Source organism: Neomonachus schauinslandi, chromosome 9 (assembly GCF_002201575.2).
Source record: "Neomonachus schauinslandi chromosome 9, ASM220157v2, whole genome shotgun sequence".
NCBI lineage: Eukaryota > Metazoa > Chordata > Mammalia > Carnivora > Phocidae > Neomonachus > Neomonachus schauinslandi.
This window is the reverse complement of record NC_058411.1, coordinates 34,989,012-35,052,587: the sequence shown is the minus strand read 5'-3', so window position 1 is coordinate 35,052,587 and position 63,576 is coordinate 34,989,012. Positions and strand designations below refer to the sequence as shown.

The window sequence follows — 63,576 nt, the reverse complement described above, 5'->3', positions numbered from 1 at the left end:
AACGAGCATCTTTCCTTCTATAGTTGATCCTGAGCTTTTCCTCCCTTTTCAGGATTAGATTGTCACCTCCATGGAAGCCCTAGCCAGGCTTTGGAATAAACGAACATCTTTCCTTCTATAGTTGATCCTGAGCTTTTCCTCCCTTTTCAGGATTAGATTGTCACTTCCATGGAAGCCCTAGCCAGGCTTTGGGATAAACGAGCATCTTTCCTTCTATAGTTGATCCTGAGCTTTTCCTCCCTTCTCAGGATTAGATTGTCACCTAAGGGATGCCAGCTTGTACAGATATAATAGCAGACTTCTCCTGGGGTGTGCCTGGAGGTGCTTAATGTTCTTCTACAGTTGCACTGTAGGGCTGTAGGAGTTTGCTAGGGCTTCTGTAACACTCACCACAGACTGGGTGGCTTAAACAACAGAAATTGATGTTCTCACAATTCTGGAGGCTAGAAGTCTGGGATCAAGGTGTTGGCAGGGTTGTTTCTTCAGAGGCTTCTCTCTTTGGCTTGTAGATGTCCATCTTCTCCCTGTCTTGGCATGGTCTTTCCTCTGTGCCTCTGTCCTAATCTCTTCCTCTTCTTTTTTTAAAAAGATTTTATTTATCTATCAATCAATCAATCAATCTATCTATCTATCTAAGAGGAAGAGAGCATGAGCAGGGAGGAGGGCCGGAGGAAGAGGGAGAAGCAGACTGCCTGCTGAGCAGGGACCCTACATGGGGCTCAATCCCAAGACCCCAGGATCATGACCTGAGCCGAAGGCAGATGCTTAACTGACTGAGCCACCCAGGCACCCCCTAATCTCCTCTTCTTATGAGAACACTATCATATTGGATTAGGCCCAATCATATGACCTCAGTTTACCTTCATTACCTCTTTAAAGGCCCTATCTCCAAATATGGTCACTTCCTGAGGTACTGGGGGTTAGGATATCAACATATGAATTTGGGGGGCACATAATTGAGCCCATAACACAGGCCCCATCTTTTCTCACATGAACTGCTTCTGTAAGCCTCCTAACTGCTCTCCCATTCTCTAGTTTTATTCTCCTTCAATTCTTCTTCCATGTAGTAGCCAAAGTACACTTTCTAAAAAGGAAATCTGATCGTGTCACTCCACTACTTTAAATCATCCAGTGGCTCCCCATTGCTTTCAGGATATAGTTTTAAGTTTTGCAGCACCTAGCACAGTTCCTGATTACAAGATGTACTTCATAAAGGCCTGATGAGTAAATAAATGAACTAATGAGCAAACAGATCATGGAAACTAAAAGAGAGCTGCAATTGTTGAGATCAGCCAAAGAAGTAGGTAATTCAAAGTCTTTTCTATTTGGCTTAAAAATATGTATTTGTGATTTTTTTTTTCAGGAGAACCACTTTCCTATTTATGTTTGAGTAAGATTATTTAAATGAATTCACATTCTCTGAGAAATAATTGGCAATATTTGTGCCTGAATTTCACCAGCTCCTCAGCCACCTTGGCACATTCATACCTAACTTACTGTCTATGGGTGAGAAATGGAGCCAATTAAGTAGGTTTTATGTTCACACCTACCACCAAGTTCACCTACAGGGGAAAAGGCCTGCTGTCTTCCAAAGTCTCATTCATAATGGGGACAGCAAATACAGTGGTGATTGGTCAGCATGGAATTTTGTCTCTGTTTGCCCTACCTCTCAGTGATATTTTCAGACCTCATCCTTGGAGCAAGGCCACGCTCCAATAGGCCAAAGCCTTGAGTGCAGATTAAGAACGTCGGAAGTTAGATCAAAAAGCATTATAAACAGTGAATTGATGTTGTTTTGACATTAACGTTCTTATCTTGAGTACTCCTCCACTAAGTGTATAATCTGTATGTGGATAATTTAGAGTGCCTAAACCTGAAACTTTGTTCTTTTCCTTTAGATATTTATCAAGCCAAGAACTCAAATCAAGTGGAGAAAATATAAGTTAAAAATTGAGTTGGTTAATAAAGAATGACAGCAAGAGTTACAATTAAACAATTTTTTGTTTATGTGATGATTATTGCCAGCATAAATGGTCTTAATTGCTTTTATTTGTTAGTGAGCAGTTTCCAAATTCAAAATATTTTTTTCATAATATTAACCAAGACCTTTGGGGAAATTTCAATAGTTTGGAAAGATATTGCAATAAAAGACTTCATTACCTCTGCAAATTCATCTCATTTTCTATTCTGTGGGATATTTCTGCAGCTGTTTAACTTCTGTTTGGATATTTCTTCAATGCTTTAAAGTCTGCAAGAAACTATGATTCAACTCAAATGATTTATTTTGTAGAATAACTACTTCTTATCAAAAACATCATTTTTCCTCATTTTCCTTTGTGTAAGACAAATTCTATTTTTAAAGGATTACTTATCATTTTCTTTTTACCAAATGCCATATAATCATTTTTATCCAATTTCATGAAGTAAATTGCTATCATTATCCTTATTGCTAAAGAAACCAAGAAACTCAGAGTTCAAGTAATTTTCCAAAAAAAATCACATAGAACTCCAAATCCTTTGCTTATTAAAGAGTTATCCAGGAAGCACTATCTCATGGTTTTTGAATTAACACATTCCCATGATATTTAATGTAGATTATTCATAGTATAGACTAATATATTTTTAAAATATTTATTAACTTGAGAGAGAGAGAGCAAGGGAGAGAGAGAGAGAGAGACAGAGCATGAGCCAGGGGGAGGGGCAGAAGGAGAGGGAAAAGCAGACTCCCTACTGAGCAGGGAGCCTGACATGGGACTCTATCCCAGGACCCTGGGACCATGGCCTGAGCTGAAGGCAGACGCTTAACCAATTGAGCCACCCAGGCGCCCCTAGACTAATATTTTAAGTCAGTAATTAAGTAAAGAATTTAGCCCCAAATTATGCTGAGCATGTGCAAGCAGCAACTCCATACTGCTTATTCTATTCTATCATCATCTTAATCATCAAGATACACATAACGAAGCATACACTCTGGACCTTCCATAGCAGAAACTGAAAAAAGCAAAAGCTATGGGCCCTCTTTTGGAAGGGTTTCAAAGCTGTGCCTGAACATCAGTATCCCATATCTGACCCCAACCCCTGCTAAACCTTTCTCAACTCCCACTCCTTACCTCTACCAAATACTGCCAGAAATTGATAAGTAGGAGCTTGCCCCATATGATTTCAGGTACTTGAAACCATATGGAATGCCCTCATTCCAAAGATTATATAGGAATCCGCAAACTTATTTCATAACTAACAACAAATGTTAAAATGCACATGACCCTGGGCAGAGTTCACTTTTAAGGTACAGCTTTTTGGCTACAGGAGTAGGAAAAAGTCAGTGCCACTTAGTAGTACTTCAATAGCTCAGCATTTTTTTGAAAAGAAGTTAGCAGGGTGGAATGGAAAAATCAGTAGACATAGTCAAAAGACCTGGATTCTACTCCCATCTTCTCTATGTCTCAGCTTTTCTTCTGTAAAATGATGGCCTTGAACTAGCAAGTTTCAAGGACTCTTACAGCTCTAGCTCTCTATATTTTACACCTATAGTAAGAACATTCTGCATGTTCATTATAATAATGTTCATTAAAATGAAAAATTGGAAATCAGGGTCCATCAAAATGGAATTGGTTAAACCAGGTATGGTGTAGACGCACACGCACACACATGTGTGCCTAAACAATGTGTGTGACTACCTTTAGGCAACAATGCCTAAAGGTAGTTAAGTGATGATGTGGTTTTATATTTATTTATGGGGAAAGATGCCATGACATACTGCTGAATTTTTTTAAAAGTAGGCATCAGGAGCACCTGGGTGGCTCAGATGGTTGAGCGTCTGCCTTCAGCTCAGGTCATGATCTCCAGGTCCTGGGATGGAGACCCACGTGGGCTCCCAGCTCAGCAGGGAGTCTGCTTCTCCCTCTCCCTCTGCCCATCCCCCTGTTTGTGCTCTCTCTGTCTCTCTCTCAAATGAATAAATAAAATCTTTTAAAAAAATAAAGTAGGCATCAACTAATTTCAATTTGACTAAGAAAGAATTTTGTATCAGAAAGGATACTCCTAAAAATGTAATTTCTAGATGGTGGGATTAAGAGTAATTCTTACTTCTTTCTCTACTTTTGTATAATGTTTGGATATTTTATAAGCAGAGAAAATTTTCATAATAAACAACAAAGTTATTTTCAATTTAGGAAAAGTATAGTAAAATGTAAATAGCAAATATTATATCCTTTCCTGTGAGCAAGTTTTGATAGATAAGAGGGCAAAGGCAAGAACAAAATAGCAGTGACCTAAAGGAAAACAATGCCTAAATATTTTCAACACTCAGATAATGAAATAAATATGTGCCCTGAAAGTAAAGAACTGTTCTTGTTACACAGATTGGGTTCAGCTGATCTGGTTTCCTTAGTTATCTCAGTTATGGTCAGTGTTGGGAGATGGATTTGCCTGACCTGTGCTTGCTCCCCTTACCAGTTTATCCCATGCCCAATGAGAAGATTTGTCAAGCCATCAGACTGGCCATTGGATCCAATCCAAAGCTAACATCTTAGGACGCGATTAATCCCATAACTTTGTGTTCTTTACTCCTCTGTGCTTTAATTATTTAAGTTTCCTAATGTTGCCTAATCAATCTTGATAATTGTCACTTATCACTCAAATTTGAAAACATGCAGAATTAAGTATTTGAAGGTAAATTAAAGCAAACCAAATAGGGAATCATACATAATTCAGCAAAGGAGGAAGAATTAAGCTTTCTAAATACAAAACGATAGTTTTGACCCAACTTGAAAATTGGTAGGAAAACAAAATGCTGCAGAAGGCTGTAAATTAAATACAGACCTACGCTGTAGCTGTTGTCATTCAAAAAGTGTGGGGTGTGGCTGCAGCAGCCAGCAGAGACCTCAGTGTGGGATGAGATATCTGTGAGTCCGAGCAAGCTAAGCCTGTGCTGTGCTCTTCCTGAGGGAGTCTTCTGTTGACAACCGAAATTACTAGTAATTACCGAAATTACTATATTATTTGCTTGTCATCAATTGTATCATGTATCATGCCTTATATGCTAAAATTAGTTTCCTTAATTCTCAGTTTACGGGGCCATTGGCTATATGGGTTAACTATCCAGGAGCTAGGCACCTGCGAGAGGAACTATGCTCACGTAGAAGAGAATTTCTGAAGTTCTGACCCACAGCAGCTCAGGAAGTCAACCGGTATTTGCCTGCTGGAAGTGCTGGAGGTGTTTAAGGACCACAGTGGGAAACTGTAAGTGGAATCACTTTAAGTCAAGGACAGCCTATATGTAATTAGGGGTAGTATTTTTTACGAATTTATTTATCATTTATTTTATTTATCATATTCTGTTTCCTGAGAGGATTTTGAGGAGGTTCTTGCATTTTATTTACCAGAGCAGCTTCATGTATTAGTCTTCTCTTCCCAGCTAGATTGCATAATGCCTGATACTTAGAAGCATGTCTTCGGTCTTTTTTCTATTGCTCAAGGTGCCTGGCATAATGCTGAACAATGACAGATGGGCATACATAAAAATAATACTGAAGAGTAATGAGCAGAAGTACATAGTTACTAAGGGTTAATTAGGAAAGCCATGTTACAGATTCTAGCTCTTCTCCTGGATCCCCCAAAAGACATGGTGATCATAGGGTGAGCATATACCCCAGTTTACCTCCGGCAATCCTGGTTTACACCTGTCGTCCTGGCAGAATCATTAATTCCCTTGTGCTCTCAAAAGTGTGCAAGTTACACAATGACCCTATTGATCAGGCATCACTAAGGGGCCTCCTAATAAATTCCAATATACAAAAGGCAATTCAGCTTTAGCAGTAAACAAGAGCTTTGTGGCAAAAGACGACCACAAAGTACAAAGTTAAGATTATTAACTACTTGCTATTTCCTAAGACCGGTTATCTCTATGTAAGTTTAAGTCAACTCTGCCCTCTACTGTCTTATGACAGTATTATGACCTCATGAAGCTAGCACTGTTTGAGCTTCATTGAAGCTGATTGTGTTGGTCCTATTGATTACTTTAGAGGGCTGGTCCTCAACCTTGAGCTGCTATATTAGTTTTTAAAAAATCCCCACTTGCCTATGCTATACTCCTGATCAATTAAATCAGAATCTCTGAGGATGGGACCCAAGTGTTAATTTTTTAAAAAGCTCCCCAGTTGCTAACCAATGTACAGCAAAGATTGAGAACCATTGCCCAGAATGTCAGATCAGATACTGTGTTGTGGCTCACTTAGTTTTTTTATTCCACAGCCCAGATTATACTATACTTCTAATCATATCTGGAGAAGCCTTGGAAGTTAGAAGAAAATGATGAGTGCATCAGGACAAATCTACATCACTACTGAAAAAATGCCATTTTAAAAAAGCCATTCTAAGGGATGGTGTCTTCCTCGGGTATAAAAATATATTTTTAATTATAGCGATGACGTGGACAGTACTTACTCAGAAATGATTCTGTTAGGCCATCAGCTTTGATGCCACAGCTCAGCCCTAATTCTCTGTTGATGGAATTATGTGCTGAAGAAGCTCTAAGACAGCCAAGAAAGTTGGACCAGAAGATGGGGGCAAATGAGGTAGAGCCCATTGCATTAAACAACTACTTCCTTTTTGTGAATGTTCAGAGACTTGTTAATGGAGTTTATCATATGGAAAAGCACTGATGTGAAAGCCCAGGAAATCTGCCGGAGTAGAAGTTGCACTAATTAGAACATTAAATTAAGTCACTGGGGGGCAGTGAATCCCAAAGGGAATAACAGAGAAAGGAGAAAAACACAGAAAAACCATTAATAATCAGCAAGAGACAGCTTTTGCAGAAAATTAACCAAGAAGCAGGCTTTTTAAAAAAAGTTTTATTTATTTATTTGAGAGAGAGAGCAGAGAGAGGAGCAGAGGGAGAGAATCTCAAGCAGACCTCCCACTAAGTGGGGAGACTGCTATGGGGCTCCATCCCACAACCCTGAGATCAAGAGTTGGACACTTACCTGACTGAGCCACCCAGGAGCCCCAGGCTTTTACTAATAAGTGAAAAGTTTACTTCTCACTCCTTTTTTCTAAAGTTCACTAGGAAAAGTGATCTCATGTTTGAGACTGACCCTGTTAAAAGAGGTCTTATTCCTCTTAAACTCTTAACTGAAAGTGTGGAATCAGCCAGAGTGTTGGCATGAGAAACAAGGAGTCACTTGGGAATTTTGATAGTGAGCATCAGGGTAAAAATCCCCTGTGAAAACAGCAGAGGCCTCCTAATACTAAAAGGAGCATAGAGGAAGATGCATGTGACAGATGGTGATGTCCTTATATACCACATCTGGGATTACATTATTCAGTTCTTCAATCCAGCCAAAGGCAATACTCTTAGCATAAGTGGGGACAGAGTAGAGGTTTGAAAGCAGCATTGGGAATTATTCTAAATGATTCTATCTGTGCTGGTTCTATTGTTGTGGAATATCTCCTGATACTTTTAAAAATTCCTTTGCAAGAAAGGAATGGGGAAAAAGAAAAATGTTTCCATATGGTATTGTTTCATAAGAATGGTTCTTACTCTTTTCTGGACAACAGACCCATGTGAGTATCTGATGAAGGTTATAGGCCCTCTCCCCAGGGAAAAATGGACATTTTTAAAATTTAAGTTCAATTAATTAACATATAGAATATTATTAGTTTCAGAGGTAGAGTTCAGTGATTTATCACTCTTATATAATACCCAGTGCTGATTACATCACATGCCCTCCTTAATGGAAAAAAGTACATTTTAATACATAATTTTACATACAGTTCCATCCTAGTTTAGGAACACTAGATGTACAGATGGCTACAGTAAATGAAAGGTGCTCAACATCACTGATCATCAGGGAAATGCAAATCAAAACCACAATTAGATTACTTTACACTTATTAGAATGGCTAATATCAAAAAGACAAGAAATGACAAGTGTTGACAAAGATGTGGAGAAAAAGGAACCCTTGTGTACTGTTGGTGAGAACATAAACTGGTGCAGCCACTGTGGAAAATAGTGTGGAGTTTCCTCAAAAAAATAAAAATAGAAATACCATATGATCCAGTAATTCCATGTCTGGCTATCTACCTAAAGAAAATGAAAACAATAATTCAAAAAGATATGCAACCCCATGTTCATCACAGCATTACTTATAATAGCCAATATATGGAAACAACCTAAATGAATAGATAAAGAAAATATGGGGTATATACACAATGGAGGAGTATTCAGTCATTAAAAAAATTGAAATCTTGCCATTTGCAATGGCACAGATGGACCTTGAAGGTATTATGTTAAGTGAAATAAGTTAGAGACAAATACGATATGATCTCACTTACATGCAGAACCTAAAACAAACAAAAACAAGCTCGTAGATACAGAGAACAGATTGGTGGTTGCCGGGGGTGAGGGGGTGGGGGGGGGGAGGTTGGTGAAATGGGTAAAGAGAATTAAAAGATACAACCTTCTAGTCATAAAATAAATAAGTCATAGGAATGTGATGTACAGTTTGGTGACTATAGCTAATAATACCTGTATTGCATATTTGAAAGTTCCTAAGAGAGCAGATCTTAAAAATTCTCATCATAAGAAAAATAAATTATGTAACTGTATGTGGTGATAGATGTGAACTAGACTTATGGGGTGATCATTTCACAATATATACAAATTTTGAACCATGTTGTGTATCTGAAACTAATATAAGGTTATATGTCAATTACATTGCAATTTAAAAAAAGAACCCTTGATTTATAAAATAACCTTCTACAAATGGATATCATTAAAATTATTATAAAACATTTATTAAAAACTTACATACACAAATATTTTAGCATCACATACACATTAGGTTAAACAATAAAAAGTTCCTGTCTTCGGGCGCCTGGGTGGCTCAGTTGGTTAAGCGACTGCCTTTGGCTCAGGTCATGATCCTGGAGTCCCTGGATCGAGCCCCTGGATCGAGTCCCGCATCGGGCTCCCTGCTCAGCAGGGAGTCTGCTTCTCCCTCTGACCCTCCCCCTCTCATGTGCTCTCTCTCATTCTCTCTCTCTCAAATAAATAAATAAATAAAATCTTTAAAAAAAAAAAAAGCTCCCGTCTTCTAGTTAGTTATAATCCAACATAAAATGTCATTATAGCTATGTAAAGGACATGCAGTTGCTACATTGAAAAATAAAAACATTTGCATCCTTATAGGAAGGGGTAAGGACATGCTGAGAGGTGGTGGGCAGAAGCAGAGTTATTTAAGGGTCCACAACCTCTTTTCAATATAGTCAGGGATTTTTTTTTTTTTAACGTATTTAATGTTCTCTGTGCAAAGTATAGTACTAGATGCTGGAGGGGATCAAAGATGGGGACCATAAAGTCTTTGTTTTCAAGGTGCTTTCACTTCAATAGAGTAGAGATAGGAGAAACACACAAATGACTCATAGAATGCAGAATTTGGTAAATGCCATATAAAAATTACAAACAAAATATTTGGGGGAAGGGTTCAGGCAGCAAGATCATATTTAACAGCATGTGAAATATGACCCCCATACCTTCTTTTACCTTCCTTTCTGTGTGAATCTCCTGTTGTTTTCACAGGAAAATTTCATGTGGCCACTCTAGATAGAAGGACCAAGTGACTCCCTCTTTTTCATGCTTGTAAATCAGTTTGAATATAAGGAAGTGTGGAAATTAGACAGAAAAGATAAACCAAAAGTATGTTGTGGTTGGCTTTGAAAAGCTAGGGTGAGGAGACTGTACCTAATTCAATTCCCAATGGGAATTTATTGAAGACTTTTAAGCAAGGCACAGATCGGATCAGAACTGTGCTTTAGGAAAATTAATCTGGTAGCAGTGGGTAAGATAGCTGGAGTGGAGAGAGACAGGAGATAGGCTATTACAGTAGCCAGGGTGAAAAGGCAGATGTAACTGGGGCCTAGAATGGTGGTCAAGGAAGTGGAAAGCAGGATGGATATCAGGCTGGAAAATCCGTAGGCCACCAAATGATTTTTTAACTGCAGCGGGGGGGTGGGGGGTGGGGGGTGGGGGATGATTAGGAGATTTAGAGAAACCTCAAACAAACAAACAAACAAACAAGACCTCCTCCATATTTTAGAGATGTCCTCTTGTAACCTAAATGTCTGTCCCAGCTATAAACGCATATAATTTCTGCCTGAACAGAAAGGAGCCCCAGCTACATGGAAAAGATTAGGTCCATTTTAATTACCTGTTGATCACTAACTGTTGAATCCTTTATCAGTTCTTTTCTTTCCTAGCTGTGTTTTCTTCCTCCCTTGGAATTCAGAGGAAAAAAGGTAGTATGAGCAATTTGAAAAATCAAGATTTATTCTAAGCAAATAAAGTGATAAAGTGTTATCTATCTACAGTCTAACACAGAACATAAATTCTTTATCATATCCTTTTTAAAAAAGTCTTCCTTAATCCTTGCTATTCCTTGAATTTTCATTATATTTTTTTTCCTCCCTTTACTGACACATTTCTTACAAGATCAACCCTCATTCATTATGTCCCTTGAATCACCATCTCTCATTCCTTAACTCCTGTAACATGGAGCCCACCTCTACAACTACAAAAAAATCGTACCTTCCAAAGAACTCATGTCACTACCCAAAAACTATGAATTTTCTCAGTTTTAGTCCTCCTTGACTGCTTTCCAACATTTGGCTCTGTAGGTTAACTTCTCAAGCTTGAGACTTTCTTTTCCTTGGTCTTCTTGATTATACACTGTCTGCCCTATTTCCTTCTACCTCTGGAATCTCTCTTCTGCTATCCTTATAAGCTGTATTCCTTCCTACTCTACCAAATGTAATTGTAACCTAAGCCATAATCTTGGGCTGTCTACTATTTATGATCTTATGATATTTATGAACATTCAGTATTCCACAGAATTCCTAAATCCACATCTCTAGCCGTTACCACTTGTCTCAGCTCCAACTTAATATTTCCTTTTGGACATTTCCAAATGATGTCTCAAATTAATCATATCTGGGGGAGAGCTCATCTATTCCCCCCAAAAGCTAACTTCTCTCAACTCCCCCACATTCATCAAAGATACCATCATTTTCTTGGTACTCGGTTTCTAAATCCCGAGTCATTCTTGATTGTTTCCTCTCCTTGCCAGTTACCACATTCTATCAATCCTGCCTTTGCAAATTCTCTCAAGTCTGTCTCTTCATATCCCTTATTACTGCACTACTGTAGACTCTTATCACCTCTCTCTTGGGCATTTTCAACACTTTTAGAACTAGTTCTTCCCCTTTCTTTCCTTTCAATACACTGAACACTTCAGTTGGGAATATTAATTTTCCAAAGCCATTTTGTTGTAAGCATCATTCTCTGCTCAAAACTCTTCAGTTACATTCCATTCCACTACAGGATAAAATTTAAATCTTATTCTGGCATTCAATAGCCCCCAATATCTGTTCTATGCTTGCTTCTATTCTGACACAAATCCTCTACACAAATTCTCTTCTCCAGCTAATGCGATCTTCCAATTGCTCCCCAGATATGACATGCTTAGAACCAACAGTTAACACAATCCAAGGGGCGCCATTCATAGAGAACATAATGTGAACGGTGTCTCCTGGAGCAGTGCCATGACTGTCTTTATTCCCACATCCATTTTGGTCTTTCTGTTCTTGATATACTCCGTAGAACGCTCTCCGCTCCCTCTGCCCTAATTCTTCCTTCGAGGCCCATCTCACATTCTATCATGAACTCCCCACCAACTACCCTAGCCATTAATAAAAAACCTCTCTCCCCTTAATTCCTAGACCTAATTCCTAGATCTGTATATAAATTGAACACATAATTTATAATCCAAACTGTGATGTTTGAGAATTACAGGGGGCATAATTATTCTGGAATGAGAGGCATAAACTGGGACTCTCCAGGACAAACTGGAGCATATAATCAGCTACCTATATATTACTCATTTGACATTCAGTATGTGTCATGTGGCAGTTTTTGTTTGTTTGTTAAATGTATGTGTTTAAATGTACATGCCTTATCTTCTTGAGACAGTAAATCCTCTGAGTACAAATCATGCATTCTCCCTCTTTGTTCACCTGGTGCCTGGCCAGTGTCCTACACATAATATACACTAAAAATTATTTGTTCATCATGATGATGTTTTTACTGTTTAGGAATGAAACCTAGGCTAGGAATAAACTTTCAAACTTCTTTTTACACCCAATTGTCATTCTGGTAGGAAGAAAAATTCTCTATGTCCCTAGAAAGAGATCTTATCCAAAAATCTCCTCAAGTTTTTGGTGGGGGCTGGGTCTTAGCCTCTGGCACGTGGTTCTGCCTTGCTGCCTTGTTACTTTTAATGTCCTTGCTCTCTGTCTTGACAGCATACACTTTCCATTGCTCTGCTATGACACCACACAGAAGAAAGTTGACAGCCCCAACCAGAGGGTTTATGTAACTCACAACAAAATAAAATCACATCTAAAAAAATGCTACTGTGACTAAGTAACCTGAAACCAAATATTTGGAAATTTTTATTTGCTTGACTTATTTTGCTTAATTAACATCTGGCCCCAGCTTAGCATTATCCCTGCTAAACTTTCAGTAATCAAAGGAGAAGGAAGAAAGCCTAAAAACAGAAAAAGACAGCAGGCAATCTTGATAGCTTAGGCTCCGAAAATAAACTAGAACTCAAACTGAAAAATGAAAGACACGTGGGAAAGAAAGAATTAGGACAGAATCATCTCTTGGGAGTAAATACTTAACAGAGAGCCATGCTACCAAAGAGCATCAAGTCAAAATCAAATGGTATGAATGGCTGTTGGAAAGCTCCAGGAAGGAAAACCATTGTGTTCAAACTACTGATGGGTAGGTCTTCTCTTCCTAAAATTCCTTCTACCGAGCCTGTGACTAGAGTTAGACAGTGTTCATCTGTTTTTACGTGGAATAATACAAGGAAGTCTGCCTTTGACTACTCCTCTAAAATTTGGTTCTCAGAGAATTCATCTGTAAACCTTTAGCCTGATGTTTTTGCCTAGGCCAAGTCTCTCAGCAGTTTCTGAGCCCCTCATGATATCAGCAGTCTTCTTTTTTTTCTTTTAAGATTTACTTATGTATTTATTTATTTATTTGAGTGAGAGCACATGCAGGAGCAGGGAAAGGGCAGAGGGAGAGGGAGAGTGACTCTCCAGCACACTCCCCGCTGAGCATGGAGCCCAACTCAGGGCTCCATCCCACAACCTTGAGACCTTTTTTTTTTTTTTTAAGATTTTATTTATTTATTTGACAGAGAGAGACACAGCGAGAGAGGGAACACAAGCAGGGAGAGTGGGAGAGGGAGAAGCAGGCTTCCCACTGAGTAGGGAGCCAGATGCGGGGCTTGATCTCAGGACCGTGGGACCATGACCTGAGCTGAAGGCAGATGCCCAACGACTGAGTCACCTAGGCGCCCCCATTTATGGAATATTTAATACGTATATCAGATCTTGTGCTAAGTGGATTATCTCCTTTAATTCTCACAGCAACTCAGTCCATTTGGAAATGAGGGAAAAGGCACAGAGAAGTTAAATACCTTGTCCAATATATCACAACTAATAAGTGATGGAGCTGGGATGTGATCCATATCTGTGTGTCTCCATGCAACCACTGTGGTGGAAAATGTGATGCTGATACATAGTAGGAAGAAGACTGAGCAATTTGTAAGTTCATCACAGGATAACTGCCACCACACCTGGGCGTAATTATGAAATTAGCCTCCCTGACACAAAGGTCAAAATTTTATCCTTCTCATGAAAATACTGGACATTTCTTAGATCTATGCTACTCTATGCACCAGCCTTCCAAACCTGTTTCCCTGTGCCTCTGTACTTCTGCACATGCTGTACCCCTGTCTAGACAACACCCTTCCCAATATCCTCTAATGTCAAACCGGTTCTTAAAGTCTGAAGTATCAAATTTTTGGAAGATCTTTGCTGATATTGTATCCCTCCTTTCTCCAACCTTTCCTAGGCTGACATGCCTGCCCTTTCTCTGGGCCCCAGTAACATCCCTAAGTGTAATTATTACATTCTATTGTGATCACTGGTTTTTCTTTCCCCCTAGATTATAAGCTACTTGAAGGCAAGCATGGAGCAGGTACTCCAACCATTGTATGAATTGAATCAAATTGAATTCCTGAGCTTTAATATTCTCACATTACCTCTTCATTTACATTTTGGGCACTATTTTAAATTTTGTAATGAAAGACTGTCTGATATAGGCATCTCAAGTATTAACTGAGTTGGAGAGGACTAAGAAACCATACTGGTAGAAGAGTCATCTACTCCACTTCAATCCAAATCAACAAACCATTATGGATTCAATTAATCTATGAAAGAAAAAGACAAAGTAGTATATAGAACCAATTGGAGTCAGGAAGTTGTTGCTAAACTTCCAGGAATAAGGTGACAAACTGAACTCTAAGTTTACAGATCATTTCCTGGAGAGCAATGAGGTGTTAAATTGAATGATATTAGGGTACTTGTTCTTGCTGAGTCATCCATGCCTTAGGCAGAATCCTCCTTTTGGTGGGCACAGCATGAAGACATGACTAAGTAATAGATTATTGGTGCATAAAGAAGATATTGGCCTTAAGACAATTTTTTAAACCAAAACTCCTTCTCCTAAAAGTTTTTTTTGTTTTGTTTTGCTTCTCAAATATTAAAATCCTCGAAAGCAATGGCCTAGAGTGAATAGGTCATGAAAGTGGGGAGTTAGGGGTAGGCTGGAGGGATGAGTGAAACTATGTGGTCAGCTTATATAATCAATCAAAAAGCATTCCTGAGCATCCACTATGTGTCAGGCATAATGCTAAAAGCTGGGAAGCAAGCATCATGCTAAAGGAGTTTGTAGTCAATGGTGACTGCATTCCATAATAGGGGAAAGAATAGTGTTATTACAGGAGTTTCAAATAGGAAACTAGTATTTGGTCTTCATGGAAGCAGTGATCTTGGAACCATATCTGAGAGACTGAATATGATCTCAACAGGCAGAGAAAGGGCCATTCTGGGCAGAGGGAACAGCACACAAAAAGCTAGAAAGAAGACTTGGAAGAACTCGGTGAGGTTAGGGCCATAAGTAGTTTGGTGAGGCTACAAATCGGTAATGTGTGATGACAAGGAAAGGTAGCAGAAGGAGAGAGGGGGAGCAGCAGGACACAAGGTGAGAGAAGTAGACTGGGGCCATATTTTAAAGGGCTTTGAATACTGTAATAAGGAACTTGGTCTTTTTCCTGAAGGCAATATGGAATCATGGAGCTTTTAGGCAGTGACATAACGTGATTTATTATAACTGTTGCATTCTTGGCACTGTCTTCTATAGTCACTTTATAATATGCCTCAGTTCCCTAAAACCTTGGTGTGTAAGGTTTAGTTCTCAAAAGTTTCCTTTTGTCAAGAGAAAAAGGTACAAGGAATTGGAAGGACTGGGAACCAGGGCATCTGGGTGGCTCAGTTGGTTAAGTGTCTGCCTTTGGCTCAGGGTCCTGTGATTGAGCCCCACATCAGGCTCCCTGCTCAAGCAGGGAGACCGCTTCTCCCTCTCCCTGTGCCCCTCCCTCCCACTCGTTCTCTCTCTCTCTCTCAAATAAATAAATAAAATCTTTTTTAAAAAATGAAATTAAAAAAAAAAGGACTGGGAACCTGTAATTCAGAGGAGCCCAAAGTAAGTCTCCCTGCCTCTTTGTGCCTTTGGGAAATTTTCCAAGTCAGCTTCCTAGAAGAGCCTGGTTTTTTGCTCTCTCTCTACCTCATGCTTTCCCTCCCTAACACAACTCCTTCCCCATAGTGTTCTCTCTATGACAGCATGTTCACTCAGTCTTTTCCAATGCACAAAACCACCTTATACAAATTAAGGAACACACTCAAAATATCCAGTTCAGCTAGACACAGATTCCCACCTTGGGCTGGCTATTAGCCATTATTACCAATCCCCTTTTCCTAATTTATTTTCCACCCTTCGGTGGTAACCTCATGCTTACGGCTAGAATTATTTTTCTTAGCATCCTTGAGTCATATGTATATACTCATATATCTAAAACATTGGGTATTATTTCATAAAACAACCCTGAGAGATAGGTATATTTATTATTGTCATTACTTTTTACAGATGAGAAAATTGAAGCCCAGCCAATAAGTGACTTGTTTTATGGTCCTTCTCCTGTTACTAAGATACAATTAGAATGGAATTAAAAAAAAATTTTTTTAAGATTTATTTATTTATTTGAGGGGGGGGACAGGTAGAGGGAGGGGGAGAGTGAACCTCAAGCAGATGCCCCACTAAGTGCGGAGCTTGACGCCCGGGGCTTGATCCCACGACCCATGAGATCATGACTTGAGCTGAAAACAAGGGTTGGTGGCTTAACCAACTGAGTCACCCAGGCGCCCCGGAATTTAAAATTTTAACTTTAAATCACCATACTATTTCCCAAATATTCCTTGCAGCTTCTAGGTACCCTTTCTCCATTCCAAGTCATACTACTCTTTTCAAAACTACCCAACCTTCTTGATTCCTATGGATTTTGCGCCTGAATTTCCTTGAAGTAAACCTCCTTCTGCTGGCCATTCTCTAGGACAAAACAGGAGCTTCTTAACTTCCATTTCCTCCTCTGCTGGCTTCTCTGAAAATTCCAAACTCCTTCACCTCTCAGAGTTGATACAGGCGGTAGAAAACAAAAGGCTGCTCTGAGTTTTACTATATTGTTAGGGCACACATTAGACGTGGAATAAAATAAAGTAAAAGTATATCTAAAACCCAGTTATATTTGGATTAAATCTATCCCAATCCATATAAGATTTGAAGGATAACATTTCCCCCAAAGAAAATCAGAGATTTTGATATATGTTATGAAAATCGTATATGGAAATAATCATCTGTATATTTCAGCTGGAGGAAACAGAGGCAAAGGGGAACAGTAGCAATTCTCTTTTTTTAAAATGTCATGTATTTGGAAGCTGGAGCTTAATATCTGAATAGCCATGAGAACCCTGAATAAAAGAAAGTCCAACTTGGCCACTGAACTAAAAGAAAAAAAGAGAAAAAAAGAAAAAAGCTGGCTCTGAGCTCTTAAGTGCTTTGGTGTACCAACCCGAAGTCAGGCTCACCTGTGTTCACAGTGAAACGCCAGAATTGCTGCTAATTCATTCTCCCCAGGCAGGTGAAACCAGGTAAAGACAACCACCCCTGTTTCACACTTCCCTTGAGATAATGGAAAGAATAACACATACCTTCACCAAGCAGATGAACTTCTCTTTGGAGATCAGTTTCCCACCATCTGTGAAAACTGGTCTGACGGTGGTACCATAAAGGCTCCAGGGTGCTTCCTTACCCCTTTAAACAAAGGATGAAAATGATAGGTATGCTTTAGGTACTGCATCCTTCCAGCCTCTTGGCTTCAGGTATCATAAAAAACAAAAGGTACTAGAAAGAGGGTGTTAAAAGAAGATTCAAACTGCACTCTTTAGGGAAAACTGTAATCCTGCCCCAGCGATGTAGTTTAGCAAATGTAATTGAACCGTTTTAACATCTAGTTTCTTTTTTTTTTTAAAGATTTTATTTATTTATTTGAGAGAGAGAGAATGAGAGAGAGCACATGAGAGGGAGGAGGGTCAGAGGGAGAAGCAGACTCCCTGCCGAGCAGGGAGCCCGATGCGGGACTCGATCCTGGGACTCCAGGATCATGACCTGAGCCGAAGGCAGTCGCTTAACCAACTGAGCCACCCAGGCGCCCTAACATCTAGTTTCTTAAACGGATTCTTTTTACCAAGAAACAAACTCATGCATAAACTGCAACACATGGCATACTTAATATACATTATTGACACCATATGTTTACTAAAGATTCCTATGGGTAGAGTACTGTCACAGAGAAAATTCTATTAGAAGGTAATCCTTAAATGATTCCTACAAACTTTATTTTAAATAATTATCTGTAAGAGAAAAGAAAATAGATTTTTTGGTAATTTTTTTTTACTTATTTTACACCACTACTTGGTCATTCCTTTCCAGTGCTAATCTCCTGCTTTGTAGCCTCTATTTTCCTTTCTTCCACCTGTCAACCTCAGAAACCTTCATATTGGGCGCCTGGGTGGCTCAGTTGGTTAAGCCACTGCCTTCGGCTCAGGTCATGATCCTGGAGTCCTGGGATTGAGTCCCACATCGGGCTCCCTGCTCAGCAGGGAGTCTGCTTCTCCCCCTGACCCTCCCCACTCTCATGCTCTCTCTATCTCATTCTCTCTCTCAAATAAATAAATAAAATCTTTAAAAAAAAAAAAAGAAACCTTCATATTCCCTTAAGGAATAATCATGCTTTGTGGCGCCTGGGTGGCTCAGTCGTTAAGTGCCTGTCTTCGGCTCAGGTCATGATCCCAGGGTCCTGGGATTGAGCCCCACATCGGGCTCCCTGCTCAGTGGGAAGCCTGCTTCCCCCTTTCTGACTCCCCCTGCTTGTGTTCCTTCTCTCACTGTGTCTCTCTCTCTCTAATAAATAAAATCTTTAAAAAAAAAAAAAGGAATAATCACACTTCAATTTCTGATGCTGCCCACCTCCTCTCATCTCATCTGCTGCCTCTCTGCCCTGGATATTTTTAGATTTGAATGGAGAATTTCATTGGGTGAATAATAGCCATTAGCTCTTGAAAGTTCATACCGAAGAATAGATGACCTTTTAATTCAGGTGCTCATTTTAATAAAAAGATACCATATCACTCTGGGAAGTTAAAAAAAGTAAACATGTAGATTGTCTTTCATGCCAAAGAACCTACTCTTTGACATCTTTGATTGCAGTGTATTTTTAATTTATTTAATTTTTAAAATCATTATTGTTCCCTATTAGTGATGAGGCAGAAAGCTATACATCTCCCCCTTGTGGTTTCTGTTAGTGTTTTCCTCTCAGTGTCCAATTTCTTCTAGCTCCAATCATTCCCAATAAAACACTGTTAAAATGATCTTCCTAAACCACAACTCTGATATCACCCTCCTGCTCAAACTTCCAGTGGCTCACTATCACCTGCAGGATAAAATCCAAACTCCTTGCCATGGTCCACCTGAAATCCCTATATTAAAATTCTCTGCTTTTTGAAATCCTATACATTCTTCAACGCCCAAATTCCTCTTCCCCAATCCCCACCTAGAAGCAGTGTCTCCATTTTGTACTCTTAAACCACAACCTGCCAGTAATTATAGGTATTTATGCCCATCTTATCTCTCACACTCTATTGTGAGTTTCTGGAGAACAGGAAGATGTCTTTTTCATCTTCCTGTTGTCCACACAGTTCCTTGAGTAAAGGCCTCAACAAATGTCTATCGAATTGAATAAAATAGATACAGGTGTTAGTAAAATTAAAAGTCAGCATTAGGTTTTAAAAACAGAGAACACATTTAAAAATGGATCAAGAGAGAGAATTGTATAGACCAGCCTTGTCCAGCAGAAATACAATACAAACTACTTGAGTAATTTAAAATTTTCTAGTAGCCAGATTTTAAAAATAGATGAAATTAACTTTAATATTTTTAGCCCAATTATTGTAACATGTAATCAATATAAAAATTACTGATGAAATATTTTACATTTTACAATTTTTTACATTTTTTTTATCCCGTCTTCTAAATCTAGGGTGTACTGACAATACATCTCGGTTCAAATTTGCCACATGTAAAAGTGCTTTATAGCCACATGTGGCTACTGGCTACTGTATTAATACAAGTCTTAGTCCTGGGTGACTGTTAGCAGTTTTGTTACCACAGATAAGACCTTTCACCGTTTATTTCTTGGTTTCCTCATCTGAAAAGGGGAGGCATTTTTCTTACCATTCTTCTAGGGTTGTAAAGGCGTAAAATTAGAAGCTGAAATGAGGACGCTTTGGGAGGTTGAAAATGTCATACAAGTGGAAGGCATTGTAATTATTCCAAGAATAGAATGAACTTTGAAATAGTTATTAATCTCTTCTTTAAAGAATCTGGATCCCACAGTCTCATATGCTCCCTGATTTCTTCACTGACTTGACTCCAATAGGCAGGGTTAAGGGAGGATACTGATGCTCCTATTGAATATCTCCATTGGAGTAGCTGCGTATGATGAAGACAGGTTGTTCAGAAACACAAAGACAGATTTTGGATATTCGTATTCAGGTGAATTATATTATGGTGAAAAGTAAGTTGCTTTCAATACGGAGGAAAAGGAAAAGGCAGGGCTCCAATCAAAAGCATTTTCAGCTCCGCAGGATCGACCTGCCATTTTCTATTTGCATAGTGTGTGCATGCCCCGGAGGTGCTTCTGTGACACAGAAACACGTTTCCCACCGCTAATGGGATAAATAATGGTCATTTATTATTAACATTTTAAGTGTTCTTTTTAGGAGTTTTAGGAGATTCTCTGCAGAGCTGTAAGTGCCTCTTCCCCAACACTTCGGCTATTGCTTATTCACCTGCCGAGAGCTGATTTATCACTCTCACTGACATGGAAAGGTATATAAATTATTATAATTTCAGCTTTATGTACGGGGTAAGCTGAGGCAGCGCGAAACAATTCCCTTTCGTGTGTGTTGTGACTCGCCTGTCAGCCTAGACTCAGGAGGGCGCCTATAAGAACTCTGCTCAGTGGGAGCTCCCTTTCGCATTCCCGCCACAGGGTCCACGGTCCCGCCTTCTTCTTCCGCAGGTTTCTGATGTTCCACTCCTCGCCCTCGCGTTGTTGCCTAGGAGACCAGGCCCTGCCCTAACAACAGTGGCTAAGGGGCGGAGACTTCGCGTTGGTTCCCGAGAGCGAATACTCCAGGGTCGAGTACTTCGGGCGCATGCGGCAACCTTCCCTTTGCTATCGCGAGGTTTCGTCTTCCCGGAAGCACTGGAGGATCGTCCTCGGGAACGGCGTCGGGATGTGTGGGGGCTGTGTGGAGAAGGAGTATCCCAACCGGGTGAGCGAGTGGGCGCCGAGAACTTCTCGCTCCCTTGGCCCGGGGCCAGCCCCTGGGGCTTCTCGTAGCCCTCGGCTGGCCTTCCCTGAGAGGCCGGCCGCGGGCCGACCCAGCCGCTCTGCCCATTCCAGTGACTCCGTAGCTGTATTTAGGCACTTGATGGCGGGGGCGGCCTGTCGCCGTCCGTTCCGCCGGTCCCCGCCCTGGCGGCTGACATCAGCCGTCACCCCGCTTCTCTTGAGCTCCGGGGGCACAACAAAGGAAACCCCACCACCACCACCAATCCAGTCCGACGACAAAGGGACACGCCCCCCCCCGTCTCATTCTCAAGCTTGATTTGGTGAAATTCTTACTGAATTCTAGCGCTGGAAGGGACCTCTGAGGCCATATGTTATAACCCAGTTTTGCAGATGAAACTAATGCCCAGAGAGGGGAAATCACTTGCCCAAGTTCACATTCTCTTAACAGGAGAGCCAAGGCCAGAATTCAGGTTTCCTGGCAGTTACTTTTTGAAAAATCTCGGCTCCTCTCAAGCTCGGGAGGTTGCCGAAGCTTGTTTACTCTCATTCATTCAAGGTATACCTATTGAACATTTATGTGTGTAGCTAGATTACTTTGCTAGGCCAGAAAGGGATACCAAAGAAGAAATAGGCAGCTTTCATTGCCTCCTGCGGAGTATGTGATTAACAAAAGATGAGTAGTACAGTTCATAAATTCTGTTCGAATTCTGAGAAAGGGGAGAGAAATAGCGCTGTTCTCCCAAAAGGAAGGTGAACTTCATTTGGGACTTGAAGGCTCGCTGTGACTAGGGTAGAAAAGAAGGAAAGGAGGAGCCCGAGGCTTGGGGAATATAACAAGAACAAGAATTCTTGTAATGATTGGAAGGTAGAAAATCTATAGTTGTTTCTGTCTCTTAATATCTTGAGTAATAAGTAGTCTTTGGGGAAGGATATATAACAAGAACACTCATGGTACAACCTCCTTGGAAAAAGGATTAGCATTATCAAATGAAGATACGCATACTGAATGACCCAGCAGTTCCCATTCTAGAGAAATAAATGCATTACATATGTTCCTGGAGACCTGTATAAGAATGCTCAGAACAGCAATTTTTTGTAGTTGTACACTGGAAAAGTGTGATACCGTCACAGAATGGAACACCATGAATAAATAATGAAAGTGAATTAATTAGAGCAGTGGTTCTCAACTAGGTGAGATTTTGCCTCCCAAGGGACACTTGGCGCTATCTGTAGACATTTTTAGTTGTTACCCTGGGGGTACGACTGACATCTAGTAGGTAGAGGCATTATACTGTATATTTATGTTTCATATACTTTATTGTGTTCTATTTCATACTTTTTTAAAAGTGTAAAAAATGTTTATGAATCCAGTAATGAACACTGCACTTTACAGAGACCACACGAGGGAGGTGTTTGTAGTGAAGAGTATTAAGGGATTAGGTTGGATTCTTAAGAATTGAGCTAATCAAAAGACTTAAAAAGTTGTATTAAGTTTAGATTCTACACTTCAGGCATTGGGCATCCATCAAGAAAATCAAATAGGGAAATAATTCTGAAATCTGTTATTTAGGAGAATGAATCTTATGACTGTATATTTAGGTTATGGTAGGGGGGAAATGTAAAAGGGAGAGCCCTACGGTATTTGGGGAGCCATGGCAACAGTAGTGTAGGCATGAGATAATGAAGACCTCATCTCAAGGAAAGAATTACTAGAACTGAGCCAATTTAATGGAGGGAGGAGCTATAGATGACCTTAGGGTTTTCAATCTAGGCAATTGGGAAATTGGAAGTATCATTACAGAAATTGGAGGCATATGGGAGAGAGAATGAAGATTGGGGTGCACATGGTCAGATTGTTTTTATCATGTTTCATCCAAGATTGAGAATGTAACATCCAAGGAGTCAAGTGAAAATACAAGATTGCAGTTGCGGTGTGAAATTCAAACAGATGAGTTAGAAAAGGATTGAGGTGATTGGGAAACCAGAAAAGTGCCTTTCACTGGCACTTCTTTCTGACTTTATTCTGTTCCAAAATAATTAAAGGGCTGTCATTCCGGAATTTCAGAAGGCAGATTTAGAAATCATTAGTGGGTGGATGTTATTGGGTTGGAGGCTTTGAATCAGAACAAAGAACTTTCTAACAGATTTTCAAAAGCAGAATGGGCAACCCTTGGAGAAATTGAACTCTCTTCCCGTTGTTCAGTAGAGACTGATCATTTGAAATCTGAAAGGTCCTTCCAACTCTGGGAGTTTTCAAAGTCGTGTGATATTTCTGAGGGCAGTAAGAACAGAAGCCACTTTGAGCTTAGCAAAGGAAAGGACAGTGAGATGATGGTAGCAGGTATAGTGTACTCATCCAAAAAATTGTCAGAAAAATAATGGATTAGCATATCAAGAAGTTCTAAGTGCGGAATGAGTAGGTAATAAATAATTACCTTTGGTTTCATAAAATTTTCTGGAGATTTGTGGTAGATATTTTTCACAGATGAGGAATACTAGTCTTAGAAGACAAACACAAATAGTGGAAGAAAAAGTTTGATGAATTGGACTTAACAAGAGTCAAAACTATCTGCTCTTCAAAAGACATTATTTAAAAAATGGCACACCAATAATAGGGAGAAGATATTTGTAATACAAATCTGACAGAGGATTTGTATCTAAGATATATAAAGAACTCTTCCAACTCAATGACTCTTACAACTAGATAAGATAAACAACCTAAGTTTCAAAAAATGGGCAAAAGACTAGACACTCCACAAAAGAAGATACACATGTAGGCACCATAAAAAGATGCTTAACGTTATTAGTCATGAGGGAAATACAAATTAAAAACTACTGTGAGATACCACGTGATTAAGATAGCTAAAATAAGAAAAGACACGGTACCTCAGGTGGGTGAGGATGTGGAGCAACTGGAACTCACACAGTGCTGGTGGACTAGAAAATGGAAAACTAATGAGCAGTTACAAAGTTTGTATGTACCATATTTTTACCATCTGATTCAGCAGTTCCACTTCTAGGTGTTTACTGAAGAGAAAGGTATATGTTTACACAAGACTTACTGAATCTTCATAGCTGCTTTATTCATAATAGCCCCAAGCTGAAAACGACCCAAAAGTCTATCAACCTGAATTCATGCTGTTCGGCAATGAAAAGCAATGAGCTACCAGTACAACAACATAGATGATTAATATGGACAGAACAAAAGAAACTGGTTGCAGAAGAGTATACTGCAGGGTTCTATTTATATAAAATTTTATAGGAATCGGATCAAGGGGTGCCTAAGGTGAGATAGGGGTTGGAGATAGACTGCAAAGTCTGAAGGATCTCCTAGGAAGACAAATTTTTATATCTAGGTTGGGATAGTGGTTACATTGATACATATATACCTAAAAAAAAGTCATTCACCTATACCCTTACAGTGTGTGGATTTTATTATATAGGAGCTACACTTCCGTGATGTTTATTTTTAAGAAAATCAAAGAAAAGCACCTGTTCTTAGTAGCTGGAAATTTATACTTTAACCCCAAGGCCTTTTTTCCCCTTCAGTAGTTAAGTTGATGTGCTTGTGATTTAGTATCTCCCAACTGTATAGTTAGATTGATTTTTTCGCTTCCACCCACCCCCGCCCCTACAGAGTTAATCTCTTCCTTCATATATAGCATCAAGGAGCCACTCAAAAGGGAGAGGTTAACTGTGGTGCTGGGAATCCAGGAAGACTTCACTGTGGCATCACTTAAAGCTGGTCTTCCTGATAGTTCATAAGCTCCTCGGAGGAGGAAAGAGGTGACTCATCCTCTAATCCTTCACAGTGCTTTTGCACAGTATCAGGCACATAGCTGCATTGGAGAAATGTTGATTTGATTGGTTTTTAGTCATATCAACTGTTAAAAATACTCTATGTATTGGTCAGAAATGAGGTTGAATTAGATTATTTATAAAATGGTTTTCTGAACAATTATTAGTAAGCCTTTGCAAAGACCTCCCTTGAGCTAGGAGCATAAGTTGTTTACAGTTTCTTAGTGATGAAGCAAATCCCTTTCTCTTTTGAATGCCATGGTGTCAGTCTGATGAATTGCAGAGCTTATCTTCTCTGCCTGAATCACACATACCCTTGAGGACTGGCATCTGTAGAGATGAGAGTTTATTCTTGTTTGCTTATTTTGTGTTATTTTTTAAGGCATCAGAAAATGCTATTTCAACAATCAACTGAGCATCACATTGTAAAAGATCATTTTTATCATTAGTTCAGTATTTCCATTTTGATTGAATTTTAATTCTAGTTTTGTGCTGTGCTTCATTTAATATTGTTGGCTATTAGATTTTTCTAATTTTTCCTTTTCACATTTTATATTATTAAAGCTTCATTAAGTTTCTAAAAATCCACTTGCATTTAGTCCTCTCAAACACAGTTGCAGTCCTCAGAGACTTACAGCTTAACACTGCTTCAGTTTTGTTTGCCATAAATAGCCTTCTAGAGGAAAGCTAGTAATTTCAAAAATTACTTGGTACAGACTTCAAGCAAGTAAATTCTGGCCATGTTTTTTTGCCTTTAGAAAATTTTAGTCTATTAATTATTTTCACTAAGGGTTTTGAAATAGAAGAAAATTAAATTCCTATTTTTGATATTTTAGGGTAACATCTGCCTGGAGAATGGATCTTTCTTGCTGAACTTTACAGGCTGTGCAGTGTGCAGTAAGCGGGATTTTATGCTGATCACAAACAAATCTTTGAAAGAGGAAGATGGAGAAGAAATAGTTACCTACGATCGTAAGTAGACTTTTTATTTTCGTGCAAGTCTGGGAGCAGATACCAGCTTTTGAAAGCTAATAGTTATACCTCCTGATATGTTGTGTTTTATAAGGCCTGTTTCAATATTGTATTGCAACAGAGTTGCTAGTTTGGTTTTTAAGAGGAAAATAAAGATGATACTAGCGTCATCAGACTGCATAAGTGACTTTTGTAGATAACTGAAGCTAATGATTCAGGTAGCATTTTTTGTTTGTTTATTTTAAAAGTCTTTATGCCTTCTGAAACAAGAGAGACTTTTTTTTTTTTAACCTTTTAGGATCGTTCGTGTTAGTTTTCTTTTTTTACTATAGTCTAATACAGTGATGTTCTCCAACAGCTCCTGAAGTGTTTAGGGCTGTTTGCTGCCATACTAAATGACCCTGGGATGTTATGGTTTTTTTAGTCTTGTTTCTGCTCTCATAACCTTTTTTGTCTCCTATCTCATCATCCGTCTGTTGTTTCTTTTGCTGTGCTACCTTCATTTGCTGCTCCTCATCCTCAATACTGGGGAACCAAATAAACTATGTATAATAAAAATGAATCAGTTCTGAGGTTGGCACTCTAAGAATTTCTGTGAGTAAATTAAGTATATGTACATTTTAGTCCCCAGGTGTGACAAGAAATTAAACTGTTCACATCCCCTTTTTGCCTGTCTCCTGGTTTGAGTATGTTGGTATGTTCTGAAATATGAGGAATAAATGTGCAAATAATGATATTTTTAAAAAGGAATATGAAAGATACTAAGCCTTTGGAATTGAGTCAGACTATTGAAAATGTTCTAACGTAGAATAATCCTTTTTCTTTATTTTAGGCATAACCTTTAAACTCTATTTTAAAGAGGTAGTAGGACATAGCGGTTAAGAGCAAGAGCTCTGGAGCCAGAATGCATGGGTTTGAATTCTGTTTCCAACACTTCCTACCTCAGTGGTCTTGCTAATTACTTAAAGGTGTGTGGCTTTGTTTCTTCACCTTAAAAAGGTGGTAACAATAGTATCTACCTCTTTGGGTTTTGAGAAGATTAAGTAAACAGATAAAAAGTATTTAAAAGCGTATCTGGCACACAGTAAGCACTCAATAAATCATAGTTATTATATGTTTTTACTATAGTCTTTTGTTACTATTAAATTCACTTTAATGTCTAGCATTGGCTTTTTATTTATAATTGTTTTTAGTAGCACAGTTTCTGTAAGTCCTGAGAATGAGAATTAATATATGCCTGTTAAATCTCTGAGTTGAGGCCCTTCATTATGTAGCATTGCTATGTGATGGATTTTGGATTTCTTATCAAGGTAGATATTATAATGGGTTTCCCGCTGCTGTGTTAAATATATCAGTTAAGATTCTTTTAAAGCAATACCATGCTGAAAATAGAAATTTTACTGTCTTAAGACACCTTCTAAGACTTAATAATTTAAGTCTCTCTGTGTTTCGGCAGATCTGTGTAAGAATTGTCATCACGTAATAGCCAGGCATGAGTACACATTCAGTATCATGGATGAATTTCAGGTAAATGTATAAATGTGGTATGTTATTGTGGGGGAGGGGGAATAATAAAAATACTTTCTCAAATCTACATATAGTTTTAATAAATGAAGTACTAGTAAATAATAAAGGAGACCATCCTTCTCTTCTACTTGTGTACGTTAAGAGAGACATTTTAGACGTGAGTATATTTGTTCAAACCTGTCTCCATAAGAGTCACAAGTCAAGATGCATACCTTACAAATGATATCTCAGGCCTGTCCTGTTTGTTTATGAAGAACAGCACATTGTGGGTTCTTATGAGGTTACAGTTGTGCCTGTTTTTTCCCTGTCCAGTTATGTAATTGCACAGTTGTTGGTTTTATAAGTGTTGGCCTGCCCACTGCCCCCATACTTGCTGAGCATGGAAATTCTGATTAAGGAGATTATCTTTGTCTTCCCCTGTAGACATGTAGACTCAAGCTACTCTGTAGTCTCAGTTGTGGTAAGACATTTTAATATAATTCATTAAGTAAAATGACAGGTTGGATGTATCAAGGTTGGAGGAAAGAAGCTGGACCACCATAAGGGTAGAGAGTAAGTATTATAAGGATGAGGTCTTGTACAATCGTGAGAGCATATGAAGAATTGTACAGAAGGCTACTGTATGCCTGAGTTGTTGAAGATTCACAGATCTGATGGTCGGGAAGAAAAGCTGGACAGTGGGGCAGAGCCAAGGGTAAACTGGAAACCATAAGGACACACTGGAACCTGTGTCTGTCCCTTACTGCCTCCATTTTCAAGCTTTCAGATTGAGTTACTTACTTATAGTGAACTGTGTATTCATCTATAGGATATAAATATCATGTTAGAGCTTTTAACAGACAGGGGAATTTTTTTAAGTCCTTCAAATTTGGGTAGGATTTTAATGAGAAAAAAATAATAATCTTCCATAACAGGATCTTACAGTGTAACCACTCTCATTCATTCATATTTTAGTGTAGAAGAAAGCACTTATTCACCTGTCAGAATCTGGTCTGATATGTTGTGGTTAATCTGTACAACATCTTGACCACATCTTAGCATCCAAAAATTATGCCTCGAAAAATGTTTATATGTTATGTGTAACTTAGGGCAAAAATCAAGATCTCAGTGAATGAGTAGTGGCCAAATAGGGGAAGGAGCATATCATGGACTTAAAGGAGCAGCTCTGTCCTTCCATGAGAGGAAAGGGGGGCTTAGAGCCATTTTGCAGAAGCTCCTGAAGCCGCCATGAGTTTTTCAGAGCCCTAAATGGGTACTAAGGTTGCTGTAATGAAGCCATTGTCTCTTACTGCTGGGTGAGCCAAGTCTAGCTGGTTTTCCTTTATGACTGAACACAGCCATTTTCACAGCTGCCCCAGAAATGACTCTGGGGTAGGAAGAAGATGATAAAGGAAGATGGCTTGTATTCACGATGCCTAGTCAGTGAAATTCTCTTGGAAAAAAACCCAACTCTTAAACCGGGCTCTACACTTCATCTTCTCTCTCAACACCTGCTTCCCTCCACCTGTATTCTATATCCCTCCATCAGATTCATTTCCTGAAAGTGATGCTTTAGACCACTGCTTTGGCCTTTCCATAGCTCATTTTAGCTACAGTGTAATATCTGACCTGCTCATTGTGGGGTTATCATGGGGCTGGCCACCTTCCCTTTCTCTTCTTTCCCACTAGTCTCTTTGGCTCACCACACATAGCATTGTCCAACCTTAGACTCTTCTCTCCGTCCCAGTAGAGAGGAAGATTTTTGTTCCTTCCTCTCTAAGGCTACCCTTTCTGTATTTCCTCCCCAATCTCCTCTCTACCCAGCATCTTCTTTGTCTCCCTGGGATTTAAAATATTTCTTACAGTAAATATACTCGAGTCTTCTTTTGTTAAAAAATAAGTTAAAAATCCTTTCATTTCACTCAGTTACCTCTGTGATTCATCTTCTAATCATCTCTGTCCTTCCTTTTGCTTCTTTACTTGAATAGCTCTTTACCCTGTTCTCCTCATTTCCCTGTGCTGCTCTTAACCACCTGCAAACTGCTTTTCATTTTCACTTTACTAAAACTATTCTCTCAGAGATCTCCTATAATGTAACTGAATGCTATGACCTTGCCTCAGTTCTTAGCTCTTTTAACATCTCTCCTGGGTCTGGTTGTGTCAACCATTGTGGTTTTTGAAGGATTTCTTCCCTTGAGGTCCATAGTGCCAGCCTTTTTTCTTTCTTTTTAAGTCATTTTGAGTCCTCTTTTGCCTTCTCCCTGGTTTCCTTTACTATTGTTCCCTAACTGATTTTCCCCTGAGCTTTGGTCTCTGGTCTGGAGCCTTCTCTTTACTTTCTCAAATAGTGAGCACACACACACTCAGGTTCACTTGAAACCTATCAGCTGTCTCCCAGCTGTACTTCTTTAACACTAACAGTCTGCCTGCCCTCCTTTCTTCCTTTGTTTCTCTTGCCTTTTTTGGCCTTGCTGCCACACCTCATGGCAAGGACCATACCCACTCAAACCTGAATTACTGCAGCAGCCCCCAAACTCTAGTTCTACTCACTGCCGTCAAATTAATCTTGCTCAAATATATCATACTGCACTCTCGCTACTCCCTATGGGATACGCTTGCTCTTTCCCTATCCCTGTCCTTATTCGTGCTTTTTCCCTGACTTGACTAGTTGCTTTCTCTACCTTCAAGTCAACTAAATCTTACCTCTTTGAAGCAGAACTTAAATTCTATCTCCTCCTTGCCCCCCCCCCCTTTTTTTAAGATTTTATTTATTTGACAGAGACAGCTAGAGAGGGAACACAAGCAGGGGGCGTGGGAGAGGGAGAAGCAGGCTTCCTGCAGAGCAGGGAGCCCGATGTGGGGCTTGATCCCGGGACCCTGGGATCATGACCTGAGCCAAAGGCAGATGCTTAACGACTGAGCCACCCAGGCACCCCTCCTCCTTGCTCTTGATAGTCCAGCCCATTCTTGTACCTACAGTGGCCTCTGACTCATGTGAATAGCCGCTTGGGAACTTCCTTCTCAACCTGAGGGACACAAGAACTCTTTGTTCTCAGCTTGGACAGCCTACTTCCTCGTCCCCACCCTACCCCAGCACCTTTTTCACTTCAGCAGTAGTTCAGGTTCAAGGTGGGATTCCCCACATTGGTAATGTTTTGTTTTAAATGTCTTATGGACAAAATTAGGCAGAACAGTGTTTTTACCTCCACCACCCAGCTTCAGTTTGCTTTAATTTGTTTCTCACCATTCCCACATCTCCCTACAGGATTGTTTTGAGTCAAATCCCAAATATATCACTCACTACTTCTTTAAATATTTCAGTACACATCTCTAAAAGATAAGAATTCTGTTTTTAAAATAGCCACAATATCGGGGCACCTGGGTTGCTCAGTCATTAAGCATCTGCCTTTGGCTCAGGTCATGATCCCAGGGTCCTGGGATTGAGCCCCGCATCAGGCTCCCTGCTCCGCGGGAAGCCTGCTTCTCCCTCTCCCTCTGCTCCCCATGCTTCTGTTCCCTCTCTCGCTGTGTCTCTCTCTGTCAAATAAATAAAATCTTTAAAAAAATAACAAAAATAACTACAATATCATTGTTAAAGTGAGATTTTCTGATGGCACAGTGGGGGGGGAGATAGAAGTACAGAGTTTAAACAGAAAATACATTATAAATGATTATAGATATCCTTTATTTTTTATATCACCCCAAAAGCCACTGAAAGGACTATGTGTTTGCCTCAGGAAACCAAAGGGGAACTGTGAGACTGCCTTCTGTTCCTCTGTGGACTAGGGAAGGAGAGGACTTGGGGTCAGAATTAATAGGTAGTAATAGAAGAAAAGGGCCGTGGGCCCCTCAGAATAAAGCAGAGGATCTGGTCTTCCCAAAGGTGATCCAACACACTCCACCCTTCCTTCCAAATCTCTATCCCCGTGCTTTGCCCAGGTGGAGCCTTTGAGGTTTTCCATGAATGACGGGGGCGGGGGGGATTCTTTTTTTTTTAATTTTTTTTTAAGATTTTATTTATTTATTTGACAGAGAGAGACACAGTGAGAGAGGGAACACAAGCAGGGGGAGTGGGAGAGGGAGAAGCAGGCTTCCCGCCGAGCAGGGAGCCCGATGTGGGGCTCAATCCCAGGACCCTGGGATCATGCCCTGAGCCGAAGGCAGACGTTTAACCGACTGAGCCACCCAGGCACCCCTGGAATGTCTTTTTTTCTTTTTCTTTTTTTTTGAGGGGAGGGAGGAGGGGCAGAGAGAGAGGGAGAGAGAGACTCTCTGCACTGGGTGTGGGGCCCAACACGGGTCTCGGGGCTCCATTTCATGACCCTGAGATCATGACCTGAGCCGAATTCAAGAGTCTGACACTTAACTGACTGAGCCACCCAGGCGCCCCCAAAATGTCCTTTTTTTTTTTTTTAAGGACTTCATCCATTTATTTGACAGAGAGAGAGAGAGAGAGCGAGAGAGAGAACACAAGCAAGGGGAGTGGGACAGGGAGAAGCAGGCTTCCCACTGAGCAGGGAGCCCGATGCGGGGCTCGATCCCAGGACACTGGGATCATGACCTGAGCCGAAGGCAGACACTTAACGACTGAGCTACCCAGGCGCCCTGGGGGGGAATTCTTACTGTCCCAACTTGGCCAGTTTTGAGAAAAGGTGTCCTGATCCTGGCAGCACAGGGGGATGTGTTCCTGACCTTCCAAGTTAGAATTCTAGACTTGTTTTCCCACAGAAACACTGTGATTTATGGTTAGATTCTATAGTACTTATACAGTATGAGTTTGAAAGACTCCCTGGAATTTCCTGGGGAAAGCCTAACTGCTGTGTACAGCATTGTTTCTATGGGAGACTGCTTTTGAATTACAAATAATTGACCTAAAGTGAAATTTGGATTCCAGACCTACTATAAATTAAAGATTTCAAGTGTAATCAGTCTTACTTATTTAAAAACCTTTCCAGATTATACCACGTGGTAGGTTTTTTCTTACTCTCAAGTTAGACTGTAAATTTTGCAAGGTCAGACCTTGTCCTTGCCTTCTCTCATGTCTGCCAGTGCACCTGGCACATTGCAGAGCATTTAGGCACTTAATAAAAACTTGTCGATGGATAGATTGGGTGAAAACTCAGAAGTTTGTCTAGCTTCACACATTTTCCCGTTTTGACTTTATTATTGTTTTCTTCTTCATTTCCAGTGAGAGGTTCACATCCTACTAGTAATGTCTGGCAGCTGAAAGCAGAAGTATTTGAGAGCAGTAAAAGACCTTGTACAGGTCTTTTAGAGGGTGGATTTTTATTTCATTGTTTTAGAAAGATTTCTTTATTTTGGGGGGGTGGGGCAGAGGGAGAGAATCTTCAAGCAGATTCCCTGCTGAGTGCAGACCCTGTCGTGGGGCTTGATCTCATGACCCTGAGACCATGACCTGAGCCGAAACCAAGAGTTGGACACTCAACTGATTGAGTCACCCAGGCGCCCCTATTTCATTTTTTAATTTATGAGACCTGTATTTGTCCTCTGAGCTTTAGCCCCTATTTATCTCTATTGTGTGTGTGGAGTAGACCTTGAAATTAAGTGTGGTCTTTAAGAAACAATCTTTCTCTTGCCACAACTAAGCTCCCCTGCTGAACTCACTCTAGGAAACAGAAATGCACTTGTCTGGGTTCTGAGTCTCTGAACCGTAGTCATTGTTTATCTCTGTGACCATTTGTCTAGTGACTATCCAGACTCATGAAACACAAACTGCCTTGACTGACCAATTCCCAGACAGCTAACAATCTCAGTTTGAAGTGTGGAAGTACTAACAGATTTAGCATTAAGTTTGTTTTCTTAAAGAAGATAAAGTTTTTAAGCAAAAGCTTGAAAGGAAATATGTGTGTATAGTTTATGACCCATATTAAATATTCTAGAAGGGGATAACTATAAAAACAGGACTTTGCCATAGGAGTTTTCCCTAAAACAAAATCTCTTCCATCACCACCCTGGACATTTTTAAAAATTTTAATTCCAGTATCATTAACATGCAGTGTTATAGTAGTTTCAGGTGTACAAGATAGTGACTCAACCCTTCCATACAACACCCGGTGCTCATCAGAACAAGTGCACTCATTAATCCCCTATCCCTATTTTCCCCATCCCCCTTTCCCCCACCCACCTCCCCTCTGGTAGCCATCAGTTTCTTCTCTGTAGTTAAGAGTCTGTTTCTTGGTTTGTGTCTCTCTTTTCCTTTGCTCATTTGTTTTGTTTCTTAAATTCCACATATGAGTGAAATCGTATGGTATTTGTCTTTCTTTGACTTCACTTAGCATGATATTCTCTAGGTCCATCCATGTCATTGCAGATGACAAGATTTCTTTCTTTTTTTTTTTTTATCAGCCTGGACATTTGTTAAGCCCAAGAAACATAAACTCCTGAAATAGATCAAATCCAGACAGCTAGCTATCTAAATATGAGGCATGACATACAAGTAGATTTAACTTAATTGTTTATTTTCCTGGAGTAGATAAAAATAGTTATTTTAGTTTGGGATCTTTCTTTCATTTTAAAAAATCATTTCTGTTGCTTAGTAGTCTTAAATAACCTAGAAAGGAGCAACTCTAGAATAGGAATTTGTCCTTAGGGACCCACACTCAAATTGCTTCACTACTTTATTTTATTTTAAAAAAAAAACTATTTATTTGACAAAGAGAGAGAGCGCACAAGCAGGGAGAGAGGCAGAGGGAGAGGGAGAAGCAGACTCCCCACTGACCAAGAAGCCCGACACGGGGCTCAACCCCAGGACCCTGGGATCATGACCTGAGCCGAAAGCAGACACTTAACCAACTGAGCCACCCAGGTGCCCCATATTTTATTAAGATTTTATTTATTTGTGTGTGACAGAGAGCTAGCACAAGCAGGGGGAGTGGGAGAGGGAGAAGCAGGCTCCCTATTGAGCAGGGAGCCCAGTGCGGGGCTCGATCCCAGGACCCTGGGATCATGACCTGAGTCAAAGGCAGATGCTTAATTGACTGAGCCACCCAGGTGCCCCGCTTCACTACTTTAAATAGCAGCAGTAGGGGCACCTGGGCGGCTGTCAGTTGAGCATCTGGCTCTTGGTTTTGCCTCAGATCATGATCTCAGGGTGGTGAGATCGAGCACACCCCACCCCACCCCGCCCCATGGGGCTCCATGCTGAGTGTGGAGCCTGCTTAAGATTTTCCCTCTCTCTCTATACAATGGACCATTATGCAGCCATCAAAAGGAATGAGAGAGATCTTGCCATTTGCAATGACGTGGATGGAACTGGAGGGTGTTATGCTGAGCAAAGTAAGTCAATCAGAGAAAGAGATGTATCATATGACCTCACTGATGTGAGGAATTCTTAATCTCAGGAAACAAACTGAGGGTTGCTGGAGTGGGGGGTGGGGTGGGAGGGATGGGGTGGCTGGGTGATAGACATTGGGGAAGGTATATGCTATGGTGAGCACTATGAATTGTGCAAGACTGTTGAATCACAGATCTATACCTCTGAAACAAATAATACAATATATGTTAAAAAAAAAAAAAGAAGAAGAAGATAGCAGGAGGGGAAGAATGAAGCAGGGGAAATCGGAGGGGTAGACGAACCATGAGAGACGATGGACTCTGAAAAACAAACTGAGGGTTCTAGAGGGGAGGGGGGTGGGAGGATGGGTTAGCCTGGTGGTGGGTATTGAGGAGGGCACATTCTGCATGGAGCACTGGGTGTTATACACAAACAATGAATCATGGAATACTACATTAAAAACTAATGATGTAATGTATGGTGATTAACATAACAATAAAAATTAAAAAAAAAATTTTCCTCTCCCAGCGCGCCTGGGTGGCTCAGTTGGTTAAGCAACTGCCTTCGGCTCAGATCATGATCCCGGAGTCCCAGGATCGAGTCCTGCATTGGGCTTCCTGCTCAGCAGGGAGTCTGCTTTTCCCTCTAACCCTTCCCCCTCTTGTGCTCTCGCTCTCTCAAATAAATAAAATAGAATCTTAAAAAAAAAAAAAAGATTTTTCCTCTCCCTCTGCCCCCCCCCCCCCCCCCCTAAATTTTCAGGGAAAAATTAAAAGCAGCACTAATCAAGCCCAGTATGTGTTTGGATTTTTTTTTTTTTTTTTTAAGAGAAGGAAGGTGGGAAGGGGCAGAGGGAGAGAGAGAATCCTAAGCAGGCTCCACGCCAAGCATTGTACCTGATGTGGGGCTCCATTTCACGACCCCAAGGTCATGACCTGAGCCGAAATCAAGAGTTGGACCCTTAACTGACCGAGCCACCCAGGTTCCCCTAGCCCAATATGTGTTTTAAGTCCATGTTATAACATTTATATGTATATAACATTTAAGTCCAACATGCATTTCCAAGATGACATTCTTGTGTACATAGTAAATAGAGCATCAGCATGTATTCAGTTTACATGAACAAAAGACTCCGGGATACACAGAATAAACCTAAGACATCCCTGATAGGTGTTGAAGAAATGGATCAAATGTGCAGAAGGAATGTCCGTTCCAATTTGTAGAGAATAGCTTTACCAGAGTAAGTTATGAAGTGTCTTTCTCCCTATTCCTCAATGTAATTATTCACTTTATCTTATTCTAGGAGTACACCATGCTGTGTCTGTTATGTGGCAAAGCTGAAGACTCTATCAGTATTCTCCCTGATGACCCTCGACAAATGACTCTGTTATTCTAGGATCCTTCTGCAGTTCTGTAGTAACTATGTTGTATCGGTTCACAATACAGCAAGCCTCATGGTTTGTCTTACTTTGTTTATAATGGAAATTATTTTGCGTATTTTTTTCTGCTTAGACTTAACTATCCTTTGAAAGAAAACATAATTAGGGGATTGTATTCTTCTGCTGAGCTCTTCTGCTAAAGTTCCTAGTTCACATCAGAATGAAGAATATTAGAAGTTACGTGGCTAGAAAATAAAACTAGAATGGGAGCATACCTAATGCCCAGGTCTTAGTTCCAATAAAAGGAACCAGGGCTCCTTGGAGAAATGATTGATTCTAGGACTGGGGCAGTAAATACACAAGATGAGCTTGGAGCATTTTGTGCCACAAGGAAAGTGCCAAAAAAAAAAAAAAAAAAAACCCCAAAACCAAACCAAAACAAAAAACAAACCCATAAAACACAATGATTGGGAGTATGTCAAAGGGACAAAAGAGCCGACTGAAGGAGCTCCCAGTGACTGGAATAGTTTCAGCAACAAAATAAAGTAGTATTGAATTATAACCCAAACACTGAATATTCATGCGTCATTACTGATATAAATAAATGATTGAAAAAATAAATCAAAGATTGGAAGAATAGACATGCAGAAGAATTTCAAATAATATATGTAGATACTTCCCACTCCTTAAGGGTGGTTTATGCATAGCAACTTCCTTCCAAAGAGTAGAGTGTGCCAAGGGAGAAAAGGGACTTTACAGTGGAAAAACCTGACAAACACTAGCTCAACCAAATGACCAAGATTAACATCCTCAATGATAACCCTATTGATAATAGCATGTACCCTTGATATGATGTGATGAAAGGGTACTTTATCTTTGTGGTCTTCCTCCCCCAAACCCATAACCCCAGTCTAATCATGAGAAAAACATCAGAGAAATCCCATTTGAGGGCCAGCTTACAAAATAACTGACAAGTACTCCTCAAAATTGTCAAGGCCATAAAGACAAGTCTGGGAAACTCACATAGCCAAAAAGAGTGTAAAGAGACGTGACAACTAAATGTAACGAAGTGTCCTAGGACAGAAAAAGGACATTGGGTTAAAACTAGCAAAATCTGAATAAAGTGTGGGCTTTAATCAATATATGTAAATAGGATGATTTCAACTGCTCCAAAGAAATCTTAGACTATCTCACCTTGTATAGTTGAAAGAACACTGGCTTGGGTATCGGAAACCCTGGCATTTAGTTCTCTCTGCCACTTGGTAGCAGTATAACCATCAAGCAAAGCATAACTCTCGTCTTTATTGTCCCATTTCTGTTAGATTGGGCTAATAAAAATTTACTGTATTGTTAGAAGATCCAAATGAATAATGAATGTAAAATGCTTTAGAAAGCATATAAAGTACTATATGCAATGAGATGGCTTTGGTTAGTTCTTCTAAGACCAAAACTTAAAGGGTCAGACATTAGAAACAAAATTGTTTCCTCTTCATATCTAAGAAATTTGGAAATTCTAAACTAAAGCTTTGCTTATAAGGGAAAAAAGTGAGTAAAGTGTCCATCGTTGATACCAGGGAAATTTTGTTATATAACAGGAATAACAATAATGCTAAGGTTTGGGGCGCCTGGGTGGCTCAGTCGTTAAGCGTCTGCCTTCCGCACGGGTCATGATCCCAGGGTCCTGGGATCGAGCCCCGCATCAGGCTCCCTGCTCAGCGGGAAGCCTGCTTCTCCCTCTCCCACTCCCCCTGCTTGTGTTCCCTCTCTCGCTGTGTCTCTCTCTGTCAAATAAATAAATTAAAAAAAATAATAATGCTGAGGTTTATTGAGTACTTACTATGTGCCCAGGCCTTTTTAAACGCTTACTTTATCCTCATTAACAACTCCAGGAAGTAGGTACTATTGTTATCCCAATTTTGGAGCCAAAGAAACTAAAGCACAAAGAAGTTAAGGAACTTAAGGTCACACAACTAGTACGGTGACTTCATCTCAACACTGTTGTTCACGACATATGAAGTATAAGGGTCTGGCAAGGTGAGGAAGAAGTTGAGAATGTCAGCGACAACACTCTGAGGAATCTAGGCATGTCAGACCAAGATTTGTTATTCAGAAAAGTTAAGTCATCTGCTCCTTAGGGATCAGTTGTGTTATTCCTGGAAAATGTTTTCCACTTTTCTGCAAATCTATATCTGACCTGCTGAGGAAATCGTTTGGTGAAATGGATCCAGAAAGCAGAGAAAATGCTTCATTACTTTAAATAGCAGCACTAAGCCCATTATAGCCTCTGAATTGTCCCTTCTTGGAGTTTGCTAATGCTTCCAACTTAGTCATTTGGAGCTCAAGAGTATGATTTATAAGCCCCAACTGATACCTTTGTCTATTATAGACTGTATAATTATCTGTCTGTTTTGGACTATATATTACAAAACTTGAAACCTAAGATCCTCTCCACATTTGTCATTATTAAACCAACTTTATGCTATGTTTTGTGACACTTTATTTTCTAGAATTCTTCTATGGATCTAATCAAATAAAGACCTCTTGAACCCAGTTCTACTGAATCCAAATTTTTCTGTTCAAATAAAGGGGAGCCAGGCAAAAATATCAGTTTACTTTCCTTCCTGAGATACAAAAAAGAAAAGGAATCATCTATAGATGTAATTGGGAAAGTGGGCTTGTCCTGGCACCTCGTTCTTTGTCTACTTGCTCCATGATGTATAGATTTGGAGTCTGCATACTTAGGCTTTTGGAGTTAAAGCTCAGCATGTTTGTTTTGTTGTTTTAGCCGGCCCAGTCTTTCTCAAATGGTCTTGGCTTCTCCCAGTACTAATTAATTGATATATGATATATTGTGGGCACAACCAGATATGGTTCGTTACTTACAAGGAATTACTAAGAAGTGTATGTTCACTGCTCTTTATCAAGAATTCTTTGATTCATTTTTTTGTGTGTGTGTGTGAGCAAGGTTAAGTTACTTCACTGAATTTGAGGCTCTCCATTTTAGGTTGTGTTTCTTGACTGTAGTACAGTCTCTATTTTGAGGTACAGTATGGTTGGATAGAAGGGAAACCAAGAGACCTAGGTCTAAAATGAGCTTTGCCACCTGCTCGTGTTGGGACATTGAGCAGGTAACTTATATGCACCTCGGCTCTTCAGTGGAAAAATAGAAATAATCATGCCTCCCTCACAGAGTTTTTAAATCAAATGATGTGACGTAAGTGAAAATGTTTTTAAGTTGTGCAGTGCTGTGTACAGGCAGCTATCGGTGGTCTTTCTGAAGGAACTCGGAGGTAGAGGGAAATACTGTTGTGTTGTACTTAAAGAGTACAGGCTTCGGGGCGCCTGGCTGGCTCAGTCGGTTAAGCGTCTGACTCTTGATTGCAGCGCGGATCGTGATCTCAGGCTTGTGGGATCGAGCCCCATGTTGGGCTCTGTGCTTAGTGGGGCATCTGCTGGAGATTCTCTCCCTCTCCCTCTGCCTTATCCCTTTCCCTCTGCCTTACCCCCCCCCCAATAAATAAATAAGTCTTAAAAAAAAAAGAGTACAGGCTTTATAGTTGACTGACCTGGGTTTAACTTTCAACTCTGCTACTTGGAGCCCTTTGTCCTTGGCAGATGTCTTGTTCACTTACCTTTAAACAGAGGGAAAAATTCTTCATAGGGTCAGTATGAGAATTAAGTAACCTAATATATATAAAGTACTTATGCAGTGGGTGAGTGTAGTAAATAATAAATGATAGTTTGGATGACAGTTGTGATGGTGATTATAAGAAATCAGATTTGAAATCACCAATTAGATTTTGGCTCAGTGCTTCTGAAACTAAGGAGGTATAGCGTGGGAACATAGTCATAGAAATAATAAATTTCAGTCTGTGTACCTTGGTTCCCTAAAATCATTTACCTCAAGCTTTATTATTTTTTTTTAAAGATTTTATTTATCTGACAGAGAGAGACAGTGAGAGAGGGAACACAAGCAGGGGGAGTGGGAGAGGGAGAAGCAGGCTCCCCGGCGAGCAGGGAGCCCAATGTGGGGCTCAATGCGTGGCTCGATCCCAGGACCCTGGGACCATGACCTGAGCTGAAGGCAGATGCTTAACGACTGAGCCACTCAGGCGCCCCAACCCCAAGCTTTATTTTTTGTTAGAGCCCTCAGAGAAGTGATTGTCTCTGTCCCTCCTCTAAATCGAGTGGCATTATCTCAGCTCTCTGGAAAAGCTTGTTGATGAGACACCTTCCTACTTCCTGAGTGCCCCTAGGGAAGTTTGATTAAAAGATTGAAAGTGGGTGATTATATTAAGCTTTGCCAAGTCTGTTTATGACCATAAGCTGATACTTCTGAGGATGTAAAGGGAGACAAACGAGATGAAGAATAAAGGAAACACTTCTCACTTCTCTTCATTTTAACAACAGCACAACCAAAGATTTAGTAAAAACGAATGTCCTCGTAAAAGAAGTTCCTCCAGTCCTGCCTTCCCTGTTCCCTCCTGAGCCAGACTGGTCAGGTCCCTTCTGAAGCATGTAGCGTTTTCCCTGCCCAAGTGAGGAGCCCTTTTCCTAGCATTATGGCCCTTGTTGACTCTCTGCAAAATCACTTAGACTGTTAATTCCCGATCCTTTGGGAATCTTTAAATAATTCCTTCAACTTGAGCCTCATGGGAAAGACCCAACACATCTACTGGCATATCAGCCCTCAATTGCCTGTGGCATAATGCCAACATCCAGGACAGCTGCTCTGTTACTAGACAAAGCAACAGCCTTTAGCACTATGGAGATGGTGAACAAATCATACTAGCATCCAGTATGAATTCTGTATTTCATTTCTTCAGAGAAGTGATTTGTCTCTGCAGTTACTGCTCTAACATCAGTGCTTGGTCCTGCCCTCCAAAAACCATACCCCAGCTGTTGGCTTTAAGAGCAGGAATCTTGAAAGGCTTGAGTTTTCAAGAGTCAAGTTAAGGGTAGCCTTAATTTAGCAGAAGGCCCTGCAAAAGGGTGCCAGGGGATTCCCACTGTAATGCTCAGGTTACCCCTTTTGAAATAAAGCACCATGGAAGGCATGGCTTTAGTTGAAGGTCAGACAGTCTATTCCACATTGACTTCTCAGATGATGCAGGTGCTTGGAAAATAGTTACGGGAACACCACAGGAAAGGGATCTCCCCCTCAGCATTGGGGATTGTAAGCAGTGTGTCCAGTTTGGAGAACTGTCCCTTCAGGGCTTCAGTGAGGAAAGTTAAAATATTCCAACTAATGGTCAAAAAAGGAAAGGTGAAGTGGGCAGTTTCCAGGAAGAGGTTTGTGAGGCAAAGTGACAGGACAGTGGCCTCTCAGCAGGTGTCTTTTCCAGAACATGATAGGACCTGGCCTTCGTGGTGTTGGTGCCTTTGGAGTCTGCCTGTACTTGCTGAGGAATCTGGGTCACCGTCCTTACAAAGCCAGTTGGCGGAAACCTGTTCTCACAGAGAAGGGCTGTCCTGTTGGCAGGTTATGAATAGTCAGACTGTCTAAAGGGAGGCCCTTTTCATTCCCACCCTCATGGAAGAAAAAATGAAATCAATCATTCATGCCTACACTGATTTGTCTTGTGCCTGGATCCGTGAATATGTGAGTTTGAGAAAGACAAGGGTAGCATGTGAACTGTGAAAAGGAGGGAGTCGGTCTAGCAAAGGATCAAAAACAAATGTGACTCAGCAAGGTGACCAGGAAAATAAGTACTCTTTGTGTTCCCGGGAACTGCACCCTCCATACCCTTGCTGTCAGTTAAAGTTGACCAAATTTATGTCCCAGCAATAACTCAAAGTGCAGCTAGTGCTTGGCTGGCCCAGTACCTGCGGTGATAGTGACATCTTCCTGGTTGGAGTCCTCTAACGAACCTCCCAGTACTCTCCGCTGAAAGGCCCACTGTCTAGTCCTCTCCTTTACCTCACATTACCACCTCCGAGCAGCCCCCCCATCCTCCGTTCTGGAGGAGCCATCAAGTAATAATACAATTCACACTTCCTGCACCTCCACCTGCCACCGCAGACCCTAGCCAGAGCCTGCTCTCAACAGTCATTAGGGCGTCCCCCGATCAGAGCCTCCCTCTATCAAGCCTTTGTGTGCTGCCGGCTCTCTGTCCCACCTGTGACTTTGTACCATCCCTCTACCCTCCATCAAGGAAGAAGACACAGAGCTTGGCCGTTTGCCTACCTGCCCTTTATTGGACCCATCTAGCAGCCTGGCTCTAAGCCCTTCACACTTCTCAGACACCGCCCATACGGTTTAGGAAGGTGCCATCATTCTGTGAAGGCTCAGAGCCACCCAAGTCTTGGAGCTCCAAGTAGAATCACCAACCAGAAGGTTGGGGGAAGGAAGGGAGACAGGGGGACTGGAAGGGCAAGGCTCTTCAGGGGGAAGCTTTGGTCCAGCAGTGTCTCCTGCAGAAGACCCTGACCCTAAGGAAAGATACCAGGGGCGGGATGGAGTAGATCCGCGTGCCGAGCAGCTCGTGTCTATATGGCAACTTTGAGGAGGCGTTTGATGTCAGGCTCAATGTTGATGGTCTGGAAGGTGCGGCTGTAGCGGCGGAAGGGCTCCCCCTCCGGCCCAATAAGGAACTTCTCAAAGTTCCAGGCCACATCCGAGCGGCGCACGGGGCTCCAAATGATGAACTTGGGATCGGTCATGAGGGAAAATGGGTCATCGTAAGGGTAGGGGAGCTTGTCCTTCAGGTAGGCGAAGACAGGATGCTCGTTCTGACCATTCACCTCACACTTTTGGACAAGGGTAAAGGTGGGCTGGAATCCACCCCCAGGGCGGACATACTTGAGACTGTTCAGGATCTCCTCATTCTGACAGTTCTCCTGGGGGAGGAAAAAGACAAAGAGCATGGAAGAGGGAAGGGGGAAATGAAGGATCCACAAAAATCTTTCACCCTCCCTTCCCAGGATCATTCTTTTCTGTGTAGCCTCCACCCTCCCCTGACTCTGTTCTTTCTTTTTCCTTCTTCACCACCTTTGCCTTACTCTTGACTTGGAGATTCCCCACTCACAGTTATTGTTTAATGGTTTGCTAGGCCATTCCTGAAAATTGTTGCAGTTCCTAGCGTGGCTGTTCTTACAGTGAATGATTTAGCACTTTCGACCTGCTGCTTCTCTCTCTAAACTGCCCTGAACAGTTCTTAGGGTTATCTGTCTGAAACTTCAAGGAACCTTGAGTTCAGGGCAGTAGAAAGAAAGGAAAAGGCAGCTCAGGTGATGCCACCTAGAACTCTCCCTTCCATTGCCCACATGCACACTCACACATGTCCAGCCACAACCTTCTTTTCCCTCTGCCCTGATTTGCCTCCGTTGCTTCTAATTACACGGGAGTGTTGAGTATAGCCTCTGTCTCAATTCTGCTCATTTCCTCAAGCTAAGGGTGAAATCGGGGACTAGAGGGATAGGATTTATAGCTTCTTGCTTTCATCTTGCCTTGTCCTAGATCTGAAGTGTAAGTAGGAGGAAGCTTTGATGAAGGAAGACCCCATCCAAGGAAGTCTGGCTTTCAGGTGCCACAAAGGCGAAGTAAGTTAGAGACGACAGTGGATGTACTCTAAATGGAATTGCTCAGTGACCAACAGGGATGAATTAAACAGGATAGTGTTTAGGGTTCTGGAACAGGCCAGGGGAAGGAAAGTTAAGTGTGTGATAAAGGTTGTGAATGTGTAGTTATCATTCCTTTTACTTCCAGACTGCTCTCCCAAGACTCCTCACACTCACTCACTGGACTCAGCTGTGAAGGCTTTAGCTCTGAGCCTGTTACCGGTCTTTCCCTGCCCCCTGCCATCCCTGTCCTCTCCCCACTTGGCATTCTCCACCCCTGACAACCCCCAAAGGCCCATGGAAACCCTTATTTTCCACCCCTCCCCCTGGGTCTAAGAGTCAGATATCTCCCTGTGGGAGAAAGTTCTTGCCTCTGACCTACTAGAACCAATCAGTACAGTCAGTTCCAGGCCATCATGACATCTTGAGCCCAAAGGTGATCTCTATTAGACTCCTTATCTCTCAATGCAAATGACCGGCCGGCTACCGGTAATGGATTCCCTCCAGCCACTAGCTGGCCTGATGGTGTAAGGGTGGAGGTGCCTCTGGGGTTTCGCCGGTTCTCTCGCCCGCCCTGGCCAAGCCTAGAGACAGACTGACGGTGACAGCAGGGATGGTCTGGGCTTACGTTTGTCACAGCCAATGACACTTCGGCCTTCCTGCTGTCTCTCTGCTAACCAATTCCTTGCCTTCATGCCACTGTGAATTGAACTGAGGGGTTTATAATTAGAGGGTTCACTTGAGGACATTCTGTCTGCTGGTGCTGTTAAAATAATAAGTGAAAATAGAAGAATCCCTAAAAGAACTTGAGGTGTGTGGGCTGAAGATCTAGAACTTGACCCAGTAATCAGAGACAGAGATTTGAACCCCCTATGGGCCACACACACACACACACATACACACACACCCCAAAAAAGGAAAAAATCAGAGATAGAGGGGTGCATGTGAGGCCCGGAGGAGATCCGAGCACGTTGCAAACCCTGAGCCTTCCACCAAAATCACTCTCCCCTCGGCTGATTTAAAACAAAGTCCTTCAACCTAAATAATACAGTTGCTTTTGCTTTCACTTGCATATTACTTTATATTTTTCAAGTTATTTTTGTGTATCTTACCCTCTGAACCTCACAATTATCCTATGAGATAAGTGGCATTGTCCCCCCATTTACAGATAAGGAAACTAAAACAGAAATCAAGGGACTCTTCTGAGGGCACAGAGCCACGGAATAGCAGAACCACGTCTAGCTGGAACTAAGGTCTCCCGGGTCAGTTCCATCCTAGTTTGATTGGTGATCTTCTATTTCCTCCACTCATCCACTCAGCGGGTATTTAACGAGCACTTTCTCCACAGTGGAGAGAAAAGCAGACCCGGTACCAGCCCTCATGGAGCATAATGGGAAGATGGTAGACAACAAAACCCCACCCTTGGTGCTGAAGCCCAGACAGAACCGTACGTCCTTCCTCTTGGTATTCACGTGTACCCAAGACCTAGATGAACAAAACATACCTACAATTCCAGACGCTCTGACACACACGGTCCCTCTCCCCCTCCCCTTAGCTGACCAAAGCTTCGGCAGCCCACCTCCTTGGGTACACTACAAGGCACCCCTCACCTGATGTCCGAATTGGTTGCAAGGGAAGCCGAGAACCACCAGGCGCCTGGGAAAGCGGCATTGCAGCTCGTTGAGCTGGGTGAAGTCCCGGCTGGTCGTGCCTCAGAGCGAGGCCACGTTCTCAATCAGCACGGCCCTGCCTCGGAATGTGTTGAAATCTACCTTCTCCCCGTCCAGGCTGGTGGCACTGAGGTCGTAGAAGGACTTGGCTATGTAAGCCATGGTGAAGGGACACAGCGAGGCCTGCAGAGTGGCAGGAACCCACGTCAGGGTCTGTTATAGGGGTGGGGAGGAAGGAGGAGCCTGGAAGGACAGGAAGGATTTCACAATGGGTCTTTGACCATCCCCAGGATGACTTAGCAAAAAACGGTCACCCACCTGTAGGTGCTATTTCAACAGGGAGGTGGCTCCTCCTATTTACAGACGCTGAACAAAGCCACCTACCTGCCCCACCCTGCTGGCAACCTGGGAAGGGCCAATTTGATATCTATGTACAAACATGAATAATTCACTACTTTCAGGAAACTAGAGCCCCAAAGGTCAAATGGGGAGGAAAAAAGGGAGGGAGGGATGCAGGATTGACTCCGACCTGCCCCAGCAAGTCGTTCTCACTTGGCACAGACGTGTATTGTCGGCTGAAGGCCAAGCTCTGATCTGCGCCACTGAGAGGTCAGGGTCTGCCAAGATCTGAAAGATGAGGAAGAGAATTGGGGGGCATGTCCCCTTAACTAGACCATAACCGAAATATACATATGACTGTGCACATAGTTTTCTTTGGCTGTTGTTTTCCACAAGCACACAATCAAAGGGATCCTTAGGAGGACAGTGTGATTTTTCTAGAAATAATGGCTTTCAGTGGCTCAGCGCGCCCCAGGCTGCAGAGATGAAGTTTGTCGTGATCAGTCTTTCAGTGAGTGATGTTACTTCCGCTGGAGAGGACCTTTGCCCTTGCCCCCCAAGGTGCCCTTGCATGGCACCGACTCCAGTACTATGGGTCCTCCACTCTGCCTCCACAGGCTCAGGAGGCTGCCGTCAGTCGGGGCCGGGGTGATGGTGAGGAGTCAGAGCAGGGGAGTAACTCCCAGGGCATGTGCCGCACCTGCCTCCTCTCAGACAAAGGCTCGGTCCCAAAGACTTCTCCTGGCAGCCTTGTGCTGCTCATTGCCCCCCCCCCCCCCCCACAAAGGGAGTGTGCAGGGAGTCAAAGCTGCTATGGTTCTAAACCCAGCCAAGCCGCCCAGGTTTTCAGCACCAGCCATGGAACGTACTGCGGGACAGCTGAGCACCTAAGGGAAGGCCTAGTGCTTCACTTCATTATTCCAAACACCACCAGCTCGATAAATCTGATTTTTTTTTAAAAAAATGGCAGGATTTCCCCATCAGGAAGACTGGCAATCAGGCTTGACCTGGCTTGGGGATTTGGGGAGTGTTATTTCAATAACAATGCAACTGTTTATTAGTGTTTTCACAGGTACGCGTCCATTGGGAACTGTCTTCTAGAACGAAGAATAAGCAAGGCTTGGGAGCAGCTGGTATTGAGAATCTGATTTGCTGAGAAGATGGAGGAACTACTCACCAGGGAGTGCCCAGCTTTTCTGTCTTTTGTGGCCTGTTCCGTGGCTGTTCATAGCATGTGGGAACCCATGTCCCCACTGGCCGCTCCCTCAAAACGAGCCTCCCTTACTTGAGGGTGAATAGAATCTTTGGCCATTAAAAGAGGTGGCAGGAAATGCAAATGAAGTGTGTCCCCCGAATGGACTGGGTAGAGTTCCTAGAAACAGCCAGTAAATGTCCTTACCAGGCCACTGAGTCAGAAGAACTTGGCCCTGACAGTGGGCTGAACTTCAGCGTGAACTTGCCAGACTCACCTGCATGCCAAGAGCTTCCCCAAGGACTCTCGGGCATCTGGACACTTCTTATTGGCTGCCCTTCTGGGGCCTCTGTCCACGAAGACCATGGAAGTTCCTGAGCTGGGGCATCAAGTGGGGGTTCCCTCTTCCTCAGGGCCACACCATCCCTTTTCTCTAAGAACTTAGGACCCTCTGTCATGCAGGCTCTCGCCTTTCACAATTGAAAAAAACTGATGTAAAATACCTTTGTCTCCAACTTGACCTCAAACTAGCCCACTTTCCAGAAGCTTATTACTTTGGACATGAACTAACAGGTATGGGATTCCCACGGCTTTCCATAGGGACAGTTGTTCTGGAAACTGTGCTGGCTTAGTAGGCAAAAAGTCTAGGTAGGTGGTTCTCAACTCTAGCTACAAAGGAGAATTGCTTATGGAGATTTTTTTTTAAAGTACGGACGCTAAAGCTTTTCCCTCCAGAGATTTCAGTTTCGGTGTTTCGGGCCGTGACTCTGCCACTGTTACCCGAGGCCCTCAGGCACATTTCCTTACCAGCTGAATTTGTGTAATCACCCTCCTTATCTCGCACAGATAGGAGTGTTAGGATGGAAGAGATAAAGTATTACAAGTTCTCCATAAACTGTAAAGTGCAGGTTAAGATCTTAGGCTACCATTGCGCCATCTTGTTTGACTCCTTCCTTCTTCATTCTATCCTGACTCCCATTTTCTGCCTCTTCCATCAGCTCTGTGCCCCCAAAGGATAGTATTTTGCACCCCCAGGCCCCCGAGATTACAGTCTGCCTTGCTTCCCTGGAGTACCCGATCGCGGGGCTAGGACAAACTTCTGAAAGATTTAATCCCTCCTCATGACTTCAGGGAGACCTGTTACTGTTCCATCTCAGACAGAGGAGAACCTTCTTGGCTTTAAAGACTCCCTCAGACACAGGTATTCAGCACCCTCCCAGCGATGCAGGCTTCTTTCTGCACTTGTAGGCCCACCACAGAGCACTGGGGGCTTTGCTGGGGCTCCCCTGCAGGTGGTGTTGGGAAAGGTACAATAAGGAGGATGACGCTTTGCTGCTTCCATTGTCATCCTTCTGCTGTTGCTTTATAAGGTTCTGGAGCCTCTTCTCCCAGCACTGCCTCTCCCTCCCTCCTTAACTGCCAAGGTCCCAGTGAGAACTCCTCCTAGGGGCTCATACAGGCAGCCACACCTGTGGTTTGAAATATTTTTTATTTTGTAAACATCTGTGTTTAAAATAGATGAACCCTGCTCACAATTCATATATTGGACCCAAGACACGGTACACGAAGTTCACCCATCACAGGGAGATGGTGGGGGCCTGGGAGCATGTGGAATGCCTGGGGCTGGGCTGAGTCTCAAGACAGCAGGTGCAGAGATGGTGAGGAGTAAACAGGCAGGAGCGTCTGCTCAACAGTCTGGGCCTAAGGCCAGATCCCAGGCCACCTCCCGGACTGGACAAGTTTAGGGGTGAGATGCTGACTCCGATACCTGGTGAGCGTAGTTGACCCTAAAGCTCCAACCCTCCTGCTCCCATACCTCTCCCCAGCGGTGGCCCTGGTGGGTGGGCTCATCGGTTCATAAAATCTCCACTCCGCGTTTTCCCTTCCAGAACCCCTAGGTATAGTAAAAATTAGTCCCTCTGTCCTGAGGGGGCTGGGAGAGAAAGACGCGCGCTCTGCCTGACCTTCAGGGAACACTGTGACATGGATCCACAGGTTGGAGCCAGTGCCCAGCAAAACGTCTGCTCTCCGAAGCCCCTGGCTGCCGGCACCCCGAGGGCTGGTTACTGTCGCCCCACCCCTGGTGTGACGCCGTGTCTTGACACCCGAGGAGTCAGTCCTCAAGGAAGCATCCCAGCCATATCATGACTTCATCCAAAAGAGTCTGCTATGTAAGTTTCTCATCAGCTAACAATTTATAACTATCCCTGCCCTCCTTTTCCTTCCACTATGTTAGCCTATCCCTGGTCCTACATCCTGAGCTACCCTCTCCTACTCTAAGAGTCAGGAGGAAAGGTTTGGTGATTTCTTACCCACCTTTTTTTTTTTTTTTCTTGGAGGAATAAGGAAGCAGGGCTCTTAATCCTTCACACGTGTGGGCCCTGGACTTCGGCCCTTCCTCGGTGAATGTTCAGTGCTCGAGTCTTTGTTTTAGCTCCAGCCCGAGCCATGTGATGCCGCTAAAATGTAGCTTAAGAAGGAGCCTCCGACCCTGGGAAGGTGGGGAAGAACCCCACTAGGGCCCGTCACTGACTTGCCCCTTCTTTAAAGCGCCTCCCTCAAGCCACCTTTGGGCCATGTGGGGTTAAAGAAACTTCTTCCTGAACAAAGAGCTCTGGAGGAAGGAGTCCGCTTCCCTCCTCCTGCAGCCACAGTGCATGTGGCTCCTCTTCAAGGAGCTAGAGGGGCAAGACGAGCACTTTGTCTAGAAGGCTGAAGAGAACAGCACCAAGCATTTCTACCCGGGGCCTTCCTTCTCTCTCCCCGGGAAGCCCCTGCCCTTCTCCCACAGACTTTGAGTCTCAGGAAAACCTTGAGCACGGAAGGCTGGGTTTAGTGGTTATGTCACCTCTCACGTGCCAGGGGGGTCGTGGGGAAACGCCCTTCTTACACAGAAAGGGAAGTTGCTGCCATATTCCCTTCTGGTCTCCTCTCCCTCGCTTTCACCTGATATACAGGGGCTAGTGCTTCAGGTCCAAACACTCCCCTTTCTGGGGTGTGTGGTTGGCTCGTCAACATCAACATCACTGGCCTCGCCGCCCGCCCCCCCTCCCCCAGGCTTTCCTTGTCCCTGCAGTGCCCTGAGGCCTTGGTACACATCTTTAAATTCAGGAGCCCAGGTGGGGAGAAATTGTATACACACTGCATGGGAGGTAGAGAATGGAGGTGACCTTTATCCCTGCCTCCTCTCGACATTTTTTTTCTTCTCTGAAGCACCTGCTTCTGAGCTCACTTTCCGCAAGAAGCAGGTGGGTAGGCAGCCAAGCAAGGCCAAAGCTGGGAGGGGGGGATTTGGGGAGCAGGCAGGGAAAGGTGGGACAGCCCCAGTCTTGAGGACCACCAGTTTGGTGTTTCCTTCCTACCTTGATGTTCCACTTTCCCTGATCATTGGTGAGGCAGGCCCACGGCACAGGAAGGGGCGGTGGGGTGGGGAAGATAGGAAGAAGCACCCCGTAGGCTTTGGCCCCTTCACAAAGCAGGGTGGGGGGTGGTTCTCCCAGAAGAAGAGTATGGAACATCCCCATGAGCCTGAGTCCATTCCCTTGGACAGGGTTAGGAAGAAAGGAAAGAAAGAAGCTGCCCCGGCAGCCACACAGCAGGACGGCGAGGGCAAGAGGTGTGAGGGGCTTTGATACAGAACACACTAGAAGGGGGAAGGGGACAAGAAAGAGAGGTGGGAGGAAGAGAGGAAAAGCAGAGAGACAGGATGCACTGAGAAAGAAGGAGCCCCGGAGTGGCCTCACTCCAGACGGGGCCACTGTCTGGGCGCCTGGGGCGGTGAGACCGCGCCCGCAGCATACCAGGGGCTCCTGGCGGGCCTGTGGCGGGCAAACAGGCGGGAGGGAGCCCCTCCAGGCTGGAGGGCGGGGGCAGAGGCTGCTCTGAGATGACAGCGGGGCTGCTCTCAGGGCCAGGCAGGGGAGTAGCAGCTACTGGTATTCCACAGGGTCACCCGAGTGAGAGGAGAAGCAGGGCAAAGCCCGGACTCCCTGTCTGCCACAGGCCTCCCGAGGGGAGGGGAATCGGTGGGTGCTCCACGCAGGACCCTCAGCACCAGCAGGCTTTCGAAGAGTTCGCCGGGCCCTCAGGTTTGCCCTCCTCTTCCTCCAGGTCAGCCAATGCCAACTCGGTGCTGGCACGTGTCCGGAGACCATCCAGCTCCTTCCTGTGGGCCTGCAGCACCAGCTCCGTCAGCCGCGTGAAAGACTGGGAAACCAAGGGCGGCGGGTGAGTGGGGTGCCGCCTCCTCTTCCCCCCGCAGCCCGGTGGCTGCCCCGGGGCAGGCGGGTGCTCGTCCTCTGACCCGCCGCCTCCCCGCTCCGTGCAGCTCCTCGGGACTGGGCCACGGAGGCAGGGCTGCGGGGCTTCGGGGCTCTCACCTCTTTAATGTTGAGGTTGGTGCAGGCACTTGTTTCATAGAAGTCCATGCCATACTCCTTAGCCAGCTGCAAGAAAAGAACATTCCTGAAAGGGAGTCAGTAAGGGAAGGGAGGTGCCCACAGCACCTGGCACACACTTGTGCCGCAGCCCTCACAGCCCATGCTGAGCTGTCACTTCTCAGACCAGGCGGGAGCTCCTTCCAAGACACAGGCCAGCCGAGAACGGAGAAGACGCTCCACAAAGCCCCTCCCGCACCCCCAGCCACCTCCCGGTGCACACACATACATCAGGAGACGAAGATCCCCCAGTCTTGTGCAGGAGGTGGAATTGACAAACCCGGGCTTTGGGGTCAAAGAGACCCAGCCTTAGAGGCCAGTGATGCCACTCAGCAGCCGGACGACCTTGGACAAGTCACTGACTCTAAGCCCGGCGCTGCCATCTGTTAAAGGGGGATGAGGGTGTCTATCAACCAAAGTCACGGAGTGACTGAAAGAGGTCATGCGTCTCAAAGCACTTGCTTAGTGCCTGCCATCCATACAGTGCTTGATAAATACTATTCTAGGAGGGTTTATTCTAGTAGAGTTTGCTTCTACTTTCAGATTTTTCAGTGATCCTGTATTATTTTTGTATAACAAAAAATCCATTTTATTTTAAGCGCTATGGACAGAAAGAGGGAGAAAAAAGCTCTCGAGGCCCTCAGAGTGGGTGGATGACTCTCGTCTCCATGGTATCCATCCTTCTGTCCTCTGGGAGGGCTGTGTCCGTCGGCACCACCTTCCTACCCTCTCTGCTCTGTGGCTTCTCCGACCATGAGCTTTTCCTCCCTACCCCTTCCCAGTATCAGGACAGGGGTGGGGTACCTGTAGACAGCAGCCGTGCCATGATGCTGCTGGGGAAGCCAGCGACTTGGAGCCCTTCCTCCCCACGAACACTGGGATGACCTCTTTAGCAGAGGATAATCCTGCTCTGGGGCCCTTAGAGCTGGGAGAGGGGCTGCCCGAGAGGTCTTTGTTTTAGGATGGGCCCCAAATTACTGTCCCAAAGGACAGAAAGCAAACTCTCAAGGATGGCAACTGGCCCGGAGCCTCGGGGAACTGTGGGAGGTGCAGGGTGCCTCAGGACCGGGACAGAATCCTGGGTCCCAGCTCTCAGGACTGGCCCTGGCCGCAGGAGACGTGAGCAATGGACAAGGCCAGCTTGCTCCACTTACCTGCTGCCCTTGCTCCCTTCCCACCTGCCGCTTCTGCTCTTCATCAGCCTTATTCCCTATAAGGATCTTCTGGACACCTTCTGGTGCATACTGGGGACAGAGGACAGGCAGAACCGCCAGTGAGTGCTGCGTTTCCCCCCCTAGCCCCCACCATACAGGCTTCTGGCCTCCACACCAGCACCAAGCTCCAGAGCCCTAGGGACAGAGTAGGCAGACTGGGTACAGGCACGAGGCTGACCCCAGGGGGCCTGGAGGGCCATCACGGGGACAGCTTAGGGTGGGAGACACTCTGGCTACTCCCCGTACTTCCTGGGGTTAGATAGCTGGTATTTGAACTGGCAAGGACGTTGCACTTAAGTCCACCCCCTCATTCTACAGATGAAAAACTGGGGACTCCAAGAATTCATATGGCTTGCCCAAGGCTCCAGAGCCAGGACTAGAACCCCAGTCTCACGATTCCTCCTGCTCCTGAGATTTCAGGAAGGACAATGGTCCCAGGGTAGGTTCTGACCTAACTCATTTCCAAGGAAGAAGCAGCCATGGCGGCCTGGGTGGGCGCAGGGCACAGATGGCGTGGCAGCCTGGGCTTCTTCCCCATGTCTTACTCACCCAGAGGTCTTCATCCAGGGCTGGGAAAGGCAAGGTCTCCTGGGAGTGTTTGCTCACCAACCCCGAGAGCTTCGGCCCTTCCCATCGCCTTCCCCTCTGAGGCACCCTTCCCCCACCCCCAGCGGTGAGGCCGCATCTCCTACCTCATCCACATCACTGACCCACTTCATGATGTGCTGGTAAGAGCGCTCGCTGCTAATGTCGTAGACTAAAAATATTCCCTGAGAGAGAGAGGAGAGAGAGATGGGGGAGGTAGATGCACACAGAGTGCACAGGCATGGGTCCAGAGGCAGGTGTGGTACCTTAAGTGCTGGGTCCCACTCTCCCTTCTCCCTGCTTAGCATAATGAGGATCCCTCGGCACCCGGAAACTTCTCCTTCTCTCTCACACCCCCAAAGCTCTTGTGCCCTAGGCCTATCACAGAACTCTCTGAGGTAGGAAGGCACCAAATCTTCTGACTGGGGTCTTTGGCCCAGGGTGGAGGGTGGGGATGAGGCTGGGGGACTTGCCTGTGGTGTGTGCTCAGAGAGTAACTGAGGAGTGTGTGATGGCGACCCTCCCCAGCAGGCACTCCGAGGGCCCTATTCTGGGCGTCGGTGGCACAAATCTCTCAAACGCCCAGAGCTGGGAGTGTGGATGGCAGCATCCCACCTCCAGACCCTGAAAATGGTGGCTCACCTGGGCCCGTCGGTAGTACTGCTTTGTGATGGTCTGATATCTCTCCTGCCCCGCCGTGTCCCTGCCGTAGAAAGCCAGGCCATCAGAAGGGCAGGGACCATGGAGCCAGAGGGGAAGGGGTGAACAGGAGCTGGGAGACCCTGTGCCCTTGCAGGAAAGACTGGGGAGCTACAGGGTGAAAAATCAGGAGCTTTGATCCCCAAAGGGGTTTGAACATACCCGACTCTGCAGGAGAGAGGCCTGATGATCAGGTGCTGACAGGGCTTACAGGGGCCTTGTCAACTCAATCAGGGCCAGGAGCCCCAAACAAAACTGGGCCTTGGGCAACTCTCTTTAGAATTGGGCCACTGTGTTCAGACAGATTGGACTGCTCCACCTCTCGTCCCTGTGGGGCCTCTGGGGCCTCTCAAGGCAACGCCCATAGCATTCTCCAAACTGGAAGCAGCTCCAAAGGGGGGCGAAGGCCGCGCTTGCAGAAACCTCAGGCCAGAGAGCCACAGCGGCCCCCTGTGGCTCCTGGTGGGAAGTGCACCATGCCGTCCTGGGGATCTCTCCCCAGGGTCCATCCTCAGTGTGCGGTGTAACCCTCCCTCCCATGCACTGTGGCATGGCCCAGGGGCAAAGTTTCCATCCTAAAACAAACCCACACTCGTTAGTTTGCCAATTCCTTCTAATTCCTGCCTTTGGGTGACTTGTGGCCAATCCCATGAAGTTTCCTAAGAAAAAGAGATTAAGGCTCATAGAAGCAGGAGATGGGCTTTGAGACATCTGCTTCTCTCGGTAGAAGAGGTGGCCTGTTATCCCAGATGCAGCCTCGGGACTTTCACACATGGCAGTGGTGGCCGGGGGAGCAGCCCCATGTCTCTCCTCCTCCCCAACTCACCAGATCTGTATCCTCACTTTGATGCCATCTACCTCTATGGTCTTCATCTTAAAATCCACGCCTGGGGAAAGGAAGAGAGCAAGGAGGTTAGGAAGAGTACTGCTGGGACTGAATAGTAAAGGCCCAGGGCACTCGTACCGGAAGGGATTCCCTATGGCTCAATATGGCAGAAAGATGGCATGAGGCAAAGGCCTTCTTGAGCCAAAGACTGACCGTAAGGAAGTATCTGGGGCTTTGAATGGGGCTTCCCTTCCTCCTTGACCTGAGAGTTGCCGGCAGTAAAGGGCAGGGGTGGGGGGGGGGAGCGGGTACAGGAGGAGGGCAGAGTGAGTACGGGGGAACCCACTCCATCCACTGCCTCACTCAGCCCCCAAATGTGTCTCCCTCTCCTCAGTGTGAGGTCTTCTATTTACACTTCTAGAGGGAACTGCGAGTATTTATCCCCCCCTGGAACTCTAACCCCTAGGAATAGCAACCTACCTAGTTTGCCTGTTTTGTCTTTTTTTTTCTTTCTTTCTCTGCCTTATTAATAACCAGGAGGGGATGTGGTGCTGTCATGAAGGTGGGGAAGGCGCAGGGACCCTAGCAGAGGCCCACCAAGAAGGCCTGGTGGCTCTGCTGTTGACTAGCCCCCGCTTACTGGAGAAGGCACTGTACTCCTTTATTTAGAAGGAGCATGGGCTTTGAAGCCAGGCCTGACTCCAGCCACTTTGGTCATAGCTATGACTTCAGGCACCTTGCTTCTCTGAGCCTCCACTTCCTCATCCGCAAAATGGGGACATCACCAATCATTTCAGAGGGTGGATGAGAAGACCAGATGAGATACAGGGCCCAGGACCTGGGAGATACTCAGCTGACTGCAGTTACCACCATAACCTAGTACAGTCCTTGTCTGTCGTGGGTGCTTGTAAGTGACGACCAGCGACCGGAGGACCAGGCAGTGACGCAGCATGCTGCTGGGGGAGGGAGGGGAGGACAGACAGACTTCTCAGGCTCATGTGCCCAAGGGCTCAAGGAGCTCAGCTGCCACAAGACCCAGGAAGCATATGGCATTTGGCAAAGCGGCCCAAGGCAGAAACGTATTTGGGGAAACTTGCAGGACGAGTCAGCAGCTGCAGCACGCAGGCTTGAATCAGTGATGGCAGAGAGGAGGGGAGACATTTTCATCACCACGCCTCTTCCCAGCTCCAACTGTGCCTGGGCAGGGTGCCCGGTGAGGCAGGAGCTCTATCCAGTAGGTTAATTAAGCTTAAGTCTTAGTGTACTCTCCGGAGACAGGTCAGGAATGGGCAGCATTAACGCGTTTTCAGGTGGCGAACACGGTCAAGGCAGAGTTCCAGACAGAGACGTAGTCACCAGGCTGCACGGCCCAGCCCCAAAGCCCCCCCGCCCCAGGTACCAGAGTCCCCACCACCCCGCTGTCCCCCTCAGCATTAGTTCTTCACCAATGGGGGTGCTTCTCCCCTTCTCTGGCCTGTCCCCAGGCTTCCACAAATACAGACGGATCCAATTTAGGTTCTTCCCTCTCCCCGTCAGGACCAACCATCATTTAACCAGAGGGGAGAGAAAGATTCTGAGCAGGCAACCCAAACTGGACCAGGTTGGTCAGACAGGATTCATTTTCCGCCTGCACAAGCTGATTCATAGCTGTTGAGCTGTACTCTTCCAAATGGGCAATGTCTGGCCGCCATTCTTCCGAGTGTGCTGAGAAAGCGAGGGTGGGGGCAGGGGCGTGCTCACCCCCTCCTCAGACAGACAGTTGTCAAGAATTTGCTTCTCGCCCTCCCTGGCATAGAAGGGAATCAGGAAATTCTTGTTCTTTCATGGACAGTGAGAACCAGCAATTTGGTTCATCTTACAATCAACCTAGCTCATTATCATACTAGTCCAGCAGGCCTGGTCCAGGACAGTGCCTTACAAAGAGGGGTCACAAGGTGGCAGGGAGGGAGACAGAAGGTTCTACCTTCCCTTTATTCCATACACTTCTATGGGAACTTACTATGTGCCCTGCACAGGACTAGGTGCAGAATGGTGGAAAGGACATAGGATCCCTGACCTTACAGAGCTGAGTGGGAAGGAGACAAAGACCAGAGAGGTAAGATAACTAACCCAAGGTCAGCACAGCAGGTGGCAGAGATTTGAACACAGGCCTGTTTGGTGCCAGAGCCCGGGCTACCCCCAGCACTGCTTCTCAGGGCAATGAGAGCTGTGTATTAACGAGACACGGAGACTTATCTATGCTGATTTCTCTGTAGGTCCTGAGGCCCAGCCAGGGAAGAGCTCCCAGCACTAGGGGACTCCACCCGAGGATGTAAGCAGGTGTTAGAAGAGGCAGCTACCCTGGGAGTGAGCGCTGGGCTTGGATTCCTTCTCCTGCTTCCCCCACTTCTTAGCTGTGTGGCCAGGGACTGAGGCTGAGGGATTTGGGGGGCCCAAAGCACCCCCACACCCATCCTCTCACAACTTAGGTCTTCCTGACCACCCAGTAAAATCTGTGGAGCTTGGAGAAAATGCTTCCATTTTGGCTATTCATAGGCACTAAGCAAGAAACACAGTAAGTCTGGGCCTTTTGAGGGATTTTCTTTCTCCCACCCACATTTTTTTTTTAAAAGATTTTATTTATTTATTTGACAGAGAGAGAGAGAGAGAAAGAGCACAAGCAGTGGGGGCAGCAGAGGCAGAGGGAGAATCAGACTCCCCATGGAGCAGGGAGCCTGATGCAGGATCCCAGGACCCCAAGATTATGACCTGAGCCGAAGGCAGACGCTTAACCGACTGAGCCACCCAGGTGCCCCCACTTTTCTTTAATAATAAAAAAAAAGATGAACAGTCCAGTGATCTTCTAGTGGACTCTATTCTTTCTACCCTCCCTGGTCCCATAGCCTGGATCTCCCACTGTGTCCACCTACCAACCCACAGCCCACCATGCCCTTGCCCACCTGTGGCCCCTCCATCTGTGTGGCTGTTAGTCTTCTCCTGCTGTTGAGCACTGCAGGGCAGTCAAGATGCTGGCCTGGATGGTCACCCACAGGCTCCTGCTTTCTCACCTCAGTGGGGCCCTTGTAGCTGCTGGTACCCCATTTATAAGGGGGTGCCCATCCCCTTCCCCACAGCCACCATCCCCTCGCTGAAGGCTTCAGCCCTCGTGCCCCCCCTCCTCAGTGCCACTCACTCAACAGGACTCCTCCACTCTCCAGGGGTGAGCCGAATGCTGCCTGATGAAGCCGGTCCTGAGGCCCACCTCATTTCCTCAGAGTGAGCCTCTGTTCTCGTCACCTTCCTTGGGGAAGAGACCTCTATCCTTTCCAAGCCTCAGCTCCCAGCTCATCAGCCCCCTCTGGGTGCTCGTCCTAACGGTCTGGCCCCTTTCTGCTGAGGAGGAGAGATACTCTCCCCCCACCTCCCTCCCCTGTGTGTTCTCACTCCGGCTCCTCCAGGGTAGCCCTCCTCAAATGCCAAAGTGCATGCAGACCACTCGGGGACTGTGTTAAGATGCAGCTTCTAGACAGTGGTTCTCAAAGTGTGGTTCCCCCGACCTGCAGCATCAACATCAGCCGGGGCTTGTTAGAAATGCAAATTCTTGAGTCCCACCCCAGACAGATGGAATCAGAAACTCTGGGGGCGGGGCCCGGGAATCTGCATTTTAACAAGCTCTCCAGGTGATTCTAATGCATGCTGCAGTTTGAGATGTGGGCTGAAGCTTCCCACTGGAAGTGCCAGCTGAGGTGGCATGGCGCGCTCCCATTCTCCCGGCGTGCTTTGCAGGTGCTCAGCTTTAGAATCCCCTGGGCTGATTGTTTTTTAAATGCTGCTACCTTGACTGGCCTAGACCCATTGAATCAGAATCTGAGGGCAAGGGCCAGAGACCTCTATTTTTAACAGGGTGGCAGGGGATTTTTAGAAGAAAGTTTGAGCTATAATATAGTGAAAGAGCTATCCGTCAGCCTTGGAATCAGAAAGACCTGGGTCTGAATCCAGATTCTGGCACTTGCTGTGTGACTTTGGGCAACTTTCAACTTCTCTGAGCCTCAGTTTTCTTTCCTGTGGAATGAGAATATCACTGGCCTCCTCGGGGCTGTTGTGGGCTGTGGATTAGGCCATGGATGTGAAGCACCTGCGCACAGTAGGAGGCACTCGTCTCGTTCCTGCCTTCCCTCTGCTGAATAACTGCTTTCCAGCGAGCGGCCGGGCAAACCAACCCCGAGATCAACATCATCAAGGAGTGTGTCAGAAAAGCCACTTTCCAGGTCCACCCAGACTAGTTTGAGAAGCACTGTCTAGCCCATCGCGAGGCAGAACCACACCCAATCTATGATCCTCATAATTACACTTGCCGCGCACCCCTCAGCTAAGGAATCCAGAGGCCTCAGTCGTCGTGCCAGCCCTGTGAAGCAGGGAAGAGTGGTGACAACCACCGGAGGCACAGGGAGGCCAGGCAACTCCCTCCTGCTCCCACACGCAGTGGCTGAGCCAGAACCGGAGGAGGACTGGCCTCCTGACAGCCGCCCGGGTACCGCTCCCTCGACCAGCAGCTGCAGAACCTTACCGCCTTTCCTGTCGCGCCCTGGCATGCCCCATACCTGTTCTGCTCTGATGAGGCATCTAGAAGCGAGGCCCTGGGCACTCGGGGAGCAAGCCCACCATAGGCTAGTTTCAGGGGACCCCTGGCTCCCTGAGACAGGTCAGGATTGCACTCAGCCCGGATGCATCACCCCGCACAGAGCCACATCACTGTCCCCAGGCACAGGGAACACTGTGGTGTGAACAAACAGGCTCACCGCCTCCACACCGCTCCGGCAGACTTTCCTGAAGATGCGGGGAGCCCTGGGGGAGAAAGTCAGGAAGAGGGGGCCCTCTGCCAACCAAGTACCGAAAGCACAGTGAGCCGCTCACCATTTTTCTCAGCACCTCGGATGTGCCGGTCGTGGTGTCTCTTCCGGCTGGAACTGCCCAGCCCAAAGCTTCTGCTCAGGGAAGCAGGGCTGGGTACAGTGTGTGTTCTGTGGCGAAGCAGCTCCTAACTGGACCAGAGGTGGATATCTGACCACAGGAGGCCGGTCCATCACTGGGCTTGCTGGGGACCCCCAGGGGGACCTGGCCAACATGGGCAAGGGGATCTAGCTAAGCTGATCAAACCAGCTCCCTCCAGACGGTGCTGAGGGCATTGGTGAGCTGGTAACAAGAAGAACATGAGGCAGACGTGCAGAGAAGCAGAGATGCCGAAAGACAGAACACGCTGGCCAGAGTGGGGGCTGGGGACGCTGGATCCTGGCACAGACCCCACCGTCCAGCCCCTGGGTATCCTCAGAGCACACCTGCCTTCCCTAGTGAAGCCTGAAGGCGCCTTGGGATTGCCTGGAGACGCACAGCCTGTGTCTGCCCAGCTGCACCGAGGCCGGCGGGCAAGGGGGTTTCAACTTTGGGGCTGGGAGGAAACCTCCCCCCAATTCCCTGCTTGGTGCTGCCTCCTCGTTTTTGTCTTCTAGCCCCAACCAGGTGTAGAGTAGCTAAGGGCCAGAGAGTATATTTTGTAATTGACAATGTTTTTTGTTCCGAAAAGCTCTGCCTCCGATCCAGCAGAGCGCGGGGCCCAGAGAGCATGAGGAGGGCGGGCGCTCGGAGGAGGGCGGGCGGGCGCCCGCGGCCCGAGCGCAGGGCCGGGCGTCGGCAAGGAAAGCTCCTCAGCTCAGTGCCTCCTGCTAGGACTGTGGACGTGCTGCCCTCCTACGCTGGCGGCCTCCGGCTCTTCTGTGGCTCGGTCCGGACAGCCTCTGCCTCTCCAGCAGCCACCCCCGGAGACCGCGAGGCCACAAGCGGAGCGTGGAGCGTGGTGACGGGGCCGCTGTCAGAGAGCAGGAGGAGGGACAAGCTTGGCCTGTGGGTCCTGGGGGCTGGAGCAGGACAGAGGGACAGGACAGCGGGGACGGCTCACCGGGGCTGGTAACACCGCAGCTCACTTACGGCGCCCTCAGTCTGGCGGTGAGGGGCTGAGAAGCCTGGGAAGAAGGGAACGGGGCACATTCAGGGGGAAAGAACACCCCTTCCCATCACCATGGGCCTCCAGAGAGAGCCCTGGGAAGCATGGAGGACGAGCGGCGCGGGCAGTAAGAACACAAGCGTGTGGTCAGAGTTCGCTTCCGATCCCGCCTTTCCCACGCATGCCCGTGGGGTCTTCTTACCCTCTCTTTGCTGTTTCTTCACCTGTAAAATGGGAATGACAGTCCCAGTTGTGGGAGAAGGTGCAAAGCCCATGACACGGGGCCTGACACACAGAGTTTTATGAAATGTTAGCTGAAGAAGCTGTCAGCTCCCGAGGGGATGAGGAGATCAGGTAGCCTAGGGTCACAGTGCGGGGCAGACAGACAGAGCTCTGGGAAGGAGGAGGAGGGCAGGGAGGTGACACAAGGGGCCAGCGCTCAGCCACAGTGTTCCAACAAAAAGAGATAATGCCACCCACCATGGAGCCCAGATGTCCCCCTTCCTGCAAAGTTCGGGTGTGCCCATCGGCAGGCCAGCACCTAATGGGTCAACGTCAGGTGCCAGCTTGCCTGTCTGCCAAGTGCCACATGTTTCAAGTGGAAATAAGGTTCTTTCTGGGTGCCAAATGTTATCACTGTGATCAACCACAGCCCAAAGGACCAGCAGCGAGACTCGAGCCTTTTCATTAGCAATGAGACACCACAACAGGAACAACTTAATACACCTGAAACCCAAGGCAGACACCTGATCCCTGGAGCCGTGCTGGCTCCGGTTACCAAGCCCAAGGCCCAGGAAGGCCCCCCGCCCCTTGCTGGCAGGCAACCAGCATGTGCTGCACATGTGGGGCTCACGTGGGCTGTGGCAGGAGGTCACCTCCAAAGAGGTCACCCTGAGCAACCCCAAAACAAGCTTTGGGGAAAGGCAGACCCTGTGGGGAGGTGCCACCCCAAACAAGGCATCAGAGTGATCCCCATTTCAAAACCCACTTCTCTCGGCAGGAGAGAAAACCCGTAACACCAAGAGACCAATGACACCATCGTCCCCCTAACTGAGGGACAAATGAGGGGAAGAAGGGGGACAAGAACAATACAGAAGGTGAGCTAAGAGACAAATCTCATGAGAAGATTCAAGACAAAGGCTCCCGGCACACCAAAGTCCCTCCTACCACGTAGGTGCAGGGAGAGGGGAGAGCGTCGTTGCCCCAAACCTGCTACTTGCTGTGTTCCTCTTCCTTCTGTCTGGGGACACGGCCTCACTGTCTGCTGGGCTGCATGCTGCCACCTGATCTCCTCCTCTTACCCACTCGCAGACTGACTGTCCCTCACACTGGCCTCGCTCTGGGGAGAAGAGGCACCAGGTTCTCTCAGCAAATGCGTTAGTCAGCATTCGCACCCGCTCGCTCTGGGAGGGGTGGGAGGCAGAAGTAAAAGAGGCAGCCCTGGTGTTTGGCAGACAGAATCCTGATCCTCGAGCTCCAAGGCCGTGTTTTAACCTCCAGGACCCTGAGTCAGTGGCTCTGATTTGGATGCCACCCACAAGAAAGACTGCAGATTTCAGAATGATATTCTAACCCTCCTTTTTTTTTAAGATTCAAACAAAAGCATGCACACACACACTCTCTCTCTCTCAATGTGATCAGAGGTGATATGAGGACCAGGACAATTCTAGAGGTTACCACCTGCACATAAAATCTTGAAGGGCCAGTCTTTGGAAACCCAGGGCCCAGAAACCCAGGGGCTATTATCACGGAGAAGGATTTCCCAGTCGAACATGGAGTCCCATGAGGCTGGAATGAATGCTTGTCCCCACTGCCTGAGCCCTAGGTACTCCCCACTCCAGATCCCCTGGCAGTGGGGTGGTCCTGGAAGTCACTCCAGCAGCCGGGCTGAGCTGATGGGAATTGGCCCAGTGACTCCAAGGGACAGGCAATACTGACCTTAGTCTAAGCGCCGGCCCCCTCATCTCTGCATTCACCAAAGAGTACCCCGCTCATGCTTTCTGGCTGCCTGCTATGTCTGAGCTTCCCCGTAGGACACATATCTGAGCAGAAGAGCTAGACGCTACTGGAAACTGCTTGCGCCTTGCAGAATTCTCTGCCTCTTCTCAGTCCCAAACACAAGGGTAGCATAGTGAGTTTCTCGTTGTCTCTAAGTCCCAAGACACCAGGACTAGCTGCAGCTGCCCTCGGGAAGAGCAAAAGTCCTCGAGGAAAATGCATGCATGCATTCATTCATTCATTTATGCATTCATTCAAACACGCTGTTATTGAATGCCTACGAGGTGCCAGGAACTGAGCTAGGTACTAGAAGGCACAGCCGTGAAGAATACAGAAAGATCCTTGTCTTCAGAGAGCTTCCATTCTAGCAGGGAGGACAGATAATAAGCAAATTAATCAATACTTTCAGAGTGATGTTAAGGGGCAAATGCAGAATAATGGAATAAAGAGTGAGGAGAACCATGTGAAAGCTGCTTTAGATTGGCTGGTCAGCGAAGACCTTTTAAAGTAGGTGACATCTGAGTTGAGACCTGAGTGACAAGAAGGTGCCATCACAAAGATCTGAGAGACAAGGGCCCCAGGCAGGAAAAACAGCAAATATCCCTCAGGCAGGAACATACTTCAGTCAAAATTGAAGTTCCTCAGAAGAGAAAAGGAAGAGGGATCCACATTACTCTTTCCTTTGTTATAAAGGCTGGGGCAAGGGGGAGGCAGGGGGTGGGAAGAGAAGCACAGCAAGACCCTTCCCTTCTCTGGGATCTCAGAGGGACCCAGCCTCGTGTGTGTGCACACACATACACACACATACATATATACATACATATACATACATATACACACATACCTCTACACGTACACATACACACCTGCATATACACACACCTGCATATACACATACATATACACATACACCTACATATACATATACACATACACTTAAATATACACATATACCTACATATACATATACACATACATATACACATACACCTGCATATACACATACACCTACATATACACATACACCTACACATACACACACATATACACATACACACACATATACACATACACCTGCATATACACATACACTTACATAAACACATACACCTACATATACACATACACACACACACCTGCACACACACCTACACCTACACACACACCTGCACATACACACACACCTGCA

The 63,576-nt window shown here is 45.0% G+C and overlaps 3 protein-coding genes across 3 annotated transcripts in view; 1 reads left to right on the top strand and 2 right to left on the bottom strand.

Moving 5' to 3' along the window:
* The first annotated feature begins 20,802 nt into the window (after positions 1–20,802).
* Positions 20,803–35,991, top strand: CHURC1 (churchill domain containing 1). Its single transcript, XM_021701371.2, has 4 exons — positions 20,803–20,922; positions 25,577–25,712; positions 27,169–27,239; positions 35,816–35,991. Exons 1-4 carry the CDS (start codon positions 20,803–20,805, stop codon positions 35,906–35,908), a joined length of 420 nt encoding a protein of 139 aa, XP_021557046.1. The 3' UTR covers positions 35,909–35,991.
* Positions 35,992–42,062: 6,071 nt separating this feature from the next.
* GPX2 (glutathione peroxidase 2) lies at positions 42,063–45,359 on the bottom strand. Its single transcript, XM_021701369.2, has 2 exons — positions 45,062–45,359; positions 42,063–42,731 (listed from the first exon to the last, which is right to left on the bottom strand). The coding sequence occupies exons 1-2, from the start codon at positions 45,281–45,283 to the stop codon at positions 42,381–42,383; spliced, it is 573 nt and encodes a 190-aa protein (XP_021557044.1). The 5' UTR covers positions 45,284–45,359; the 3' UTR covers positions 42,063–42,380.
* Positions 45,360–48,131: 2,772 nt separating this feature from the next.
* The window catches only part of RAB15 (RAB15, member RAS oncogene family), a 23,718-nt gene continuing 8,273 nt past the window's right edge, over positions 48,132–63,576 (bottom strand). The window contains exons 2-7 of the mRNA XM_021701370.1: positions 54,413–54,473; positions 53,530–53,590; positions 52,995–53,072; positions 52,243–52,332; positions 51,032–51,097; positions 48,132–50,858 (exon numbers count right to left, since the gene is read on the bottom strand). Of these exons, the coding sequence (XP_021557045.1) occupies positions 50,700–50,858; positions 51,032–51,097; positions 52,243–52,332; positions 52,995–53,072; positions 53,530–53,590; positions 54,413–54,459 (501 nt within the window). The 5' untranslated portion in view covers positions 54,460–54,473 and the 3' untranslated portion in view covers positions 48,132–50,699. The remainder of the gene's footprint in view (positions 50,859–51,031; positions 51,098–52,242; positions 52,333–52,994; positions 53,073–53,529; positions 53,591–54,412; positions 54,474–63,576) is intronic.

Bases quoted from the DNA above. Each gene is read 5' to 3' on its own strand.
- CHURC1 (XM_021701371.2), top strand. From the start codon at position 20,803: ATGCGGCAACCTTCCCTTTGCTATCGCGAGGTTTCGTCTTCCCGGAAG. The intron at 25,713-27,168 runs GTAAGTAGACTT...GTGTTTCGGCAG, and splicing joins AGAAATAGTTACCTACGATC to ATCTGTGTAAGAATTGTCAT. The intron at 27,240-35,815 runs GTAAATGTATAA...ATCTTATTCTAG, and splicing joins GTATCATGGATGAATTTCAG to GAGTACACCATGCTGTGTCT.